The sequence below is a fragment of the Gymnodraco acuticeps genome, unplaced genomic scaffold (genome assembly GCF_902827175.1).
Source record: "Gymnodraco acuticeps unplaced genomic scaffold, fGymAcu1.1, whole genome shotgun sequence".
Lineage (NCBI taxonomy): Eukaryota > Metazoa > Chordata > Actinopteri > Perciformes > Bathydraconidae > Gymnodraco > Gymnodraco acuticeps.
Genome location: NW_022990938.1, coordinates 45,455 through 117,543, shown reverse-complemented (window position 1 = coordinate 117,543; position 72,089 = coordinate 45,455). Strand labels below are relative to the sequence as shown.

The 72,089-nt window shown below is 40.9% G+C and overlaps 1 protein-coding gene and 1 long non-coding RNA gene across 4 annotated transcripts; one reads left to right on the top strand and one right to left on the bottom strand.

Annotated features, from left to right (window-relative positions):
• The first annotated feature begins 33,212 nt into the window (after positions 1-33,212).
• On the top strand, positions 33,213-46,343 carry LOC117558221. The gene is made up of 2 exons (XR_004570812.1): positions 33,213-33,657; positions 46,079-46,343. It is a non-coding gene; the product is annotated as an uncharacterized LOC117558221 (long non-coding RNA).
• An 8,771-nt stretch (positions 46,344-55,114) lies between these two features.
• On the bottom strand, positions 55,115-65,345 carry pus7l (pseudouridine synthase 7 like). Of its 3 annotated transcripts, none has more exons than XM_034234243.1 (10): positions 65,143-65,310; positions 63,504-64,322; positions 61,856-62,015; positions 60,692-60,905; positions 59,043-59,141; positions 58,559-58,640; positions 58,225-58,390; positions 57,463-57,571; positions 56,214-56,267; positions 55,115-55,749 (listed from the first exon to the last, which is right to left on the bottom strand). In XM_034234243.1, exons 2-10 carry the CDS (start codon positions 64,276-64,278, stop codon positions 55,381-55,383), a joined length of 2,028 nt encoding a protein of 675 aa, XP_034090134.1. In that variant the 5' UTR covers positions 64,279-64,322; positions 65,143-65,310; the 3' UTR covers positions 55,115-55,380. The 3 variants fall into 3 exon arrangements, with proteins under 3 accessions (XP_034090134.1, XP_034090135.1, XP_034090136.1); XM_034234244.1 differs by having other exon boundaries at positions 55,381-55,749; positions 65,263-65,345; XM_034234245.1 differs by having other exon boundaries at positions 55,381-55,749; positions 65,194-65,303.
• Positions 65,346-72,089: the final 6,744 nt, after the last annotated feature.

Genomic DNA, 72,089 nt, shown 5'->3' with positions numbered 1-72,089 from the left:
GTTTTGATATACCAACTAATAATGACACATTATGGACGTCAAAGTTGGTCTTTCGGTAGGTCCGCCACCTTAGTCCACACTGAAATATCTCAGTAACTATTGGATGGATCGGCATGACATTTTGTATACTCATTCATGGTCGTCAGAAGGTGAATATTAAGCAATTTGGTACTTCTCTAAGCAAGTATACCTCAGGCCTGACAGAGCTTCTAACATGGCTTTAGCCTGGTCTAGTTGTTTCATACCTACCAACATTGATTTCTAAATAGGCCTCTCATTTCCACATCTACCTTCAAGTGATTTTTATTTTTGAACGACCTTCAACTGCCAGAATGCAGAAACACAAAACAGGGCTAGTACCAATAATAAGGAAATACACACTTGGAGTTACATACATATTTACAGTTTTGCAAAGGGAAATGTTCTGAAATGTCTCCAGTCTAATACGATCAACACATACAGGAACCTCTGTGTTGAGGTTATAACAGTCAAATATGTTTTCACTAGATATAAGAAACCTTAGAGATCAAGCTAAGAGTTCAATACATTCACCACAAATGACGACACTGAACAAATTCAGTAAAAATGTGCCTTTACATGGATTTACATAAATGGGCCTATCACTACTGCATGAACCTACAACTGACTTTTATATTGAACGACCTTCAACTGCCAACATCCAGAAACACAAGACAAGGCTATAACTAATGGGATTCACGTGCAAATTTGGTTTGGTTCACCCCCTTTTTGCAAAAGTCAATCAAATTAAGCACAGTTTAAAACGTTCAGTCAGTGTCTAAATAGGTTGGCAGTTGGTTTGATGGATGTGTATTTCCTGCCATCGCGCTCCGAGTCCAACCCAAAACCATACATCATGTTTGATTAAGTCCCTCTTAGTGCGCCCTACAACTCTGACACCATCTCGAGTTAAACTGATTGCTACCAAGAAGCCTTGCAATCATAAGTCTGAAGCTTTTTAAGTCGCATTTATGTGCCGACCAATAGTCTGCTAATCACATTACAAGCTTCTAATGCTGTTACTTGGCTCACTCTAAATCCAGTTTTAAAGGCAACCCTCGAACTTCCTTGTTTTACGCATGGCTAATCTTGTCATTTGGAATAAAGAGAAAGGCTCTTGGTCAGTAATTCAGCCCTGCTCCAGTCTGAATTTGAAGCAAGACCACCTAGGTGATATTTTAGTAGAGTAGATCCATGCTGCAGTCATCCATGTGGAATAAAGACACCATTCATTGACTTACTGGCCCGATTCCTGTTGACTTAGGCAGAGGGGGAAGAAAACACGAAAACACATGCTGATTTAAACCCTACGCTGCCCGGATGAATTCAAAATGTGACTCCTGAGTAAGATGTCTAGCTCTACATAACACACTTTGAAAACACTATCCATTTCACCTAATGTGTTCCCTGATACTTAAAACACATACAAAAGAATGGCTTCTGGCTAACTCGAGATAATCCCTTCTTGTTTGACCTCTCTACTGTATTGGGTGATCTTTAAGTGTGTGTGTAAACCTCTCCAGTCCTGCAGTTTGTCCCTCACACCCTATGATCCTTTGTTTACTGCAGATCATCCCCTAATGTCCTACAGAAAGCCCATGCTTGTTATTCACAGCCCATTGACTCAAAAACCCAACGTTAGGCCAAACACGGAGTCCACTAAGGAGCACAACTACACTCTCCAGGTCTAAAGGGGGGTAAGTTATGTAGAGGAGGAGGGGAAATCACCATTGTGGTTAACATAAGGTACAGTTTGTACACTTTTTTACCCTCCTTGAGCTCCACAATATCATGCCAAGTTCTGTCAGCTGGTTTTACTTGAAAGCAGGTTGAAATGTTGCCATCGATTGTGCTAAAGATCACAGAAAAGGACCCATAAACTACATTTAAAAGCAGTATAATAGTCCTATGTTATGACAAGGCAACTCTTACTGACATACTGGAATATTATAATTATGTCCATCTGAAGCTACTAATTGACCGTTTGCTTAACCCCTCCCAACCATAACCGAACATGGCAGGCCTGTCAAGCTACGGATTTATCCACACGTTGAAATGTTGTACATGGGACAGCTCCAAGTCGAAGCAATACAATGTTTGTACAGTATAGTATTTAGAGTTGGATGGTGGTTTTGTATTTTGACCCTCTCTGAAACCAAAAATACAACAGCAAAAGAGTAAGAAATGGATTGACAGTGTAATTGTCTGCTCTAAGAAGGCCAAGATCATTTTATATTTTGTCATCTTGAGGGGTTATACTTATAGGTCAAGAAAAATACAACCTAGTTACTGACAAGCACATCAGCTCGCAATCCAAGCTAAATATGTTTTTGTGACCAAAACATAGCTTGGTCCTTATGCTAAAGGTGTTTTTCGCTTGCTATTAAGCAGATATAAAACTCTGTCTTGCATGTCCATGTTTGTAAGCTAAGCAACTAAACGACATAAAGTTATTTGTACAAATATATCTTTCCCTTTTGGTTATAACACTAGGTCTAACTGGCTCTCAACTGCAACACTTTTATGTCTAGACTTCGTGGACTGGTAAAAAAGGTTTTTCTAAACGTAGCGTTAGCTTCAGACATTTAATGTTAGTTGCCAAGGAAAAGAAAGTGGACACTTGGAATCAGACATTTCTCCTGGCTTATATAATCAACACATTCAGGAACCTTTTTATTGAGGTCATAACTATTTAATATTGTTTAAGTAGTTACAAAACGGGTTTACTTACTTTTTTCCAACCTGACTTTGAATGTTCAAATGAGAAGCCTTCTATGTTAACTAAAATGGAGGATAGTCTATATGTGTACGCCCAGCAACACCGCAGACTGTGAAGAAGGGGGGCTAATTCATGCTAGCTTGATTAACCTGGTTTGCTTGAGTGACCACGATAGTGCGCGCACATACATTTGTTTTCCCTCTTAGCCTTCTTTTGTGTGCTTATATGTGTGTGTTTATGTATGTGTGGGTAACTGCCTACTGTTGTGCAATGGCGTTCATTAAAGCCGCACCAGTGGCGTGGCCCCCTGCAGCTAAAAGCTAACTGTAAATATAAGTCGGCTACAATGCATAAAGCTAACCGCACATCCATCACATCAAGCAAAGCCACATTTATTTACAAAGAATTTTTAAAAATAAACAGGTTAATTACAAGGTAACAGAGCAACAGACGACATCACTCCGCAGCCTGGGGGTCCGGCGGCCCCACATTGACCACATTAAGAGAGTCATTGTAAGTGATGTGGCTATAATGTTTGGCACAGTTAGAGAAAGTAGTAAAAGTGTTGCACAGTAGACTCATTAATACAAAGACCTACGCACACTAACAAGTGATGTTCCAAATTCTGCAGAGACACAGGATTAGCCAGCCCTTTGTTTTATAATCTGTGCGTTCAGGATTAGGTATACCACATGTTCATTATGTGGATTTACTGTACAATGAGTGCTTACATTGAGGGCAAGAAGACGTAAAGACTTAACGTATAATGATGTGGTTATTCCTACAGTTTTTCCACCAGCAATTTAGGTCACCACACCAGTTGCAGTCTCTTTTATTGAAATATCTTTAATTTAAACAGAAAATACATTTCTTTACCAACTAAAATAACCTATATGTCATTACTACATTAACATGCATACATTTTATAGTGGTATTTTCTACGGTAACCACATTTCTTGAATTAGAATCCTTGTAAAACAGGGTAAGGGATTATAGGATTAAGAGAAAGTTAACACTGCTAGCCATGTTTACATTTATCCGGGCCTCAAAATTGGGTTTTACCCTTTTTAAGTTAACATTAAGAAATTGATATTGTCAGAAGCAAAGTATGACATCATCATGCTGCAAAATCTCCACTGACCACAATCTTTCTTTATGTGCATTTTAGAAGACATTGACAACTACCCTCTTCCCAATATAGCCACCATAAGGACATTATGGAAGGCAATGACTTATTCTGTTGTGTAATTATAGGACTTATAAATGCATCTATACCCTCCGTCCTACAGGCTTCTTCTTGCATGCAAAGGCTTGACATGTTGGATTACATGCAGAAAGTTTCATTAACTTTCACATGGGAAGCACAGTGTGTCAGAGGAATCCATCCAGTCACATGTGGGTGGACATCAGATGAGTCCATAGTGTCACCACGAGCGCTATAGGGCCAATCAATCGTCCCTCTCTCACACAACACATTGACCATATCATCTGCCCCCGTAGCAGAAAGTAATCATTAGTTTGTATATTTAGATTATTGGTCGCACTGTGTGTCACTTATATCATTTCCTCCACCAGCTATTACACTCTGGCTGTGCCCAGATACTGGTGTTATAATAGCCGGATAAACACATCATGAATTGGCAACATGTCAATATCCCGTCATGGTGTTTGCGTTCCCAGATCAGCAACTCCAACTATATCTGGAGTCACGCTGGGTGTGCATTTCTCTATTTCCCGTTTGTCTGTACAGCGGAGTGGGGGGGGACTAATTAAGAGATATATTGTATAAATGATTACATTTCAACCTTGCAGAGCGCAGACCTTCGCCAAGGCAGAAGTGACAAATAATGCAAGTGTCGCTTCAAAATGTAATCGGTTTGTCCAAGGTCAATTTTAGACCCTTCCACCAAGTTTCATGAAAATTGGTAAAAGTAATTATTCCATACACCTGATTACAAACTAACCAAAAACCAACAAACTAGACTGAAAACATAACCGTATTGGCGGAGGTAAATATGGAACAATATCTATAGTAAATTATGGTTATCTAATTCCTTATACCTTAATAAACTGACATATGCGTCCATTTTAAATTCCTCAGAGTTTGACGCTATCCTTTTTCAATTTTGTTCACTTCATTTGCAATTGAATGCCAAAATCCCCCAATTTCAGTGTCTTGCTCTACAGTGGGTTTCAACTTTATTCACTTTCAAGCTTTGCTTTTTCTTGCTGACTTAACTGGGGTTTTCTATACGCAGAAAGACGCTTTTAACAATCGATAATCTGCTGAACTCACAGACAGACAGATGTGCAGGCAGCTGTGTCTGAACTCTGAGTGGCTTCCCCTCAGTCTCAGCTGGTTACTGTCAAACTGCAGCTTTCCTCACCCTATCAGACCTTGAGACACATGTGCACCTGTGGCAACGATAGTTCATTTGAACAACAAAGTTTCACCCCACTAACTCCAGGCCATTTCATAGCCTCGAGCAAAACGATTGTTGTGATTTATATATATAAAGTGATTCAGGCTCAAAAACGCACCTGCTGCTTTTATGATTTATTCAGGAAAAAGCAGTTCTCTACGGGCGATTCCACAGCCTAAGTGGAGTCGTGGATTGACATCAAAAGTCAGCTTTCGGAAGGGTAAACAAACAAACCCCTATTTATGAGATATCTGTGAAGCACAGGCTGTGAGGAAAGTTATGTGACATTTTTTACCCTTATTTTAAACTAAACCATTTTTTTTTGTGGTGCCAAAACTGTAAATAAACCTGACAGTTTCGTAAAGTTTATTAAGCAGCTTTTAGCATACCGGTGGGTGCAGTTCGCCCCTTCTGAAGCATTAGAGTAGTACTGTTATTCACTGATAAGGGCTATTGAATGGACTGATAACATTCAAAATGGGAAAATACAGCCGCTAGTAGTCACAGTCTTCTGGTAGGCTACTTGTTTCCGTGATCAACAATATCGAATAGATGATAGTTGAACCTACTAGCAGGTGTTGCAGGGCTCTTTTTATCCCTATCTATAACGCTGATAACATCCAAAGCTGGTGTCCTCTCTCATCCTTAGTGGTTCAGTATGCACAGTCATTGATTCAAATGTAACCATTGTTACTGGGAAGGACATACATAGATGGGACCTATGGCCTACAGCTTTTTGTTCATTATGAAATGCGAAATTCTAAAACATTTTCCATTATTGAACGTGGCCTCTTTACATAAATATACATCCATTAGGATAATGCATCTATACATCATCAGAAGCCAACCTCCTATCCATCCCCACCCACACCAATCACCGGACCTGGGGGGACAGAGCCTTCTCCGTCGCTGCCCCCTCCCTCTGGAACTCACTCCCACAACCCATCAGAGACTGCTGACCTCACCACCTTCAAAACACTCACAAAAACTCACCTCTTCAATCTGGCTTTTAATGTGTGATTGTTTTTGTATTATTTGACTTTAACTTTAACTATATATTTATTTGTTGTTCCTTTCTTTTCTTTTCTTTTCACTATATCTGTAAAGCGTCTTTGAGAACCTGTAAAAGCGCTAACAAATTAAATCTATTATTATTATTATTATACGTTGGACCACAGTCGCCTTTAAACAAATCATTGTGTCAGTTCACTCACCTCATTTCCATTTCCTGTTTGGTGACTCTTTAAATGTCAAATAAAGATAACCCTCTTATTGGAATTGCACTGTAAAAACAAAAAACTTGCCAAGTATATTCGTCTAATTTCTAGTCAGAAGATGTCTTTACACTCGATATAAGACCTAATAACTGAAGAGGTAACAATGGAGTGAGATATAGGGTCTTGTTTTTAGATGCTTCAAGACTCTTGAAAACATCTTATAAGCTGCTGTGGTTTTTGTAAAAGATGGTTCATCTTGTTTGAACAAATAAATCTTACTTGATTTAAAAAAATAATAATTCTTCTTGGAAAATCACCAACTAACGTCTGAAAACCTTTGAGCATTTCAGGCTTACTTTGTACAGTAACACAACATTTACTCATCCTGGTAAGATATAGCTCAAAATAAGTTTTCCCAGCTTATCACAAGATCTCCTTTATCCAAACATGCCGTCTTATTTCAAGAAATCTAACCAAGTAAAAGTTCACTTGCTCTATTGGCAGATTTTTTTAAGCTAAAACACGTTGTTTTTATAATTATTTTACTTGATTTTGGAGCAGCATTTTTTCCAGTGTGACAACCTTAACCATGTCAAATCGAGACTAAATCATATGTAGCAAGAGTTTAATATGGTTTTAATTACATATTACGATAAGAAACCTGTGAATCAATGGAGATCAGCAGGGCGATGACTCTGCAGCGTCACGTCAGAGATCGATCCCTGGGTGGAGCAGCTTGTGTCGGCATGCTGCTGGCACGATGGCAGCGTGACACGGAGGAACAGGCCGGCGGCACCGATCAGGGATGTGAAAGCAATTATAGGTTGTATGTAAACCACATTTACACAAGCCCACAATTAAGCCTAATGTTCACACAGCTCAGGAATTAAAACAAACAGTTAGAGACATGTGGAAATAACCTGCTCACAAACAAGAACATGTCAAGAGACGTACCTCATTGCGGGCCGGGTCAAAATAATTATTTTTAGAATAATTTAGTTTTTTGTGCCATAATTCCTTACGTTTTGCATTTAAATCATTGTTAAACTATTTTCATTTCAATTGTTTTGTTTAAAGCAGCATGAAAACACTTCCAAAGCACAATGTATAGGCTACCATCATTTATTTAAATATGACGAATGTAAGATATGGATCAGTTTACAAAAAAAAATCGTTTTAAAATCATTACATTTAAATAAATGTTTCTGCAAGTCTATCCATGAGGCTGTGGCATTCTGGCAATCGGATAAATTGGTTTATTTTTGGTGAGACATAAATCAAATAAATGTCCTAGAGCAGCAGTTCCCAACCTTTTTCAACTCAGGGCCCACATTCAACCATAAACAATACGGATACTAAATAAAGTTCTGATTGGTCGATTCAGAACATGTGACACGTTGTTAATCCAGTACTACAGACAGCTGTCAAGGACTGTAATGACCGTTGCTAAGGAGGATCAAGAAACAGAAAGGAAAAGTGGTTCAAATAAAAAAAAAATCTTAATAATGTAATGTTTCCTAACAAATCATAATGTTTTTCCAAATTACTTGGCGGCCCATTTGCAATGCGTTCGCGGCCCACAGGTTGGGAAACACTGTCCTAAAGGATAAACCCTGACAATAATGGACACAGTAGATTAGGGGTGTCAAACTCAAGGCCCGGGGGCAAAATCCGGCCCGTGACTTCATTTTATGTGGCCCCGCAATGCATCTCCTTTTGTGACATGTGCACTGAAGAGACTTGCAATGATTTGCCCTAGACTTCTGCTTTCAGACGTAGTTAATTACTAAGTTATTATCTTATCCGATAATAATCCAATTCAGAGGCAACAATGTAATGTAATACATTATTTTTATATATATATTATATATTTATATATGTATATTTATATAGTTACAACCGGCCCTTTGAGTGCAACCATAATGCTAATGTGGCCTGCGATGAAATTGAGTTTGACACCCCTGCAGTAGATGTAACGTACACAAGCTGGAGGTTTCCCAAAAGTAATATCTATTTCCTTTTTACAGGCAAAAAGAAGATTCCATATGAGTCTCTAGAGATTTGCTGTCAGACACGGCTGAAGTAGCGATGGGTCAAAAGCTCCTCCACAGGCCGTGTCTTCTGCTGGGCCCCACAGGTTTCATCTTATCACGAGAAATCCACCATGGACAGAACAAGTAAAAGCTGCCACTACAAAATGACACATCTCAGGGTTTAGGATCCTTAAACTATTGAATACAGTAATGACAGTAATACTGTTAAAACACCTGAACTAAGAAAATCCATAACATTCAATTGTTTGCAACTTACAAATAGTTTAACACTTGTATATAGACTCTTATAGCACTACTTCTATTCTATTTTATTGTATTTACTTGCACTATTTTATCTGTTTTATCTGTTTTATTGTGTTGGACTGTTGGAGGAGCCTGGGACCTAAGATTTTCATCGACATAACTACACTGTAGCTATGTACGAATGACAATAAAAGCCTTGAATATACTGCAGCCTCCTCATTATGTCAGATTAAACAAGGACAATACACAAACTGAGAGTAAATAACCGCCCTCTCCCTGACATGGTACACCATATTTGTAGATACTTTCCAAACGCCTGATTACATGTCCACATTTTCCTCAAAGACAGTTCTACTGGATACGTTATGACAGTCTACGTAATCTCTATATCCCCCCCTCTTCATCGCGACATCATTATCTTCCTTCATAATATATAGACTGAGCCTTAATTTGACCCCAGCCGCACCCCATCCCCCACCTCCGTCTGTACGTACAGATGATGCGGGACAGCTTTAGAAACAATGGGATGGAGGCCTTTCTGCCCCGTCTCTTTGTTTACATCCTCCTAATTATGAAACATGTGATAGATGGTATCTGTACGGTAACATTTAGGTTGAGATTTCAGAGCTGAAGCAATGTTAATATGGTGCTCTTGAGCTAGAGAGAAGAAGAAATTGCTTGCAAAGTATAATTTGATGAGGTCATCCACTGTACGCATAATAAAAGCGAGAGGCGGCGTCTATGATCTGATGTGGTTGTGGTGCCTTTACAGACATAACAAATATATTTGTAGGAGAGTTGGGATTTTTCTCTTCAATGTAGCCTTTGATATTCTAGGAGAAAAAAAACTGTCATACATTTTGAGCTTTTTCTCTTCAATGTACAACTTTAAACTTGGAGTTATTCCAATGAATATAACACCACCTCCCTGGCTATGTAAATTATTGTTCTACCTACAATGGCCCCCTTAGTTGTGATATGACAACCACAAACCTTTTTAATCTCAGAGAATATCGAACAGTCATTTCTTAACCTTGTGTTGATGTGTGGGGGCACATATTAAGGTTAAAACTTGTAGCTCAAATCAAGCAATCTGATTGGTTCTTATCCGTTATATGACAACCACAAACCTTTGAAAATGTAGGAGAATATTTAAAGAAATTCTCGTACAATTTGAGCATTTTTTACTTAAATGTTACACTTTAATCTTAGGGAATTGTCAACGTTCTCGTCGTAAATAAACAACTTTAACCTTGGAGTCATTTCGATGTATATCACACTCTTCCCCTGGCTCCTTCTTCCTACAATGGCCTTCAAACACTGTCTTGCAAAGCCTTTTAGATAATATTCCCACCAAGTCTGAGTGCTTTATTCTACACATAGTATGGACGCCTGTGTTCTCATCACTTAACATATATGCGACCAAAGGGCCACCTTGAGCATATTTCTCTAAGGCAGACATTCGTCTCTGCACTCTCTCTGAGGACTGCAGATTAATGATGAGAGGGTTTTGGTGACAGGGCTCTCTATCTGCGTCTCTTCTTGACCCCCCTGGAGTCTCACAAAACTCTGAAGGGCCCCCAGTTGGAAGCACACACTATCTTTCCCTCTGTCAGACACACACTCCTCTTGAGGCGAGTATATAAAACATTTAATTGCAAGCTGTTCTACGCAGGGGATAATCCTTGAGTGTTTCTGCCCGGCAAAGACATATTTTGTGGACAGCTGGAGGATGAATCACAGACAAATAATAGGACGTGAAAAAAGGGAGAAGAAGCACAACGGAGTCCTTTTACGACGAGTGGTTTTGTGAATGGATTAAGAAGAGCTGCATCTGTTTTTCATGACAGTTATTGTTGCATTATTTGCAGCAGAGGCAGAGCACAGACAGGACTAATTTCCATTAGACTTGAGGCCACTTTCCATGCATTGTCGAGCGAAAATCAATGACACGTGTGGAACATTTGTAGCCTAACCTCCAAATGATGCTTTACAAATTTCCCAAGAAAGCTCTTTGTGCCTCAGAAAATGGTTATCAATGACACTCAGGAGATCATTTGAGTAACTTGAAATGTGTTTGCCTTTTGTTTTATATCTTTGGATAGCATAGATACAATTAAAGAAGCCCTATTATGCTCAGGTAAGAGTAATGGTACATGTCCAATATGCCTTATATCAGTATTCTCTACTTAAAGGACATAGGCATTTTAGCCTTTGCAGACCATTTACATGCACACAAACCTATAACACACTACAGGAAAGGGAAACCCCCCAAATGCATAATAGGGCCTCTTTAATTATAACATGGGTAGCTCAAATCAAGCAATCTGATTGGTTTCTAGCAGTGATATATGACAACCACATTTATTATTTAAATGTTATTTCATTCTAAGATCTTATTCTAATTCTGTCGATGCTTTGTGTTGGGCGCCTTAACTGTGACTAAATCAGAACATAGCCTGTCGAGAAATAATGCTTTTATATATATATTTGCATATGTATATCCACATAATATATTGTAGAAGCAGAATCACTTTTAATGTGCAGTGCTTACGCATGTGCTTGCATTTGCATTAGCCGGTATATACAGTGTGTATGAATGAATTTGTTCCTGTGCTTGTCTGTGTGCTTTAACGAACTGGGATACAGAGAGAGGCTGTTCTCAGGACCCCGTTCCTCCCCATTCCTCTACAAGTCCACATGTGTTTTATTAGCAGGCAGGCCGAGCGGACTGTAAATTCCTACAGCGGGCTGGCCTGGGGATTCGCGCAGCCCGAGGTTTAGAGAGAAAGATCACAGAAAAAACTCAAACAAGACAGGCATGGAAACACCTCTGTCCCGTCCCCTCTTTATTCTCTGGTGTTTTGTGCATGTTCATTCTTTCTCTGTTCTTCCTTTAGTTCTCTTTTCATATATTCTTCCAAGCTCTCTGTCTTTCTTTGTCTCATTATGTCTTTTCCTCATACTGTCTCTGCTGCTCCACCACTCCCTTTCTTCTTCTACTGTTTCTGTTAGTGGTACACTGCTTTCTTCTTCTGTGACTGCAAAAAACCGCAGCATTCCCACAACAGCAAACACTTATGAGACAAGAGCTGTGGCTTAAACAATGGTTTCCGTTCGCCGCAGAACCAAATAACTCACTCCCCACCTCGCCTACACACACACACACACACACACACACACACACACACACACACACACACACACACGTACACACTACACCACACCACACACACACACACACACACACACACACGCACGTACACAGACACATGCACACACACGCACACACACACACACACGCACGTACACAGACACACACACACGCACACACACACACGCACATACACAGACACACACACACACACGCACACACACTTTCAGACACACGTCTCCACGGCCCAGTACCTATCATTAAAATGTATGTTACCTTGCTAATTTTCCAGTCTCTTTCCTCTCCATCAACATGACAATCACAATTAGAGCGTGACATGGCGGGTCGTGACCTGCCCCTCGCTGATGTCCCCTGAACCCTGACACTCTCCTCGTGGTGATTGGCTAGCACTCACACACACACACACACACACACACACACACACACACACACACACACACACACACACACACACACACACACACACACACACACACACACACACACACACACACACACATGCGAATGTAATCCCTCACTTAGACTGTACTGGTTCATTGAGTGGGAGAAAAGTGCAAGTGATAACGTTTACCCCCAAACATGTTTAGTGAAAAGTGAAAGTGTATCTGAAGTTGAGGAGAAAGCTTGCTTTGGTGCTGGATGCGGTTTTCTTTCTCTGTGCTTATAGTAAAAAATATGTTGAGTTGTGAGGCAACAAGATACACTTTAACACCTCTCCAAAGATGACTGGTCTACCTACACATTTATAAAGTCAATAAGTAATATGTTAACAAGTAGTTTGAGTGCACCCACTCCCTGCACACACACATTAACTGCCACTTTATTCTTCATTTTAAAACGTGTCTTTTTCCACACCTTAGCAGTATGACATGAACATCTTTTAAAGTCATTAAATCTGCATTTATAACCAAAGCGTGTTTTATGCTGTACAGAAGGAAAAGCCCCCTAAGGCACATTTTGGTTTGTGATACGGGATATGTAAATACTATCTGATTATTTGATAAATACATTGTTATGCCAAGAGGTAAACCCTAGCTGACCCTAACCCTGATTCCTGAAAGGGATATTTGGTTTCTTAGCAGCTAAATGATAACCAACTCACAGGAAGTCACTTGATCCTTTGTTATCATGGAAACATTGCTTATTGATGCTGTCATTTCCTGGAATACATTTGTAGCGTTACATAGAGGTAGGACATATTATCCTCTGAGCCGCCTCTCAAATTGCAACATAACTAGAAATTCAATAATGGGGCTAAACTTGTCTAGTGTCATTCTAAAATAGTCTGCTTCCACGAGGATATTAGAAGCACAGACGTAGAAAAAAGATTATGAGTTGGTCTGGCTTTGGGTAAATTGGAAAACCAGTAACACTGACAAGGCCAAAGTGGGTTTTTTCAATCTTTTGTTGGCAGAACTTATGGCATTTTTCATGAAATAGCAAATTCTTTATTTAGATGGCTTGAGCTACATATTTTAAGTCTATCTTTGTCAATTCATATTGATCCAGGGAATTAATGGGCATTGCACTTATGTGTCCACACTGCAGCAGAACACAATAGCTGAATTATATTACCATGTTCAACACACTTACTTGTTATGGATCTCAGATACACAATTGTCCAAAGAAAAGAGCTAGGAGGTAAAAACTCTTGAAGGGAGAGTTTATGAGTGGTGACGCCATTGTGCTTCGCAGTTTAATTACCTCTCCACCACCAGGCCTGGTTCCCATTATGTCTGCTAACAGCCAGCTCTCCTCTCCTCTGCTCTCCTCCCCTCTGTCCTCAGTTGGCATCTCTTTCACAAGCAAATCTTTTTCACTCCTAAAATCAGACTTACAGTCCTCTTTTCACTGCAAGAAGTTAGAAAAGCACAGTTATAACCTCACTTCGCTAAATGACATACAGTTGGATTTAAGATTTTTTTGATTACTACATGTGGAATGTTTAAGTAGAATGTCAATCACTGTGGGATACCTGCATCGTGCTGTGCTATAAACAGCACTAATCGCTGTGTTTTTCCATACGAGGAACTTGGCACTGGAACAGGCGTTGCATGTTGTGTTTGAAGCTTAACGTTTGGCAGTTCACTGGCAGTCTCCCAAAATATGTTAAGATGGACAGTGTGCGACTCCAATACACATGCATGTGAACTGGGCAGAATATACTTATGCCGTATTTTCTTCCTCGCAGCTTCAGAAGACAGGATGTGGACACAGTGTTAAAAATCAAACCAAGGGGATTAAACACAAGCCTCTACTGAGGAGAGGATGTGGTTGTCTCTGTGAAACAGAATAGCATTATACAATACAATAACTGAGTGATGTATGTATTGATGTTTGCAACAAACTCTGGAAAAAGGATGGTTTTGTTTTCAGAGTTTTGGGACAATGAACATTTGTCTTTCTTTTCAATGTGGTGAGAATGAGCACATGTACATCTTTCACCCAATTTGGTGGAGATATCTCAACGACTGGGACAGGATAATGCCCCATTGTAGTTGAGATTCAATTGTACAGTTCTACAGATATTCATGGAGATACATCCTATTAACTTGTCTTTTTAGGTTGACATTTTAGGTTGTTTTACTAAATATTTCTACAACCATTAGATAAATTCCCAATAAATGTTGTTCAGACAATTCTGGCCCCTCAGAGGATGAACCCTAATGAATTTGTTGATCTCCTGAATTTCCAATTAGCACCATTACACTTACCCAGTAAAATGTCTCTACATCTACTTGAGGTAAATCAAATATGGTGAACATTACAAAAATACCTGCTAGCCATTGTTACTATTATCATTTTGATTGTTACGTAAAATGCTGTTTTAATGCTGTGGCCGTAACAACATGTTAGCATGCTGACATTAGCATTTAGCTAAAACCACACAGATTCTGTTCCCTAAAGTCTATTTTCCCATGCTGCTGCCTACTGCCACTTAAGCAAATCAGCTCTAAACGGTCTCTCACCTTCACATGACACTAACCGGATGCTCCGTGCCTTTCTAATCATGTGCTTGCAGGCGCATTGAAGTTGGTGTCTGCTCAGTCGCACCCTCAAATTTAAATTGGAGTTGTCATTCATGGCTACGCTTTGTTTGGCTGTTGCTTGAATGCAAATCTCATTCAAATGGTGTCCATTAGGTGTGTTGTTTCTTCAGCTGAACACACATGTGAGTACAGAGGATATGCAGCTGAAGCTGATTTAATGACAGGTCATGGTGCTCCATTTAAAATAGGTCACCTAATTCTAACTGTTTCTCATTACATACCCTCAGCTGGGGGGATTCTCATTAAGCAAACAGTAAAATTGTGCAATTCAAAAACCTTTCCGCAGGTTAATACACAGAATAATGAATTGGAAGGGAGCGATTTACCAAGCTGCAATAAATGTGAAGATAATTCCTCCTGCACAGCCGGGAAGTTTTTAGTGGGAAGGCATGTTTGGCAATGATTCCCCCTGTCTCATTACCTGCAGGGCTTTAAGGTGAAGGATGTGGCCTGCTTAGCTGAGATTTACTAATGTTTCCCCCCCAACACAATGTGCCGCCTCCAGCTGTGGGAACAGACCCACAGGTTTGGGTACTTTCACATCTACAAACACGCGATTGACCAAGATGACCGACCAATGCCAAACACTGACCTCAGGGTAACATCTGAAAAAAGAGGAAGAAGGAAGTGTGCCACTATGTTCTTGGCATTTAAGTCTTATCAAAAGCACTCTCACACACGTTATTGTTCAACTGTGAGTGTGTGTTTATCAGTGTGAGTGGGTGTGCCTGTACCTTTCAATGTTATCATGGTGGGGTCAGGCAGCAGTGTGTGGGCAGACAAGGCGATTTAAATCATCTTTACCCGCTGACACTGTGAACAGTAGGATTTACGCACTTAATAAGAATGTCACAGGCCATTTCCTGGCTCTTTTTCATCTGCACCGAGACCGGGAGAAAGACACAAGAAAGAGGTAAAAAGGGTAAAGGTGGAGGGAGAGGGCAAGAGACTGAAGCAGGAGCGCAGGGTTTGAAAAATTGATGCAAAAATTATGAGTGTGGGAAAGAAAGGGGAAAAAATATATGATTAGTGCACATCTCTCTTTGTAACTTGTCCATGCAGTTTCCTTATCTGGGTCGGTGTCACATTCCAGCTCTCTGCAGCACTACGTCTCCTCGCTCTGTCTCTGAGATGTTGCTAATGTAACCGTTATCTCTGTGATTTGGTGATAGGAGATGTACTGCAACACTTTCCCCAGTTAATAACAGGCTAGCTAGCCTCACCCAGGTCACTGTGACTGCTTTCTGATGTGTTGTTTAAGTTTAAGTGTAAAACCAATTTACAGAAATTGCAGTTTTCACATGACAGCGATTAATTGCCATAAACTCCCTAATGTGAATTATAGCAACAATCTGTATTGGTCATTGGAGATGTTACCACATTTTTTAAACGGCCGTAATACAATACTTTCAAACAACCGAGAAATGGAAGCTAAGTGGGAAATATGGCCTCTGTGCAGGTTTGTGATTACATTTAGAGCTCATCACTCTTTCCCATGAGGCGAAATTTAGCCGTGGGCGGAAGAACCAGCATGACCCCGCAGTCGTCTGAATAACAGCCCGATTGAAAAATGTCTGGTTAGATAACTTGGGATGGAGGAAGGAGGAAACAAAGAGAGAACTGGGCTGAAACAAATGATGTATTGTATGAAAATGTTGATTAATGTCGAGAGAAGCTGTGATAAAGAAAGAATGAGAGATAATGGACTAATGGACTGGGATGGGCCCTAATACGTCTGCAGGTAGGGCTGATGCTATCTCTTTGGCAACTTTCCTCACCCCAGTAGACAGGAAATCACTCACACTGACTTTGAAAGGCCTGAGGACGTTGGATTTCTGCAAAAGCTAAACCTTTAACTTTACACTGTGTATAAAGTACAGAACATGTACAGTTTGAGACCCTAGTTACCTCATCTAAGCTACTGTATGAGCAGCTGTTTTGCCAGGGCCACCAACATGACATCTTGTTTCGTCATTGAGTCAACTGTACTGCTCAAAAATGTTGAAGGACATATTTGTTACTATGGCAGTCAAACCCTAAAATGTTTCATATACATCTGGCTTGTTCTTCTGTTTTGTTGACACCACGCCAAAGATTTGAACCTACTCCCTTAAAAATGTGGTGAAAGCAAAGAAAAACCAATATGTACGTTTTTTAAACAGTACATTTAAACTGAAAATCCTCCAAGAAAAAAACGAAAACCGACAAAAAGCAAGCCCACATTTTGATAATCAGATTGGCTGTTGCTGGGTGGCTGTCATAAGAAATCCACTTTCATAATCTTCATCTATTTACAGAATTGTTAATCATATCCTTATTAGATGGGTCACTTATCTAAAGGAAGTGAAGGGACATCCGCTGACATGCTGATGGTGTTGCTTGCAGTGCGAAAACTGAGATTTGTTCCCCTCCTTGTGTGAAGTGTAAGTATCTAATCATACTGTACTGTACATGACTTCATTTCGTATGTGCTCTGTGAACGTGTGTGGACTGCCAAGAACAACCGAGATTGATTCCTTTCTCGAGAAAAAAGGAAACACTATAGCACTGTATAGATATCCCCATAGTAGTCTCACAGGGTATCATCCCACCACAAGATCCTAGCTCCAAACCACTTCTCAATGTTTCACAGAAGTGAACACGGTTTTGTGACCAACATTGTTTTTTTTAAAAGTCATGGCTTGCAGGAGAAAGTCGTGAACATGCTTCTCACATCGGCCCGGACCTCCTGCTGGCTTTCTGAGTAAGTGTGGAAAGGCTCGTTGCAGAACACTTAGCAGAGCAGTATTTCTTCCTTTCAGTCCGACGTGAACGCTAAACTTCAGGCCAGAAACTCGAAGCTTGTGTGCAGAATTGTTAAAATAAAAAGATGGAGAGGACAACATGGAGGGCGGTAGATAACGACATGATCATTTAGAACAAGGGAGGAGGTGAAACAACTGATGTGAGAGAAAGACAACAGGAGAAACGTAAGAAACAAGACAGTGAACTTTTTATTGCTTTGATTTAAGAGGCGGTTGTCCGTCCAATGGAAGGAGGATGTGGTTTTTATAAGACAGAGCCGTTAAAGTGAGTTAGGTACCTGAGAGCACTTTAAATCAATAAAGAGATGTTTGCACAGAGGGATGAGAATGGCATGCTTAGCTATCATGCACAATTCCACAAAATAACACCTAACGTCGCATTATTGCTTTGCTTTCAATCAATCAATCAATCAATCAATGTTTATTTATATAGCCCAATATCACAAATGTTACATTTGTCTCAGTGGTCTTCACAGTGTGTACAGAATATCAGTATGACAATACGACACCCTCTGTCCTTAGACCCTCTGTCCTAAGACCCTCTGTCCTTAGACCCTCACATCGTACAAGGAAAAACTTCCGGAGAAAACCCACAGTTTAAAGGGAAAAATGGGAGAAACCTCAGGGAGAGCAACAGAGGAGGGATCCCTCTCCCAGGACGGACAGCCGTGCAATAGATGCCGTGTGTAAATTGAAAAGATAATACATTTGCAACATAGGTAGTCCAAATGTTTGGAAATGCATGTGTGTATAATAAGAAGATTAATCCACGAGGATATCCATCCAGGACTTATGATCCAGGACCACAGCAACAGGCACAGCCACAACTCAAGATCCAGGGCTCGCGATCCAGGACACAGGACCGCAGCAACAGGATCATCCATGACTCCGGATCCCGGCGTTTAGACACCAAAAGGAAAGAAGTTTGGGGAAGCTGGGTTAATGGGAACATGAGAGTACACAGGTATAGACAGAGAGAAGGAAGAAGTAAGATGTCCCCCGACAAACTAAGCCTATATCAGCAAAACTAGATATTTTCAACTCATCGAATGAATCAAACGAAGGCCAACTGGCACAGGAAATCTTGCAAATTGGAATAAATTAGCCAGAAAAAGTCAACCGAATTGCACGCTTATACAGAATGATATTGGTACAACAACAAAAAAACACATCTGATTTATGCAACGTGGCAGCAGGGCTGGGTAAGACATACAATGTCAGCTGCGCCTTCCCTATGAGATGTTTTATAGCTTCACCATTCATCTCTCCATTCACACAACTATGCACGATCATTTGTCTTCTGGATGTTGGAGGATGTCATAAATCTGAGTGTGTGTGTGTGTGTTTGCATCTCTGGTTTAAGTTACAAAACAGGAATGATATGACTAAACGTGTTCCTTCTGATCCTTCAGTCACATTATCCCTATCAATGGGTTACCTCTCCTTATAAACAGTATTACGCTCATGTGTCCACTTGAACATAGATTTGTTTTAATGGCGCAGAGGCCCGTAATTGTTTTAAGATGCTCTTGCGCTTTCAAGGCCATCTTGAGAAGCTTAACAACAAATATCCTGCAAGCTTTAAGGAGCACAGGGGGATCTAGGAAATGAGAATGGAGGTATTTTATCGAAGATTAGAGAGCAACCAAATAATCTGCTATAGAACGGATTTACTGGTGGCGGAAATATATGTTGATACATTGATCAAAATGGCAACACCTTAAGAAGCAACTTATATATTTTGCTGTCACACACAGCTTAACCCTAACTCTAACTCTATCCCCCTAACCCTAACCCTAACTCTATCGCCCTAACCCTAAGTCTAACTCTATCCCCCTAACCCTAACTCTATCCCCCTAACCCTATCGCCCTAACCCTAACTCTAACTCTATCCCCCTAACCCTATCGCCCTAACCCTAACTCTAACTCTATCCCCCTAACCCTAACTCTATCGCCATAACCCTAACCCTATCACCCTAACCCTAACTCTAACTCTATCCCCCTAACCCTAACCCTAACTCTATCGCCCTAACCCTATCACCCTAACCCTAACTCTATCCCCCTAACCCTAACCCTAACTCTATCGCCCTAACCCTATCCCCCTAACCCTAACCCTAATTCCTTAAAGAATAATCAGGTCAAGCAGCTACAATCATATTTTTCATTGACTTGGAGAGCAACGCCATCAGCCAATTCCCCCCCCCAAAGTTAATCCAACCAAGTTTAATGAAAATCGGGGTATTCATTTTTTCATAATCCTGCTGACAAACCAACAAACCGAACCAAAATCATCACCTCCTTGGTGAAGATAACAACAGATCTATAATTACTTGTATGTTCCATACTGTTGCCCATAGGTAATTACAGAGTTGCACACACAGCTGTTGTGTTCACTGTTGTTGGTTGCCATGAACACCAGCATGACGAAGGAGAGGTCAATGGCATCTACACATCAAATGCATTGTGGAGTCAGTTTTACACTAAACAAAGAAATAGTAGCAATAATTGCTTTCTTTCAGATTTGCCGGATGTAATCTGTTTAGTCATTACCAATATTGGGTGTGAGAAATGACGAGATTTCATATTATGGTGGAGCATCAGTCAAGTCAAAAGTCAAAGTCAACTTTATTGTCAATCTTCCAGTTTGTGTGTACAGACAGAGAGATCGAAATACCGTTTCCCACAATCCCGAATATAAAACAAATGTACATAAAAATATGTGAGCAAATATGTATACATACACACAGAATCAAAGACACATTTTTACATGTGCACACATTAAGACCTAAATAAAAACACAACAATCAATATATAAAATCAGGTATTTAGCATTTCATCACTTCTTGTTCCCTTAATATACTGAAATGCAATGGGGAAAGGGAGTTCTTGCGATGCTTACTTCCTTGGTCGACTTAAAAAAAACGTCATCACTGCATAATTCTATTTCCAAAGTGTGTTTTCAAGTGTACAAAGTCTCCAGCTGTAGCTCACTTCTTCAGATCTTTCTCTCATTGGATTTGATGTCAACACCTATACACCAAGTGTTTCCCTCTCAGATTTCCATATGTTAAGACTCATGCGAGCAACATCGGCCTCTGCTGAGATCACACTGTGACTAACATGTTGGAGAACGGGCTGATCTCTCTCTCTCTCTCCTTTTTTCTCCCATTACCTCTCTCTCCCCTAGTCTGCGTGATCGTCTGGTATGGCAGGAATGTCACACATCACACACGCAGACGCAGCAACCGTCACGGCGACCACACACTCTTGAGTTTACGGTCAGTTGACAAATGGATTATCAGACCTTGAGGTACAGGGACACCAGGCACCCACACACACACACACACACACACACACACACCAACACACACACACACACACACACACACACACACACACACACACACACACATACACACACATACCATGTATACATCACTTCAGGGGACATTACATTAACTTACATGCATTTCCTGGAGACTTATCCTAACCTTAACCATAACCAACACAAGCCTAACCCTTACCCTTACCCTAACCCTAATCCTAAACCTAAACCTAACCAAGTCTTCACCCTAAAATTAATGATTCTCCTCATGGGGACCTCCAATTTGTCCCCATAAGGGAGGTGAGTCCCCACACGTGACTGTGTAAACAGATTTAGGTCCCCACAAGTATAGTAATGCTAGGCCACACACACACACACACACACACACACACACACACACACACCACACACACACACACACACACACACACACACACACACACACACATACATACCCACACACAAAACTATTAATTCGGAATATAACAAAAGCTAATCAGGGCAAAAGTATTGGAGGTGTAAGTTTAAAGTCAGAATTTAAACATTTATTTAAAAAGAATGAGTTCTGAGAGTACAATTCAGAATTCTTAGAATAACACTGTGTTTTATTAATGTGGCCAAACCTCTAAAACATTTTTCATATTCGGTATGGCCCTTATTCTGTCCCTGTGTACAAAGTAAAGCAATTGATTAGGGTAAGAAATTATAACAGACTGCTCAGTTAACCATATTAATTAATAGTGGATTGCTTTATCAGTGATATATTACTTTCATAGTGAAATCAAAACACATGTAAAACTTGTATTTGCATACTGCTATGTTCAACGCATCAACTGATTTTATGTCTGGATGCATATTTTCCATAACGTAGCAGTCATCAGATGGCAGTGTAAGATTTTTTCAGCGTTTCAGAGTCAACGTTTGGACCATTATGAGTGCACCATAATGGTCAAAAAGTGCACCAGTTACTCAAAGTGCACTGCATTAAGCAATACTTTGCATTGGGATGGTTTGAGACGCAGCATACAAACTAAAACTGCCGAAAAAGGGGATCTACAGTTGGGAGGAAAATGTCAATGTTCCTCCCAGTTCTCCCAGGAAGATTTGCCCCCCATCACCTCACAAAAATGCACCAACAAACCCCTCCTCTAGACACTCCAAAAGATAACTATCTCACCCTCAGTGTGCTTGTTGGCTCACTATTACACCATAAACCCACAACCCCTGGAGCAGGTCAGCAGACAGGGGTCAAAGGTCAGTTTGTCCCCTATGAAAGAGGGAGACTGATGGAGTTACAACACCAGAGTGAGATGACATGTACTGGTGTGACACTGAAGAAAATGTCTTTAAAAATGGACACAAAAGGTATTTAAGATGTTGTTTTTCTCTGGTGCAAAATGCCACCCAATTGGAAGACTGGTGTACCAGGAAGTAGACATCACGGAGCATGTGTTGATGTTGGATTCATCCAGAGGAAATGTCATAATGCTTACTTAAGAGTTCAGCTCCCATCCATAGAGGTACATAAAGCCCTCTTGCATTAGGTTAATGTGATTTCAAGAAGCGCTCCAATAATATGGAGGTGGACAGAAAAGGTCATGTCTGCTACACAGAACAGGGGGAGGGGAACAAAAGATACAAAACGATTAAGATTGTGTATATGTAGCTAAATTGAGATCACAAGGGAAGGATAGAAAAGAAAGGAAGTGGAAAAAGACTTAAGTGGCGAGAAATGAATTCAGATGAGCGCTGACAAACTGCAGCTGAAGCCACAAGGACATTTAGATGTGACCAAGAAGATGGTTTTGTCATTCAACGCTGCCTTTATGGCTTTGTCTGATATTGCGTATTTCCTAATTGCCCATCTCTTTTTCCACTGCAGACAAATGATTTCATGTTTTTCACATTACACGCACTCCTTTAAGCCGAGGAAGCATCGTTCATGATGCACATCTTTCCATTGTTACTGTTTTGATTCAAAGGAAAGGACTGTAGTTAGACGAAGACAACATACACAGTTAGACCCAGGGCTGCAGCCAAGTTAATAATGTCCAAGTTAAGTCGAAGACCAGTCGGAACCAAAATCCAAAGGCAGTCAGGAAAAGTCAAGATGGAGTCCTGACTCCTGTCCAAGACCAAAGAAGATAATCCAATGCTTATTGACTTTAGTGATCCCTTTACTTTTCAAATAGCGCCCCCATGAGGTCTATATATGTTGTTTTGAGGGAAATGTCTCAACATCAATTGAATCGATAGCATTTGGACTTGGTTCAGACATTCATGTTCGCCTTCAAAACCAACTTTAAATAACTGAGCAAGTATAATGTTTGAGTACCATCAAGAGGTGAAATGTATAACGTTTGCGTTGGTCCAAATATCTTAAAATCTAAAAATTAACAACATTCCCATCAGCCTCAACTGTACATTGTGGTTAATGCTTTAACTAAATGTTATCACGCTAAACTAAAGATTCTAAACATGGTACTTAGCAAATTGATGATGTTAGCATCGAGCTAACTAGCTAGTTTAGTTAGTGCAGCCTAAAACATGTTGACAAATGCCCAATATGCCTGAAGAATTGTACAAGCCATGTGTGTATGCATATTTTTCTAATTCATGTAGTTCATGAAGATATACAACTGCATTTATAGGAACAAGTTTCTGTCAAAATGCATTTGTAAATGTGTTTGTGTCAGTCTCCTTAGATGTAGGGATGAACAGACTCCACAAACACTAATGAAAGGTGAGATTATTTTGTGATTTATCGCAGGAAATACAATTTCTATATTAGTGGTATTAGCAAAAACAACCTTAACTTTTGATTGTACCATCATTATTAACTCACTGTCATGCTGATACAAAGTTATTGTGTCTGCCACACAAATAATATGTAGTGTCTGACCCCATGGCAGATTTATGACAAAGGAATAGTTTTCTGGTTGACCCGGACACAGGATCATATACACTCACACAAATATATAGACACTTGGGCCTCTTTTATGGAGATCCCTCCTGGCTGTCTGTCATAGTAGAATGAGTTTAAATTGATGATAGAGCAAGAGAAAGATAAAGTCACATTAGACGGCTTGTCATTATATCACTACAGTACTCACAGAAGAAGAGAAAGGAAGAGACAAGTTGAGGGGGGAATGGTGAAAGAAGTGGAGACTGAAATAGCCTTGGGGCATTCCTCAAGCATCTATCAAGGCAGCGACATATGATTCACGGCTTCGCAGAGCGTCTCTCCCACTTTCAACAACACCCCCAGCAGCTGTAGGAAAAACCCTAACATGTGTGGAAGATTCCTACAGACAGACAGAAATAAAATAATGAGTGGCAGCTGTTAACGGTGCAGGCAAAAGATGACTGACAGGGAGAGAGGTCAGACAAATAGGCAGCGTCACGTAGAGTGAAGATGACGACTGATGAGGAGACAGAAGACAGATGGAGAGGGTGAGAAAGTGGAGAGAAAATCACTCTTTATCATTGTCAAAATGTCAAGTATGCAAGATAATATTACAGTACACTTTGAACAGTATATATAGATACTTATATAGGATTATTTTATCATTTAAATTATTCTGATGGAAGAAATAATCTGGTTTTTGTTGGTTTAAGTTATTCCTTCAAGGTTTTACATTCAAATTTCGCAGCAATTTCCATGTGTGTCTCTAGCAAACATATTTGTAAAACATTTGCCAGGCTGATGTTTTTTAATATTTGTAACCTTCATATCAATAGCTCGTTTACAGCCCGCTTCTCTTGTATTTAAGACACAGTTAGAAAACAAATCACCGACTGTTGATCGGCGGTATTTACACATTAAATTATTTTCTCCAAGAACACAGTTTGGGTTAAAATGACTTAGTTCGTACTTAGATACGTGAGTTTAAAACAATACATATATTAAATAAGTGTAGTACAATATGTAAAATAAAGTCACGTTGACCTTTGGATAATTAACCTCAGTTACACACGTGACTTAAGTACTATATTTGAGTTAAGTTCAGAACGATACACAAGTTAAAATAAGTCAACGTTGACTCTTTGCTTCAAGTGGTTTTAAACTCCACACTAACTTGAATCTTTGCGTCGACTTGTGCCACCACTAAAACATTCTGTCTGCACAAAACTTGAGGCAAAAAAACCTTTTGAACTCCTGCCAGTTCTTTCATTAGGCCTTACATCTCAGGCAATGCATTACAATTTTGTATTCTCTGTATAAACATTTACATCTCATGCGTCCTCCTCATGCTCTTATCCAAAGTCAGAGCAACGACTGAGCTTCACTTTTTCAGATGACCAACTTTTTAGCCAGCCAGATCAAGTATACGAATCACTGTTTCCCCAGCATGAGGAAAGAAATTGGTCAGATTATTCAGAAACAATCCTGATCTACAGTACATCTTAGATTTTCTTCAAATGATAAGCACTAAAAACTGCAGAAAAGTTTAGAAAAGAGAGTGAAAGTGAGGCCGAACAAAAGAAGGAAAGAAGAGAAGGAGGGAGTTAAGCCGGGCAAAGCCACAGTCAACACAAGCATGTTGAAATGATCAGATAGACCTCACAGCAGACATCTTATCAATCAGGGACAGCAGACCGCAGTGTGTGTGTGTGTGTGTGTGTGTGTGTGTGTGTGTGTGTGTGTGTGTGTGTGTGTGTGTGTGTGTGTGTGTGTGTGTGTGTGTGTGTGTGTGTGTGTGTGTGTGTGTGTGTGTGTGTGTGTGTGTGTGTGTGTGTGTGTTGTGTGTGTGTGTGTGTGTGTGTGTGTGTGTGTGTGTGTGTGTGTGTGTGTGTGTGTGTGTGTGTGTGTGTGTGTGTGTGTGTGTTAAGAATTGAGGGAGAGCATGTGATGCAATCTGCCAAGAGATGTTTGTCTAAAGGCTGAGCACAAAGAAATGCTAACAAACGCTATGGCATAGGTCCGAGTTGAGTGTACACAGACTGTCACACACACACACACACACACACACACACACACACATGCAGAGATACACACTCAGGAGAAACCTACATATGCATGTGCAATCACACTGAGAAATTGCTCTCTGTAGGTCTGCAAATTTGATAGAGATCTAGCAGATTCAGGGCACTTAGCCTTGGCAGCTGAACAGACAGAGTGATTGCATCTGTGTGTGTGGTGTGTGTGTGTGTGTGTGTGTGTGTGTGTGTGTGTGTGTGTGTGTGTGTGTGTGTGTGTGGTGTGTGTGTGTGTGTGTGTGTGTGTGTGTTGTGTGTGTGTGTGTGTGTGTGGATGAGGCACCGAAACAAAGAAGAAGATGGATGCTCGCAGTGATCTCACAGCTGGAAAAATGCACAAAGCCAAGGACAAGGCCTTCACCGGAAAACCACTCTGCTTTCTTTTTCACAGCCTCCTTTCACGCCTTGTGAACGTTTCTTTAACTTCTGCCACTCAATGTACCGTCGGCCCTTGCACATCTAAGAAATCAGAACAACCTAATAAGCATTACTTGGAGGTGAGCACACAGAAAGAGTTTGTCATCCTCCACTTTCTGCCAAACGCTCTCTACCACTCTGGGAATCAGTCAGTCCGACGCAGCAAAAAGAGAGATATTTAATCCTTGGATTTGGGTTTTAACTCAAAATCCATGGCATCAATTTATCACAGTGTGTGGAGCCACTCTCGGCTGGTATTTCAACAAGGAGACCATTCTTCACGGAGGGGAATATTTAAAAAGTGAACGTCTAGAGAGCATGAAACTCTTTCACCTGAATACCATTATTCAAATAAGGATCCAAAGATTGAAGAGTTATTATTCAGTCAGAACTCAAAGAAGGTATCCTCTGGAAAAGTGCTTAGTCATGGCCTTGATCCAGTTTCAACCATTGATGTCCAAAGGTACCGTTTTCTGAGAACAAAGATGAAGAAAAAGGTGACATTTAAGATCCATTATCAAAAATGGTCGCAGATCACTTTTATTTTTTCATTTTTTTGTGACAACTAATCAATTACTCTTGTTCTTGTTCTTCTATTAATCCACTCTCATTTGGATATGTTGATAGTGATTAGTATTATATAGGAATAAGATCAAGTTAAAGTAAGTTGATTAGATTAGCAATTAGCTATGTTATAAGCAAAATATGTTTGTTTTATATATGTGCAAAAAGTGTATATTCAACAGTAATCACACATATGTGCATGTATGAATATTTATATCCATATACAGTATATAGGCTTTTTTCTAGAGCCAGTTCAGTTCTGGGTGAGTGAGCATAATTGGAATTAAGTCATTATTGATATTCACATAGTTTTAAATTCTTGATTTATTTTACGTGACACAGATAATAAGCCCTTTTCACATACACTGTGGGTTTTGCTCATGTTTTTTCTAAGATGCATTATGAAGAGGCTCTCCTTGTCTTTTGAAGTGGTATATTATATTTCTATGTGAAGGACCTGCTTACCCTAACAACACACACCTGGAACCGCTTCCTGCAGTCAAGAGTCCCCCCTTGAAAATGAACTGTATAGGCATGAAGATAATCTTGAGTTCAATGCAAGTTTTCCTCGAGCACACAAAGTTTAAGAGGACGTTTTAACATTTCACTCACGTCTGTATAAATTAATGATTATTTTTAATTTGCATAATCTCAGATAGCGTGGCGATATTGCCCAATCATCAAATACAAATCAAATTGTCTGTTAGCTTCCATCACCTTCAGATGATTTGTTCCAGCGTTTGACAAGTCAAGCGAATTAAATCATTTTCTTTCTCTCTCAGCATTTTTTGTCTGCATGTCCGACCATGTCTTACCTGCCGCTGCTGTATAGATTGATTTTCTCCACATAGGGTGTCATGATGGCATCCATACTAAGTAGAAAGACTTAATGTATTCATCACAGATGGCCTCTGGTATATGGAGACAAGAAGCTGTCAAGAAGGAATGGAAGAAAATTGGGAGAGCAAAGGTATGCCATTTTATATTGTAGAATAATTAAAGAGGCGTTATTATGCTTTTTGGGATTTTCCCTTCCCTGTAGTGTGTTATATTGTTTTGTGTGCATGTAAATGGTCTGCAAAGGCTAAAATCCCAAAAGTTCCCTCCAGAAACGGCTCCATTGGACTGGAATGTAACACTTGCACTTTTATTGGTTAGCACTCTGACGCACTGTACATGATAGGCTAAGGCGCGGGACATCTCTAAGCGGTTGACCAACCATCACAACAGGGCCGGCCAGCTAACCAATCAGAGCAGACTAAAATCTGGTTTCGGACAGAGGGTGAAAAGAGGATAGCAGCACAGGCAGTATGAGACAAATAAAGAGCTTTTTGAACATTAAAGAGACATGTCACAGTAGGGGCACACAAATAAACCTGGAAATAGCATAATAAGGCCCCTTTAATCTAAAAGGAAAAATAGTGCTCTGTTTGGAGAATCCTGGATGTCTCGAACCAGGATGCCACAGTTTATTTTTGACACAATACAGGACTGTGATTCAACCATCTGCAGACTGTCTTTATTTTCCAGCCCTCACATGGATCCTGCCATTCTCCACTCAGCTAAACGCACCCTCATGTTCCCCCGAAACACAACCCCCTGCACCACATTGTCTCTCCCTCTCTGTGTTCGCCATGTATTTCCGAAATTGCAGCCATATGTTCCGCACGGATCAAACGCACACCTTGAGAAACAACACTATTATCTACAATTGACTTTAAACTTCAAGTGTGTAAAGAGAGAGGTTCAGGGAGAGGGAAGGTGGAAGGACAGATTTTCAAAAAAGAGAGACAGACGAGGTTAAGAGGGGTGATCTCTCATTGTGTGCATGTACTACGTGTGTGTGTGTGTGTGTGTGTGTGTGTGTGTGTGTGTGTGTGTGTGTGTGTGTGTGTTGTGTGTTGTGTGTGTGTGTCCATTCGCCCTGCTGCAGTTGTCGAAATCCCAGGGAAGATTGATTGCCTTCCAAGGATAATCTGTCCCAGACACTTTAAAGCATTCCCCTCCTCCCTCCTCCCTCCTCCTCTCCGCCTCCCATCCACTTCATAATATCTCTCTCCTCTCTGTCTCCCCTTTCTCACCCTTGTCTACCTTCCTTGCCCTTTGCTCTCCTAGTTGCCGTAACCTCCCCATCCTGTCTGAGCACCATGAAACCTCCCGCCCTCCCTTTATGATTTTTTTTCCTCCTTTGGATACGCACCTTTACGGAAGGAGAGGAGGAGGTGTGAAAAGCGTCCAGATCCTACTTTCAACCCTGAATCTTAAGGTGAAGCAAAGATTTATGTCGGAAGGAAATGCATCAAACTGTGTGTCTCCTCTGCTGTCTAAGAAGAAACATATCACGCTGTTTCCATGGTTAGAGTCTTTAATATTTGAAGACCCTTGGTTTCCTTCCCTCCATGCTTAACCCGAACCTATGTTCCAAGAATGTATATGACCGGCTGCGTAACGAACCTCTTCCATCTGGATTTGAGATAGTAAATGTATAAAACATCTGACAGACAGAGAGGCACCTTTACTCCTCCTGTTCTTGTCATCTGTCCTCTTCACCCTGCAACCAATAAAGACATTTAGAACGCAATAGAGCACCTTTGGGTGATCCATAAGGTCAAGGTAGCAACTAAGGGACGACCTCCAAGGAAGAAAAGTGAACCCAATGTGGAAGTGAAAAAACGGGAAAATCCCTCTAACAACAAGTTAATGCCTTCAGTAAGATGGCCATTTCATGGTAAAATACTACATAGACAATGCTCGTATTAACATCTCTCGCATAGCGGTACAATCAGCCTTCTACAAGGTAGTATGATGTACGTTGTGTACATTTTGTTCCCATTAAAGGTGGGGTAGGTAAGTTTCAGAAACCGGCTCGAGATACACTTTTTGTTATATTCCATGGAATGCTCTTAACATCCCGATAGCAATGAATATCTTAAGTGCTTTGACAAAAAATCCATAAAAAAAATTCATCTGTGGAAGCCGTAGTACTGTAAAAAGCCGGGCCGGCTAAACGGATTGGATTGCCGCCCTGTCTGTCAGCCTTCCATCTCGTGCACGCACAAATGTATCTCGTGCCCTCATTGGGCGTGCCGTCATTGGGCGTGCCGTCATTGGGCGTGCCGTCATTGGGCGTGCATTGCAGCAGTACTTCAAAGACTCGCCAGCAACAGGCGGCCACTTTCACCAGTCTGCTGACGTCATGTGCGCGTTCATGTGTGTTGGAGGAGGTGCTCTGTAAGGAAGTCTGAAGGAAGGGGCGGATTCTTTTCGGCTGTGTACTTTCAAATTTTAGTGCACTCGAGCCGGTTTCTGAAACTTACCTACCCCACCTTTAAGAAATGGAAACATGATGACGCAGGCTACCTTGTGACAGACAAGTTCATACCACTGTGTTGATACCATAGTGTTGTTCAGTAATTAGCATGTTCGCCCAACTCCACATCCTTATCTAAATGTTAATTACTTCTGTTTAAAAAATACAAGATACAGACAAAATGCAAAACTTGAGGCTTCTATACTGTGGTACGTACACCAATAGGTGATGTCATGGTGACTGCACTCACCGACCATCCATTTATTTTATATGGTCTATGGTAACAATCTAACACTTTGGATTACTTAATTTCAACCTCATGGTGGAACCAAAGTAAAAATGTGGGGATCACCACTTAATTCTGTGGCAATTCTTCCAGTAGATGGTTACACATTTGACTCGGTAAGTGAAAACAGTGGGAGAAGACAAAGTCAAAGTATAACCAAATGTTTCCTTTTGGGGCAAAAATCTAAGTATCCAAGTGGAAACCAGTTCAACAGATCTTAAGAGAATGAGGTCTGGGTGGTGGACAGACTCCAACAAACAGATGTTTCCATCGGCTAGCCACCCTGGCGTGTCTTTAAAAAACCCGATGAGCTTGTTATGATTCATTCAATCAAAAACAGTTGCAGACATGCAAGCCCATCTATCACCTGAAGTTTAGTTTAGCCCGGGACAAAGCAACTAGGAATAAATTAGACCACGGGAACTGGTCAAACCAGCTCTGATTCAGCCATAATGGAGCTCTTAAACACTGAGTTCAAAACCAAAAGCCTCAATCATGGCAAAAGGCCTCAGTACTTACAGCAAGGCTAATTGTGAAAATTATGCCCTGCTTCCCTTGAACTCCTCCTGAACTGCACACAGCCTCCAAATGATGCCCCCATGTTTGTGTTTCACCCCTGCGTGGAAACCACCTCCACAGTTGTCCTTGGAAAATTGCAGGTTAGGCGCAGAGCTAGCCGGGATCGCACATGGCCATCGGCTGCTTGGGCGTCTGCAGGAAGAGAAAACATATTGTTGCCATTAGCGTGCGACTCTGCCTTTTAACAAACGTCTGATCTGTTGTGACACGCTCTTCCTTTCCCCGATGGATCTGTGACAGGGTTGCTGCAGAGATAGTGTGCTGTCGGCACGCCTTGGCAAACCACAAACTGTTGTCGATGAGATTTGTTGAAGGGAGAATTTAAGCTAAGTTGATTACCTGTAAGCTTTAGGTTTGGGTTGACTACATTTGAGGTTAAGAACTGTACAAAAAAGTGCTTTTTTTCATTTTTACTATCTGTACAATAGTAGACTTTTGGAGAGCATACAGTACATTATGCTTAAATGCCTATATTAGAAAAAGGTCATTAAAAGAGCATGCGTCTGGATTTTAAAAAATGTATCTGCAAGTGAGCATATTTTGATTCATTAAACTACAAACAGGTGTGCAGAATGAGCCTCAACGAATGCATAGATGAAAAAAATCCATCATTTAAGAAAATACTGAAGTGACAGCTGCTCTTACAAAATGATTCACACTGAAGCACAAAATGAAAGCGCGTTGAGGTTCCTTTAGTAGACAAAGCAGAGGGATTCCTTCGGCTGATGATGAACCGTATGACAAAGATTTCCTTAACAGGCATGTTAATGTACACATGTGTTTCCAATCTTAGAGGACTTGATAATGAATGTTTTCCTCCTTATCTCATGTTTCAAGTGTCTCCAACTACACCAGTAACTAATTCTAATATAGCACGTACATTCAAGCCATGAAGTATTTTCCAGTGTTGGTGTCACTCTTGTCAGATGGAGGATACCTCATGTTGGCATGGAGTTGCGTTTGGTCTAAAGCAGCCAGGCTCAGGAGATTTGAGGAGTCTGATCGCAAGATAAAGCTTTGTTATGCCTCCGTATGGAAAGCCTGCAGTCAGGATACACTGTCAAAAGTTGTGTTTTCCAATTGATAGATTTGTTGTCTTTTCATTTTTAATGTAAAACTATTCCGGTTTGGCCGGTACAGTATTCTAAATAATAAAATAAAAAATACAACCTTTATGAAATACAAAAATTGTACATGTGCAGTGATTCCCGCAGAAATGAAATGTACTTTGGGGGAACGACTCGGGGTGTTGAGATTTGTTTTCTCAATTCCTGCATTCTAGTGAATTTTCATAGTAACACTGCACTTCAAACAACCTACAACTGGTGATGGTGTCTAGGTCTTTAAGTGTTAAACAGCTGAGAGCAGTCACTGCTGTTTTTTGTGGTCTTCTTTCACACACACATCTTACCAAGTGTGTATGAACATCCTCACAAACCAACAAAGAACATGATCTATATCAAATTTAAGACAGAAAACTCCACACTGGTATCTGATCGTCAATCACCGGATAACTTTATTTTAACTATATACAAACTGGTGAATGAAATGAGCAACAAACGTAATGGTTGCACAGACGGCACAGCCTGTTTGAGCAGTGGATCCGTCGCGGCTTGTCAAAAAACCTCTCCAGGGCTTTCTGGTATGGAAAGTGTTCCGATTCCGGTCCATCTATGGATATTCGGAGGCATGCTGCCAGGTGCTCCCCCCAAAGTATAATTTATGGTTTTTTAAGTTTTTTTTACTCACTGAGCACTCATTGCCACCAATGCAAATGAGTGCTCACTGATAAAAAAAACACACAAATTATACTTTGGGGGGAGCCATTATACTTTGGGGGCCCCCCAAAGTATTAACATGCTGTGGGAATCACTGATGTGTATGCACTGGATGTGAACAGACATGTAAATATCTGTATCTGTATCCGAATAGAAGACAGAAAGAAGGCGGGTGTATACAGGAAGTCACATGAGGCAAATGTTGTATTTCACTCAATAATATTCACTGGCAGTGACATTTTTAAGCCTCTCTTTCCATGAAACCAAAGGCTGAAACATACACGTTTAACCTTTCACTGGGAGCCACCTAAATTCATTACAGTAATCTAAATAAAAATATGGTCATGAAGGATGGGTCATGACCGAAAGAACGAGATCGCGGATACTAACGGCCGAGATGGGTTTTCTTCGCAGTGTGGCGGGCGTCTCCCTTAGGGATAATGTTGAACCGCTCCTCCTTCGCATCGAAAGGAGCCAGTTGAGGTGGTTTGGGCACCAAGGATGCCGAAGCTAGGAAGAGACAGAGGGGTATAGACCTAGGACCAGGTGGTGGGATTATATCTCTTCGCTGGCCTGGGAGCGCCTTGGGATCCCCCAGTCAGAGCTGGTTGATGTGGCCAGGGAAAGGAACGTTTGGGGCTCTCTGCTGGAACTGCTACCTCCGCGACCCGACCACGGATAAGCGTGTAAAGGCTATCTTGTTGTTCCCAAAAATGTAAATATGACATGTTTATGCACTGGATGTTAACAGACACGTACATATCTGTATCTTCTCAGTATCTTTATCGAATGGAAGACAAAAAGTAGGCGGGGTTTATACAGGAAGTCACGTTAAAAGTGGCACATGTTGTATTTGATTTAATAATATTCAGAATGGTATCTCTCTCTTTCCATGAAACCCATGTCTGAAACCTACATGTTAGGTAGCCTACATTCAAATCTGTCCATTGCATTGTTTGGGATGTCCCATATAATGTCTGGGTAAATCGTCCGCTCTCTAATTTGGATCCACTCCAAAATGGGTTCTTCCTTTTCCCATGCTACACCCTTCCGCCAAGCTTAATAAAACAGTGTAAGTGTTGCTCATCCCAATTCACAAACACATGTCAAAACTTGGCGGTGAATTTGTCTATTACTCAACAATAACATCCATTAGTAAACCATTAACCTGATCCAGTTTATATTGGATGATCGCTGCTTTCACATGGCCAAGAAGGGAGGGGCAAAACCTCAGTCAGAGGCATTAAGGCACAATCACACGCTAATTTAGACGCATTTCACTAAATCCTGTTGTGTGGAGTTTAGTCTGGGACATTGCTCAGGCTCTTCATGAAGATTTAATCCAGACTGAAGGTGATGGCCTGTGACACTAATAACCAGCCACCCAGTGACACGGACCACCACTTTGACAAAATGTCCTTCCACCTTCTTTTAAATTCAGACTGAATATGTAGTGAATGAGACCATTTCATTTTCTTTCCAATAAAATGTTGATTTTCAAACAGCAATTGTTCTTGGTATATACAAGCTATTGATGACCAAAAACCACCAGCAAACTGCTCTGAAACCCCAACCATGGGTGGAGACGTGCAATTAGGGAGGTTGTCCCTTTGGGTTAAAAATGGTCTGATGGCTAAAAATATAGAAGTTATTGTTTTCCATACACATGCATTTTTTGGGAGATTAAAATGGATTCCAAGCCTCAGGACTACACAATACAATCAGTGCCATATCTGTAACATACTCTATTTCCGACATATTTTGGCAAAAGCTGGATTTAATTTTTTCTTACATACATTCTTTTGTTACACCGGATCTGTCCCTGATTAGCACCGTGCTCTGAGCGGTGGTTCGACAGTACTTTTCATGATGAAACTGTATGCTAAATTGTAAAACCTCAAGCCAGAGACGATAAACATCACAAACACATGTTTGTTTACTCGCCAGCCGGAGCTGAGCATGTGGATGTTGTGTCGTAAACCAGTGATACTGAGATGTAGAGAGGCTCATTCTTGTGGGAAATGGATTAGTTACAGATTTAGTGGAAGTGCAGCACACACACAGTGACTAAAAGAGCCAGTAAGGCATGTGTGAAGCCATTCTTTCCGACTGTAAAATGTCAGTTGTCAGACCATTCATGTGACTTTGCCAAACTTTGACGCCCATTTTTCACCGTTTCTCAGTTGACCTGTGGAATATGAGTATCATTGGGGTGTTGTAAAAGCCTAGGGAGGGTAATAATGGGAGCATGACCATCACAGACACTTCCCAAAGCTTAAGGACCTCACAGTGGTGTGATCCGACATCCATGACAGAAACTTCCGGGTTAAAAGTCAAGGACTACTTACACGGTCTCAATATCTGAGGGGTATTGACTTTCAAGGAATGCTTAGAACTACAGTACACTAGTTCTGTTGCCTAAATGTATGCTAAGCTAAACTAACCAGGCACTGGCGATAGCTTCATAATTACAGTTCAGGTGATCTTCTTGTCCAACAAACTATTCATTTTTTTGCTAGCTGTTTTCTCTCTATTACCATATATCTTTTAACTGTCTAGAAACCTTTTTGGTCTTTACCTTACAAGAATCTGATAGTCATCTTAATCTGGTGGAAAGCCTCAGCTTGTCCCCTCTCTTATCTCAGTGTACATTTGTGTATGCATTTTCCACTCTTACAGTTTACGTGCGCAAGGACATCTCGAGGCGGGTCATATGCGTAGGTGTCTGCATCTTTATCTTCGCAGACCAGTTCTAACAGAGGCGGCGAGGCGCGTGTGAATTCACCCCCCCCACCTCGCTCTCCCATGCCTGACTGGGGGTGTGGGAATGTGTCATCCGATATCATACCTCTAGCAGGACCTGTGAGGACAGGGAAGGCGATCCGACAGAAGGGGCGTGTTCTGATATAATCAGCTAACACCCCCATTGGAAGCCAAAGGACTTTTTTACAGTGCTCTTCTGCACCGTGTTACGTGTCAGCACTTGGACTAGTTTAAATTCTTTAAAGGTCACCTATTATGCAAAATCCACTTGTTCTTGTCTTTTATTCATAAACATGTGTCCCCTGTGTAAAAACACTCTGAAAGTTTCAGGAAAAAAGATTCACTCTCTTTTTGTCCTGATCCATTTCTATAAAAACCTGTCTGAAAATGAGCTGATCAGATTTTGGCCACTTTATGATGTCATAACGATTGTTGGCTTGTGTAACCATTAGCCAATCAGCAACCAAGGTAACCCCCCCCCCCCCACACACACACACACACCTTATCACCTGAATCTCCTCCTAAAGCACCATTGTGCTTAACCAAATATCTCTCATGCCCCTTTCACACCAACGCGGTTCCCGTTCTAGCTCCGTGCTTGCGCTCTTCTGGTTCGGAACCGGTTTTTCTTTTCAGCCCCCGTTTTGTTCACACCGCCCAGAGCCCGACTGGTGCTGCCGCTGCTACGTCATGACGGCCCTGTTTACGTCGCTGATTTTCTCCCCAACGGCACTCACAACAACAACAATGGGGGACTGCATCGGGTCGATGATCGTGTTGCTTTTAATCGTACGAAGCCAGATTAAATTAAACAACTACTTCTCCAACCTTATACTTTTCTCCAGAGTGCCGTGGTTCATTGTTTATTCATGTGTTTCAGCGGCATTTACCGACCACTGCAGTGCTGCCTGCTGTTTGGCATCACAATGCTGTTATGAAAGTTTCTCTGGTATAAAATGGATGATGTTAGCATAGCAACCAAAGCTAAACTGAATATCTTGACTACTTGTTGCTATCCTATTGTGGCATAAGTCGTTTTCTACAGGCACATTTTACCGGCATATTTTTCATTATGATTCTACTTGTGATAGTCGGACACGACAACCTGTGCAGCCCATGTATTGATTCCATCCGATAGCTGCTATAATACAAAACAAAACGTCTGCCTCTCTCCACAATGATCAATGACAGCGAACGGATGGTCAAAGTAAGGTACAAATAAACATAATCACAAGAAGCCTGGTTAGTGTTGCCTGACTTTATAAAGTGTGTTTTTTTTACAAGTGTGTGGTTGCCTTCTTGTCACTTTGCTCTGCGCTACTGCTTGTTACAACTTTTATTTGCCGTACTCGTTGCTCAGGTTGATCCCGCCCCTGCCCCTGCCCCTGCCCCTGCCCCCGCCTCCGACGTAAGCGTGGCGTATGCGGTTCTTGCTTCTAGACCGACAATTTTTTGGAGCTTGGTAAGAACCGGTTTTCGGGGAAAAGAGCCGGCTCCGCTGAGGTGTGAAGAGGAAAAACCGGTGCTTATCAGGCTCTAGCTCCGAATCGGTCCTGGAACCGCGTTGGTGTGAAAGGGGCATCAGAGGGGCGTGGGGAGCGGCTCCTTATTTTCATCTAAAGTAACAGACAGAGAATCAGCACTTTTGAAACAGGGCTGAAACAGAGGGGATTATGGGATGCTACAATGATCTGTTTGGTATATCGAGCCAAACACAGAGACATGTTTTGTATATATCTGAGAACTATAATATATTGATGAAAAACAGTAAAATAGGGGACCTTTAAAAAGGCGTAACATCTGCTCAGGTGCTGCAACCTGCCCATTCAGCTGCAATGGAAACACCCTCTTGGCTGTCCCAGACCTCAACCCAAATGAACACCAGTGGGATCATTTAAATAGGTGTCACATGCTTTATATTGAATCAGAGCCAATACTAAAGCTGTTTTGGCAGTTTTTAATATCCCAGCACTCCATTACGACACGCATGCAGGTGTTTTCTTTAATTTTGGGGTTTCCTATCGTCCAAAATCAGCGGGTAGTTTTTTCCAATATGTAAGTGTGTCACGCATATTCCTAATATAGTTTGTAATATAGTATGACCCTCAACCAATGTTCAAAGTGTAAACAAAACTGTCAATGGCACTGTTGACAACAAATTTACCTTAAAATGAAAAGGTGTCTCTTTACATATGAAGTATTGTTTTGTTGCACATAGAATGGCTGTAGAATAATGTAGGCATTTAGATTAGTTATTTATATGACTCCCTTTCAGGATGCAATTCTATCCAAGTTGCGAAGACCCTTTCACAATAAAAGCCCTGGACATAAAAGCTCGAGCATTTCGCTATGAGGCATTGTAAATTACAATTTTAAAAATGGTTCCCCCAGGTGCTGAACAACCAGAGTAATGTTTAAAGTGGGAAGTATATTTGGCAAAAGATAGCCAGGCTGCTAATTGTCGCCATGTTGCTAACGATATGTTGCTAACAATATATGAACAAGATGATTTATTGTCTTGTTAGAATAAAAATCAACCGTCAGTAAAAAGGGTTAGGGTTATGTGTAGGTTCATCACTATGAGCAACCCCTACTGTAGCACATTACACATGATACCAGTCCATCCATTGTTTAAATAAGTACAAATATTCCTAACAGCAGCTTTAGGTTCTGGGTTAATGTATATCATTATCCAAGCAAAGCAGATGAGGTACAACATTTAAAAAGTTCATTTTATAATAAAATGTGCGCCTGGTCACATCATACTCAATATATACATTCAAATGAATCCATCTGTTGAAATTTGATCATGTGAGAGCTCATTTACGGGCTCATAATGAACAAAAATAATACAACTAAGGATAATGTTATCCTTAGTTGTATAATGCAGATGTGTGACAGCACCTCAAACTCTGCCTGACCATCACATGCTGTCCAAACCACAAAGGTCTGGCTTTCTTAAAAACCCATTCAAAGTCCATTAAGTTGTTCACAGAGCAGAGGGAAGAGAAAAAAGTGGGAGAGGAACAGACAAGACAAAGAACAGAAACAGCAGAAATCTAAAGAAAGACGGAAACAGAAACAAAGATAATCTATTATGAGTTGTATGATAGATAAACTATAAAGGATAGTCAGAGGGAGTATGGTGGGAACAAGACATTTCTTGATCCTTTGGTCCCTATGAGAAACGACTAATCCCAATTGAGCTGTTCACAGGAGAGCCTATAGGACCAGATTTAAAGAGGCGAGTTACGTAATTGCTCATAAGCACACTGTTTTCCTTTTCTAACCCTTATCAGCCATATCGTTTAGATAATGTTTCCTTAACCATCAGGTCTAAGTATACCCAAGCAGGGCCATTTCCCTTCTTCTTCTCTGTCTTTGCTCTCCGCGGATCAACAAGAAAACACATACAAAAGTGTATGCAACAACCCAGATGTGACAGAAGTGCGGAAACCTTGTATTACAGTTACGCAAGCACATGTTCTTATGTAATAACGTCAAAATCTGCATTAATGTTCCTCGATTGCTGAAGACATCCACACAACAATGTGTCCTTGATTAGCTCTGACAGATTCTCAGGACATTCCTTAAATAAGTGATACGACTCCTGTAGGAAATAAGCTATATTAGATCCTACTCAGCCCTTATCTTGATAAATCACACAACTTCACAGCAGAAGAGCTTCGGCCCTGAGTCATTCCTAAAAGCCAGGCTATAGCTGACGCAATGTGAGCAGCTTTTGTCCAGAGCCATACACATGACTGTATACAGAGCAAGTAGCATAGTACAGTGCTTTTGAAAAACCTGATGAATTTCACACCCTGGTCTGTTGCCAGTTTTAAATATGGGATGCTTGTTTGGAGATAAAAGGGGGGGGAATTGTTTTTTCGCAACAGATGTACCGAGAGTGGAAATGGAAGCCATTATTTTTTCCTGAGATAGTGATCCAGGAGTTGCCAAAACCTCTGTTTCACATTAATACAGTCAAATTAACAGCATTCTTTGGCTCTTAGCTAAATGCTTACATCAGCATGCTTACAGTGACAATTTGGGGTTTCCTGCAGTGTGCTATGTAGGTTTTTGTGCATGTAAATGGTCTACAAGGGCTTAAATCCAAGAGTGGCGTAACATAGACATCAATATGTAACACTCCCACTTCTATGGGCTAGCGCTCCAACATATTGCGTTTTATTAACACTTTTCGTTTCACTTCTCTTTATTTGTCTTTTTTATGTATGCAAACTCCCATAGGCGATCAGTAGAATATACAGTTGTTGGGCTTTTCCAGAGAACCTTTCAGCTAACATAAAATAGAATATGGCGGTCCATTGAGCTTGTGTATTTACACAAATCATAGCCAGTAGCTGATAAGAGAGGGAAAATGGCTGAGGTGTTTTGGATCAGTCATGACATGATTGTGTATTCTAGCTGTAGAGTAGTCATGCTTTATCTATTCAAACGTCTACAAAAAGCAATATGTAAACCTCTTTATCACTGAACTGTTTATCTCAAAACCAAAACCTCATATGGCTAGTTGTTTCTACTCAACAAAATGCAATGTTTTTTTATGATGAATGATTTCTATCTTTTTCAATTTCCTCTGCAGAATAACGGTTTTAAAAGGAACCACACGCACAGATGGATGTCAGGTTTTTCCAGTTGCCCCGAAACAATGGCTCTATTCTTGGCAAATTTCCCCTCATACAAAATGTAATTAGACATTGAACTGTTACATACGCCATTATTTCTGTTCCTCCTCCTCAACCCCTTTGTGTTCTGTCTTCTCTCCGTCTGTCTCCGCCCTATTCACCAGCAGTTACTGTCATCTGAGTTTAAAGACCAGCCGAGTGATGCTCAGGGTCTCTGGAGTGAGCACACGTTTAGCTGTGAGGGAGGCTTTGTGAATTTCACAGACGAGGGGGCGGCCAATGAACAAAAGTATGGCGGCTTGAATGGAGTTTTATACATTGTGGTTGGAGTCTGGTGGAGCATCTCTGTACTTTGTTACACTGTACAGTATGTGACCAGACTGGATAGTAATACAGTGTCCATTCTAAATACCCTGGAAAAAAACTGCTGGTGGTCTTGCAAGTTGAAAACTAACTTCCACTTTTCACAAATAGAATGGTGCAGGAATGAGTCCAAAAAAAATCGAGCTGTGTTAACATTTTCCCACTTCAGTTTCCTTGTCTTGAAGTCAACGGCTTTTTGAACAATTAGATGCCTGAAATAAGGTCCGTTGTTAACATAGGCTTAAAGGTAGGGTAGGTAAGAATGGAGAAACCAGCTCGAGTGAGCTACACTGAACAAAAATATAAATGCAACACTTTTGTTTTTGCTCCCATTTTTCATGAGATGAACTCAAAGATCTAAAACATTTTCTATATACACAAAATAACCATTTCTCTCAAATATTGTTCAGAAATCTGAAAAAATCTGTGATAGTGAGCACTTCTCCTTTGCCGAGATAATCCATCCCACCTCACAGGTGTGGCATATCAATATGCTGATTAGACAGCATGATTATTGCACAGGTGTGCCTTAGGCTGGCCACAATAAAAGGCCACTCTGAAACGTGCAGTTTTGCTTTATTGGGGGGGGTCTGGGGGGTCCGAAAACCAGTCAGTATCTGGTGTGACCACCATTTGCCTCACGCAGTGCAACACATCTCCTTCGCATAGAGTTGATCAGGTTGTTGATTGTGGCCTGTGGAATGTTGGTCCACTCCTCTTCAATGGCTGTGCCAAGTTCCTGGATATTGGCAGGAACTGGAACACGCTGTCGTATACGCCGATCCAGAGCATCCCAAACATGCTCAATGGGTGACATGTCCGGTGAGTATGCTGGCCATGCAAGAACTGGGATGTTTTCAGCCTCCAGGAATTGTGTACAGATCCTTGCAACATGGGGCCGTGCATTATCATGCTGCAACATGAGGTGATGGTCGTGGATGAATGGCACAACAATGGGCATCAGGATCTCGTCACGGTATCTCTGTGCATTCACAATGCCATCAATAAAATGCACCTGTGTTCGTCGTCCATAACTTACGCCTGCCCATACCATAACCCCACCACCACCATGGGCCACTCGATTCACAACATTGACATCAGAAAACCGCTCACCCACACGACGCCACACACGCTGTCTGCCATTTGCCCTGAACAGTGAAAACCGGGATTCATCCGTGAAGAGAACACCTCTCCAACGTGCCAGACGCCATCGAATGTGAGCATTTGCCCACTCAAGTCGGTTACGACGACGAACCGGAGTCAGGTCGAGACCCCGATGAGGACGACGAGCATGCAGATGAGCTTCCCTGAGACGGTTTCTGACAGTTTGTGTAGAAATTCTTTGGTTATGCAAACCGATTGTTGCAGCAGCTGTCCGAGTGGCTGGTCTCAGACGATCTTGGAGGTGAACATGCTGGATGTGGAGGTCCTGGGCTGGTGTGGTTACACGTGGTCTGCGGTTGTGAGGCCGGTTGGATGTACTGCCAAATTCTCTGAAACGCCTTTGGAGACGGCTTATGGTAGAGAAATGAACATTCAATTCACGGGCAACAGCTCTGGTGGACATTCCTTCTGTCAGCATGCCAATTGCACGCTCCCTCAAAACTTGCGACATCTGTGGCATTGTGCTGTGTGATAAAACTGAACATTTTAGAGTGGCTTTTTATTGTTGCCAGCCTAAGGCACACCTGTGCAATAATCATGCTGTCTAATCAGCATCTTGATATACCACACCTGTGAGGTGGGATGGATTATCTCGGCAAAGGAGAAGTGCTCACTATCACAGATTTTTTCAGATTTGTGAACAATATTTGAGAGAAATGGTTATTTTGTGTATATAGAAATGTTTTAGATCTTTGAGTTCATCTCATGAAAAATGGGAGCAAAAACAAAAGTGTTGCGTTTATATTTTTGTTCAGTGTAGAATTTGAAAGTACACAACCAAAAGAAATCTGCCCTGTCCTTCAGACTTCCTTACAGAGCCCCTCCTCCAACACACACGAACGCGCACATGACCAATGAGGGCACGAGATAAGTTTGTGCACAGATGGAAGGCTGACAGGCAGGTAGGCCATCCAGTTACTTTAGCCGGACTGGCTCAGATGATTGGTCGTGCTTTTTACAGCGCTACGGCTTCCACAGATGCATTTTTTTATGTATTTTTTGTCAAAGCATTTAATGTATTCATTGCTATCGGGATGTTAAGAGCATTCCATGGATTTTAACAATAACTGTTTCTGAAGTGAATTACCTACCCCACCTTTAAGAGATTTTCACATTTTATTCCACAACATAAAATACTTTAGTAAACACCCCACTATTGATTGTCCAAAGTCTCTATCAGTCTTAAACACGGCAGTTGCTAACAAGTGTTCATATAAGTTACTAAGCGCCATCGTGCTAAACATTAGCCGCCTTTAGCACAAATGATGATGTGGTTGGTTTTAAAGCTATTGTGCTAATGTTAGCTTTTTACTTCTGGCAATGACTTTTACACTAGTTAAGTGATTTAATAATGGGACATCATCTTGCTGAAGAAAACTTGTTGGGTATCATTGACGTTACTTTGCAAAATTCCTAAATACAACTCTTTTTGTCGAGGGAGCTCTTGCGATGCTAACAAACTGATAAAAGGATCCGGTGAGTAACTTGGTGAAGAGGATCCCAATATTTAAGGACCTTTACCAAAAGTAATATTAATAATACATTTTATTTCTATAGCGCTTTCTTGAACCCAAAGACGCTTTACATTTGGGAGGGAGGGTAGACAAACAAAACAAAAACAAAGCCAAAAAGAAACAAAGAAACAAAACAGAAAAGCAGTCAGGAGGAAGTTGGTTGAGAGGGGGGGGGGGAGCTTATGGATACAGAGTTGAAGAGGTGGGTTTTGAGCCGGGACTGGAACAGGGTGAGAGACTCAGACTCATGGAGGTATTGGGGGAGGGAGTTCCAGAGCTTCGGGGCTGCCACAGAGAAGGCTCTATCCCCGAAGCTCCGGAGTTTGGCCTTGGGGATGGAAAGCAAACCGGCTGAGGTGGATCTGAGGGACCGGGGTGGTTGGTAGAGGATGAGGAGGTCAGTGAGGTAGGGGGGGCCAGATGGTGGAGGGCTTTGAAAGTGAGGACCAGGAGTTTGTAGTGGATGCGGTGTGAAACGGGGAGCCAGTGGAGTTCTTTGAGGACCGGGGTGATGTGATGCCATGATTTGGTGTGGGTGAGGAGTCTGGCGGCTGCGTTCTGGACACGCTGGAGTCTATTGAGGGATGTAGTGCTGATGCCGTAAAGGAGTGAGTTGCAATAGTCAAGACGGGAGGAGATGAAGGCGTGAATGAGTTGCTCAGCTGCAGGGCGGGTGAGGGAGGGACGGAGTTTGGCAATATTGCAGAGGTGGAAAAATTAGGTTTTTATAACTTGACGGATGTGGGGCTCGAGGGAGAGGGTGGGTTCAAATATAACGCCAAGGTTGCGTGCCTGGGTGGAGGGAGAAACAGGGGTGCCATCAATGGTGACTGTCAGGTTGGAGGTTTTGCTGAGGGTGGATTTGGAGCCGATGAGGAGGAGTTCAGTTTTATTGCTGTTGAGTTTGAGGAAGTTGTGTTGCATCCAGGATTTTATTGCAGTCACACAGGATTCGATGTGGGTGAGGGGGGGGTTGTGGGGGGATTTGGTGCTGAGGTAAATCTGTGTGTCGTCAGCATAACAGTGAAAGTCCAGGTTGTATTGGCGGAGAATCTGACCAAGGGGGAGGATGTAGATGATGAAGAGGAGGGGGCCGAGTACTGAACCTTGGGGAACACCTTGGGTGACTGAAGCTGTGGCAGAGGAGTGGTTGTTGAGGTAGATGAAGTGGGATCTGTCGGAGAGGTAGGACTGGAGCCACCTGAGTGCAGTACCTTCGATACCGATGTCCTGGAGTCGGGTAAGCAGGATGGTGTGGCTCACGGTATCGAAGGCTGCACTCAGGTCGAGAAGGATGAGGATGTTGAGGGAACCGGTGTCAGCAGAGGTGAGGAGGTCATTGAGGACTTTGATGAGGGCCGTTTCTGTGCTGTGGTGGGGACGAAAACCAGACTGAAGGGGTTCAAAAAGCTGGTGGTTGAATCAAGCTTAACCATGCAGCAGAAATTAGCGAATAGGTATAAATGTGTGGATTATTGGGTACAAAAACTTGTTTTACTTCTTGTAAGGTACATTTGAATATTGCTGTGTATAAAAAAGAAAAACTATTCTGATGTAATTGATGGTGAGAGCTTACTATTTGTTTTAAGCTATATATAACATTGTCGATAAGAGGGAGATATGAACAAAAGTAGGGTGAGAAACAAAGTGAAAGAAGTCAACCAGAGATACAAATTGGGGTAAAAGAAAGGGAGTGGACAAATAAAATCTAGATATATGTGGCTAGGGCTGATGCATGACTGTTTGTATAGACACACAGAGAGAATAACAGCATTACTGTAAGTATGTGCCATATCCAGTTTTAGCATACTATAATGACTCAGTTAGGTTACATTTCTGATAAACAGTGCTTTTGCTTTCCTCAACATATTATCTAATGGTCTAAGCATGGCTGGATGTGAGATACTGTGCAGATAATTTGGTGTATCGCGATATCAGCCGGCCATATGTAAACAATTTCTGTCATTCCTTTGTAAAGCAAGAGGCAGAGTTAGGGGGCCAGGGTGAAGAAAGTAAAAAAAAAAGATGAAGAGGGGGTAGGGAGGATTGGGAATATTTAAGAGCATCAGGAACTAACGATGGTCCCTCAGAGCTCCTAAATAACCTCTAGCAGGACAAGAAGCGGCTCCATCAATCACCGTGAGGACAGCTCTCCCTCTCCTCCTCGGGCTCTGAACCCGACAGGCGCACCGGTGCAGCTGCTCCAAAGTGGCCGGCCTCCCATTTTCATTCCTGTCCGTCCATGAACACACACTCACACAGGGACATGTTTTGCAAATGCACACACACACACACACAACACACACACACACACACACACACACACACACACCACACACACACACACACACACACACACACACACACACACACACACACACACACACACACACACACACACACACACACACACACACACACACACACACACACACACACACACACACACAGCTGGGATTTAGTCAACAAGGTAATTACAGGACTACAGTCACTGAGACACTGATTGATGGAAAGGAGAAAGGTTGATGGCAATGAAAGGATGTAGCACGGCAAGCAATATGTTTCCTAAAGTGTGTGGAGCCTACATGTCACCAAAAATACGTAGACATTGAACAAATATATATAAAGGAATAAAGTCTGCACTGAAAAACCCTTACCTAACCCTTCTTGTGTGTGGCAGGGGACGTGGCTGGCCTGCACTCTCCTGGCTGCAGACGAGGCACACCTGTTCCCAATCACCTCATCAACCTGCTCCATAAAAGCCCAGTCCTCACTCCACTTCTCTTCCAGATGATTCCATGTATTTGGATGAACCAGAGTGCTGGTCTGCAGCCTAGAGCCTTGATTCCCAGATCTCCAGTGTTTTGTGCGAACTCTAGTGGTTTCCTTGGACAAATCTCTGCTTCCTAGCTGCCTGCCTTTTTCAATAAACACCTTGAAAACTTTACCTGAATCAGTCTCTGCTTTGTGGTCCTTTTATTAACAGGGCGTCACACTATTGTATCTAACATATCATGCATGAGTTTTCATAAACTATTTTGTGTATTTATTTTGTATTTATTACAATAATCTTTCAAATCGTTTTTTTTCTTCTTTTTAACCCTCCTGTTGTCTTCGGATCAAATCTGACCAATTTACTACTTTCATCAATCATAACTTTTTTGTTTTACATTCGATTGCATTAAGGCTTCATGATATCCTTCACAGTAGACATTTGAACATATGAAATTGCTGATCACCACTTTCATTGAATTTTGGATGATTTAGTCAACTTTGTAACACCCATGGTGTTCCTGGTCAAAACTGACCGCCATAAAGAAAAGGAATTAGTAACCATCTGGATCAGATCAAACACACACACACACACACACACACACACACACACACACACACACACACACACACACACACACACACACACACACACACACACACACACACACACACACACACACACACACACACACACACCACACAGAACAATTTACTACTGCAACTCCCTCCTGGCTGGTCTACCTGCATGTGCCATCCGACCTCTGCAGCTCATCCAGAATGCAGCGGCTCGTCTGGTCTTCAACCTTCCTAAATTCTCCCACACCACTCCGCTCCTCCGCTCCCTTCACTGGCTTCCGGTAACTGCTAGAATCCACTTCAAGACACTGGTACTTGCTTACCATGCTGCGAATGGATCTGGCCCTTCGTACATCCAGGACATGGTTAAACCGTACACCCCAGCGCGTGCACTACGCTCTGCATCAGCCAAACGACTCGCTGCGCCCTCGCTGCGAGGGGGACCCAAGTTCCCAATGGCGAAAACACGTGGGTTTGCTGTCCTGGCTCCAGGATGGTGGAATGAGCTCCCCATTGACATCAGGACGGCAGATAGCTTGCACATCTTCCGGCACAAACTGAAAACTCATCTCTTTCGACTCCACTTCGAGCGATAGAACTATTAACGAAGCACTTTTATACTAATAAAGGACTGGCTTTTCTAAAGCCAGTTGAGTAGCACTTGAAATGTTTTTGCTCTATGAAACCTGATGTACTTATATGATTCTGTTTTCTTCAAGTTGTATTTTGTTGGACGAACGCACTTATTGTAAGTCGCTTTGGATAAAAGCGTCAGCTAAATGCAATGTAATGTAATGTAATGTAATGTAATTTGACCCATTTCCCACTCTTATGTGCCCATCCCCCCACATGGATCACACCTGGCACACGCAATACATGTTCAGTGTCTATTTGTATATTTATTGCAGTTTTTCATGTATACCAGTAGTCTGATACAATATTTACAGTTTGAAAGGGTGTTAAATGAAATTTGGTGATGATTAATGGTTTTTGTGTTAATGTAATAGCAGTTAAAACAGGACCGGTCAAATTTGACTGCGAACACCAAAGTAAGGGGGGAAACGAAGACAATAGCACTATTTCTTGCTCTGTTTTTTTTTTTTAAAACAACATATTCTTCTTTCTTTGAATGCACCGTTTACACCAAAGCAAATTCCTCTAATGTGTGAAACATACTTAGTAGGGGTGTAACGGTACACGTACCCGTACCGAAATTATTCGGTACGGGCCCTTCGGTTCGGTACAGGTGTGTACCGAAGTGTACCAAACGAATATAACGTTAAACGTAAAAAAATTGAGAACGTGAATAACTTTTTGGAAGTAATCTCAGGTGCTGCGTCGCAGCATTCAGAGTAATTTGCTCACATTGGGTTCAACGCGTCATAGAGCGAGCAAGTCATTTCATTGGATGAGAGGCATACTATGAGAGCTGGTCAGAGGGATGCGTTCAAATGTAGTCAGTAATTTGAGGAACTGTCAAAAATTAATGGCGAACGCAGATAAAGTTGAGCTCGAAAATCCTCCAGCATCATTGAAGTCTCCGGTTTGGGAACATTTTGGTTTCGCAGTTACGTACAAGGATGAAGGACAAAGACAGGTTGACCGAACCAAAGCTGTTTGTCGGCATTGTTCAACTAAAATTGGTTACGCGGCTGGCAATACATCAAACTTGCACACTCTTGAAAAGGCATCACCCGAACGTGAATATCACCGGTAGCAAAAGAAAAAAGACTGAAGTGCAAACCCAACTCCCACTAGCATTTAAGCCTCCACCACTCGCAGAAAGATCAGACCGAGCCAAAGCTATTACAAACACCAAATATCCTTATGTTGCCATGTTAGCAAAGCGCTACCTGGCTGCAGGGGCGGCGGGTGCTGTAGGCTTGGGAAGGCTAAGCTTTCCCAAATATTTGTGTCACTGCATCCTGGTAAAATAAAAATATAATGTATAATGTTTGTGTCTTTGACATTAGCGCTGCTAGCCACCTGTGCCCTGTGCTACGAAGCCAGTTCAACAGACCCTGGATATGTTTGAGTAATCTTAACTAACCCTAACAAACGAGATCTCGCTAAGCGGTCCTACAACGCTGGTTATCAACTCGGTAAATCAAGCCAGGGATTCTCTCTCCAGCTGAGAGCGCGTTCACGTTAAAGGGGCGGGGTTAGCAACATTTGACCAATCACAAACAGGGACAAGTGTACTGACAGCGCAGCGTCATACTTCATTAATGAAAAGTAAACTAATATTAGACAAATATGAACTTTAGACATCCATGACTTAAACATATAATCCAGGATACAAGCCACAGAGTTGCTGCAAGGTGAATACAGAACAACTCGTTAAAAAATAAATAAACTACAGAGTGTTTGAAAGCGTACAACAGTTTTATGATACTGCCCCATCTAAAACACGAGGGGATCTGACTTTAATTACATTTGAGTTGAGTGTTTCGTCAACTTAATGTGTTGCTTAAAATAATACATCTGCATACAGTCTGTGACACTGTAACTAAGTGTTGCACGGCCAGATACGGCTCAGCTGACTCAGATAAGGAGATATTGTGATATCGATGTGAGATAGATGATCTGATTGATGATGTGATATCAGTGTGATATGAATGATAAAGTGCGACACGTCGGCGTCTTCTCTGCATACGGCAGTTTAAACTGTATTTCCTTTATCCTGTAATATGACTTGATAGATTTAAACTCCGCACACTGAGCTCTGATCGGTCAGCAGGCGGTGCTTTCACTGAGTTGATCTCTTTTCTATAGACGCCGGAGGCGGGCAGCGTCAGGTAAAAAAAAAGTGATTTAGCCTTCCCAAACCTGAGTCTCACGCGCCGCCTATGCCTGGCTGTATCGGCTACCTCTGTCCCTAGCGAGAGGGTTTTCTCCACATCAGGAGACATTGTTAGTGCCAGCAGATCTGCCCTTTCGGCAAGCAATGTGGACAAGTTAATTTTTATTTAAAAAAACATGAAAATACAATGACAAGCAAGTCCTAATGTCAAACTGGCTGCTTAGGTGCTAGTACAGTAGGCTACAGTTCAAATACAGATTATTTCAGTTTATCGAAATGCTGCACCTTAATGTTCATTTTATTATATTTTGTATTTATTTGAGTGAATATTCACAGTTTAATAATAATTAAAAACCCAAAACTAATAGTTTATATTTTGTGAGTACTAGTACAGTAAAGTTCAAATACAGATTATTTCAGTTCATCGAAATGCTGCACCTTAATGTTTATTTTATTATATTTTGTATTTATTTGAGTGAATACATTATTCACAGTTTAATAATAATAATACAAATATATATATATATGTTTTGTTTTGTGAAAAAAAATGCTGCTGTACCGAAAACGTACCGAACCGAACCGTGACCAAAAAACCGAGGTACGTACCGAACCGAAATGTTTGTGAACCGTTACACCCCTAATACTTAGTAATAAAAACAATTCTGCTTCTGATAAAAAAAGGAAATTAAAATAAGTGATGGTAAACTTATTTTGTATTCTTGCATACATTTAGACTCAGCCTTAGTGGCCAGGTTTATTTCCGAATGATCACTAAATTAAATCAGATTTTGAACAAATAAATAAAAAAGCCCTCAGGTGTTGCAGTCAGTACTGTGGTCCGTTTATCTCACTTTCTCTCTTCCTCCCTCTCTACCAGTGCCATTAAAAATAATGAGCTTTCCCTCATCTCCCTGTGCTTTGCAGCCAGTCAACAGATTCCTCCACTCTGGCACAGAGCACTCACTGTACCCAGGCAGAGGTTTAACACTTTTTTTCTTTCTTAACTTTTACAGTGTGAGAACAAAATCCCAGTTGTGGTGAGTAACCCATTAATGGCTCATGTGCAAGCAGTTTACCCCGATTGGTGGTATGCCTGAGTGTGTTAAAGTCGGGTTGTTCGTTGGGTCACTAACGGGGCAGGAAATTAAGCTTTTCCACTGAGTGGACACAGTGAGTGGTCCAATCCAAAAGTCAACAGCCACTTTTTATTTTTTAACAGCCAGACGTTTTACGACTCTTTATTTATTTTATTATAGGAAAGAGCTGTTTTAGATCTGTGCTTCATTCGCTACCAGATATCCCATTCACCAGCATTTGGGTTCATCAGTAACTTTTCACCCTAGTTGCAACCTTGTAATGCTAATGTTAGGAATAATCTTGTAAAACACAACATTAAGGGTATCATGCTTTGGTGCATGTTTTGTGTTGGTTTCGAAACCCTAACCCTGACCTTTTTCTAGGGAAGCTGATTGAACATGTTTTCTTTTTTCACCATCATCCTAAAACTTAAACCATCTCACAATGTGTTTTCAGCTCATTTAAGTCAATTGTTGTAATATTTAAGTCCACCGCGGCAGATAACTGGATGGCCTACCTGCCTGTCAGCCTTCCATCTCGTGCACAAATTTATCTCGTGCCCTCATTGGTCATGTGCGCGTTCGTGTGTGTTGGAGGAGGGGCTCTGTAAGGAAGTCTGAAGGAAGGGGCAGATTTATTTCGGTTGTGTACTTTCAAATTCTAGCGCACTCGAGCTGGTTTCTCCATTCTTACCTACCCTACCTTTAAGCTTATGTTAACAACGGACCTTATTTCAGGCATCTAATTGTTCAAAACAAAAGATCGCAACTGCCAAAAAACAAGATGGCGACGGCCAATATGCTGAACATAAGGCTTTAAAAAGTTAAACAGCTGACCAATAACCCAATCTAGATATAGAATATGTTATTCTGCTTTACAAAACGGATATTTTTCTTTTTAATACTTCTGTTCCTGATTGGGTTAAATCTAAATGACTTTATATCTCTTGACATCCTGGATCCCACTTCTCCATCCATTGAGATTGATTCATGTGAAAAGTAATGCTGAAGCACTATGGAGCATAGTGCTTCAGCATTACTTTTCACATGAATCAATCTCATTTAACACAATCATGTTTTTCTGCCTTTCCGCTTGTCAATAGCTCAGCTGCAGTTATCGGGTCAGTGTATTTTCCACATGCAGGCCTCTCACATGTGGGACACTGCCTAGAGAACTCTAAATGGGTGACAGATCAGCCTAGGCAGCACTGATGTCCAATGGTTTTACTGTTGAATAAAACCATGATAAATAACATAAATGCACATCCAGGCAAATGTGGTCATGGGTTTGTCTATAGGGTAGAATATGAGAACGCTCACACTAATAGCAACTGCGTATGTAATGTGAATTTCACATGGTAAAGTCATTTCCACATCATCTGGTTTTGACTTTTCTTCCCAACAAGTGCGCTCCTTGTTAGCTTCAATCCTCGCAATCAAAACACCAGAATCAAATCCAAGAGCCTTCGTGCACAAACCCCAAGAATGTCACTTAAGTGCATCAGGAATATAAATCACTTGATTAAATGGCCGCAATGTAGAATAGGAGCTTTAAAGAAAACTCTGTAAATCCTAAAGTCTTACCGAGGATATTCCCATAAAAGTGGCGGCTTAAAAGTCAAAAGAAACATACTGTAAAATCATTGGGGGGATTAGTTTTCGTATACTGAGATTAGTCAAGATGCAGTTTGAGTTATGCTTCCACTGTACTCAGCCATGATGTGAATCCAGGAAGTCACTTCTGGATTGCAGCAACAGGGGTCCCAGAAAAAAACACTTGCTTTCTCTTTCACAGGCACAGACAAGTTCAGAAACACATGCACGCAAACATTTTCAAAATTCCCACATGCACAGTCCCGTATCAGCGTCTGCTCTAGTAAAAACACAGGGAACCACTTGCCAATCAACTGACTGGAGGAAAGACAGCTCGAGCAGGGTCAAAGGTTGCTGGAATGTTTATATGTCTTATCATGAGCTGTTTCTGAGTGTGTGTGAACCTCTTACACATAGGCTGATTAAACCAGAACATACTGCAGAACTCTTTCTTTACTTACTTTACTTGTCCCTTTCTCTTCCACTTAAAGCCCCTAAAAACTTGGTTTCAATTTGTAATTTTGTCTTGATAGCCCATTACGTTTTCCACCCTCTCCAGGTGTTATCAACCCAATGGATTGGCGTTATCAGAGGTTATCAGGCTCAATTATATGGGTTAAAATAGGCCTGCTCCACCTACTGGGAGATTCAGAAGTCCATTGGTCATCTGTTCACAGGGTTGATCACCGATATGTATACAACACAACTGTAGAAGGTGTAATATAGGCCTAAAATGCACATGTAAAGCACAATGATAAATACTATAACCCTTAATGAGGCTCTATTATGCTTTTGGGGGATCTTCCTTCCTTGTAGTGTGTTAGAAAGGTTTTTGTGCATGTCAATGGTCATTGGTCTGCAAAGGCTAAGTTCCCCCCTGCTTGAAACACCTCCAATCGACTCCTTTGTTTACTTCCTGACATAGTGACATCACTATGTAACACTTCAAACTAAACTCAACCTCTACAGAACCAGTGAGATTTCAAAAACAAACGCAATTCCAGAAATCTCTCAGCAGAAATATCCACAATTGTTGTAACTGGACTCAAAGCAAGGATGTTTAATTGGTCCAAAGAAAAAACTTGGCCATAGAAAGCCATACTGCTCTGTGTCCTTCATAACCCTTTCCTTCCACTTTCCTTTCTAGTAATATATAGGCCTATCACTGTACGTCAATGGTAATCGTCGTTCATAACCCTTGACTTCCTTGTCTCAAAACTTTTCTCTGCCTTTCTCAATGAGACGAGTAGTAAAGTTGTCATCTTTGCTGTTGAAGTGGGTCAACATTTATCTATAGCAAGCTGGAACAGGATTAGCCCGAGGATGAAGAGACGTCACTCGCCCATTTCTGTCAGCGTAGAACAATTATAGCGTAGCGATTTAGCGTAATGTAGAATCAGGCCAATTATACTTTTCAACTGCAACTGTAGCCTACTGGGCCTTATCCACACCACCATCACTTTGCAAATTGTGCCAGTAAAGTATATACTAAAGCTACATTTGGAAGCAATACAAATCTATTTTCTTTTCTATTTTCTGTGATCACTGGTTGGAAACGTCCTGTTTAAGACCAACATCTGCAAGCAAGGTTAAAAGTGTGGGGACTGTTGAGGGGTCAAGGAGTTTCACACTTAAATATGCAGCCTTAATGCCTCCTGGGAGATGCATTTAACCTCGCACACAACTTCTATAAACTCTCATTTAATATCAATGCGTGAGATCTTTTAAAACAATAAATCACAATTATTAGGAATGAAAGAAACACAAGGAGGTATTGGTCGATCTGTCAAGATTTAGTTTGACTCCCAAGGCAAGAAACTCCAAATACATACAATCTTTTTTTCTGGTTGATAAAGTATTTCGGTTTGTAACTCAACTCCTGAAACAGTTAAGAAACTCATTACTGCTAATGCGTCTCCTTGGCTCAGAGGGTTAGTTTACTGGCAGGCAGTTTATCACCCAGCGCTGTGGGTTAATGACAGACTGCATGTCAGAACCCACCTCAAACTAAAACATCCATAAAGTCACTTTTTACATTGCTTACAGTAAAAAAAACACCCTGCAGGTATAACCAATGTGAGTTATTCATGAGGGAGATTTAATATGCTGCTGTCTTTAAACATTCTCATACAAATTGCATAAATTAGTCACAGGAGGCAGATCCGGATCAACTAAAACAGATTGAATGCTGCCCCTCAGCACCGTGATTATACAAGAGTTTAATGCTTCATTATTTTTTATATTACTTCAGGAATGCCTCTCCTGCTGGTGTACGGATCATTTTTTACCTGTGAGTGGATACGGACACACTGGATTTAGCCCGATTAGTGGCGTGATATACTCATTAACATCATCAGCGTTTCTCTCATGTGGTGCAGGTGCTGTTTTCACTCTGATAACAACTCATTAAACATTCAAACTTCAACAAAAATGTTGAAACTCTCCATTTACATTACATTGAGAAGAGTAGGAGCCCCCGTTATACGACCGAATATTGCTGTGTGTTGTCTCCATCTAGTGGTGATTAGTGACCAGTACACTACTCTTCACTAATCACAAGCACACATTTATTTCTAAAAGCTCTTTATTTTTCTCATACTGCCTGTGCTGCAGCACCTCTTTTCACCCTCTGTCTGAAACCAGAGCCCAGTCTGCTCAGATTGGTTAGCTGGCCGGCTCTTTTGTGATTGGTCACTTAATGATGTCCCGCCCCTTAGCCTATCACTTGAAATGTGTCAGAGCGCTAGCCAATAGAAGGAAACACAGGGATTTTAGCCTTTGCAGACCATTTACATGCACACAAACCTATAACACAGTACAGGAAAGGGAAAAGTCTAAAAAAAAAACATAATAGGGGCTCTTTAACATTTGAAAATAAAAGCGTGGAAAAAAGTTATGGAAAAAAAGTAAACTATTTTTTTCTCTAAAAGTTTTATTCATGGCACAAAACACAAATACGGTTAACACGGTTTTACATTTATAGTTGTTCATGTGTTTTATCAATTGCACATTATGCATTTTTTTCTTTTTATAAACACAGACGTATGTGTTACCTTAACAACGAAAGAAATAAGGCTACTAATAACGTATCACAATGAGGGTTTACAAAAAAAAAAAAAAAAAAAAACTTCTGCAAATGTGTAGAAATACAAGTGACCTCTAGGGGTCACACTTCATGATCTCTCTGAGGCAGATGGTGGCGTAGCAGGAGGAGTCCAGGTCGAAGTTTAAAGTGAGAGTTAGCTTCCCCTCTGCCGTAGTGCCGTTGATCTGCCGGTCACTGTTTCTACTGCTGTTCCCTGTCGTTTCCTCCTCACCCGCCTCCCCACAGGCCGCTCTCTGGAGCTGGTAGCTGAGGTTGCGTGGCGAGGCCAGCAGGGGGCGGTGGCAGCCGGGCAGGTTTAGTTTGAGGTTGCTGACTCTGAAGCGACAGCCGTCCAGCCCGTCTCGGGACAGTCTCTCCTGATACCAGGCCCCCATGGCGTTTTCTGGATACTTCACTGTGTTTCCAGGCATCGGCATCAACACCTGAGAGGATAATAATAATAATAATATTTTATTTGTATTTACTTCTTTACATCTCAAAACATTGTCTTGCACTATTTTATTCTATATTAATGGACATAAAATACACACTGTTTTCACACACACATGTAAATAATATGTACACATGACCAAATATGTATGTTCATTTTAATTCATTTCGTATTTTATAGTTATATAAAATCGTTATCTTTGATTTTATCCTTAATTTTTATTAATCTGTGTGAATCTGTGCTGTCCTGCTTTTCAATCTTATCTTATCTTATTTGTTCTATGTCCTATATGTTAAACTGTTGGAGGAGCCTGTGACCTGTACGTTTTTCATTGCCATATCTACACTGTAGCTAATTTGCAAATGACAATAAAGCCTTGAAACCTAAACAGCAAAAGTTGCGAGAAAAGTAGAAAAAGGAGCAATTCATGTAAAAGTATTTCCCAAAAGCACATACATGTCCCAATGTGTACACTTCTTCTTGCTCCTCTTGGTCCGTCACCACATGGATCTGCAAAAGTTAAAAAGGAAAGTTTAAAAGCACGGACATGGCTTTTGCAAAACTTGATAAGATGTCCTAACATTAAGAGTTCCTACAATTAATAGAGTGCCACAGTGACGCGTCCTAAAACCCGGAAGTAAGTTAGCATTTTACCACTTCCAGTTCCTTCGCCAAAACGCAATGCAATTTCTCCATAGGGATAGCTGGAAATAAGGTCTGTGGTTGAGACACATTGAAGAGACGGATCACGTTTTGTTCTAAGACATTAAATCCATCAGCAGTGACCCCGCTGGTGATTTCTGAAGAGTTTACGTGTCTGAAAAACGATGGTTGTTAACAAGTGGCTGAATAGGACTACAGAAGTTGTCCAGGCCGTTGTACGTCATTACGCCGAACACGTAAACACTCCCACTAAGTTTGTTTTCCCCCGTGTTCTGCTTGAAAGCAAGTCCCTGCCTCCTGCAAACTGTTCAAACAAACACTTCAACTTGAACCATTTACAATCTGTATGTTTGAATATGGATCTTAAGTTGGTGTGACGTTGACGCAGCGACCCTGCTGTACTTCCTTTACAGCATAACGTTAGCATTTAGCTTCTGGCGACTAGATTTATGATTAGACAATTATAAAAGTAGGATAGACATGTGGAGATTATCCGGCTGAACAAAACGTGATCCGTCTCTTAAATGTGTTTCAACCACAGACCTTATTTCCAGCTATTTTCCAAAATCCTATGGAGAAATTGCATTGCTTTTTTGACGAAGGAACCGGAAGGAGTTTACTTTTAGCACGCGTCACTGCGGTTCTCTATAGGTACACTTTCTAGAAAACGGTGCCCTCACTGTCATCTAAAACATATTTCCCATTCACTGTCTATGAAGCCTTACAAATTCAAGCTTGACATTTATTTAATATTTTGACTGTCTTAGAAGTAACATATATATTTTGGAAATGGGCATAGTTCCCCTTTAATAAACAAGCACAGATACTCATTTGAATACTGACATTTGAGCAGTTTGATTTGCCTTTGATATACTGTATATCTAAGGTTTAAGTCAGGCTTGTGTCGTCACATACTGTACTTAGTCCAGCTGAAAGCAGTGTTTGCTCCATTAGTAAAAAAATATGGCTGCATTACACCCTGCATATTCAATACTCTTTATCCTTATTCAACATGTGTTACCACCCTATAACCCTCTGTTACCTGAGGCAGGCTGCTCTCAGCGGAGTCCTCCTGCAGCCACACCAGGTCTCCTCTCCGGGCTCTGTGGCCCAGAGTGCTCAGCCTGTGAGCCACCGCCTCGTTCCACACTCTGGGAAACAGATAGATCACAACAATCATCACTATTTAACAATTAAAGCACTGGTAGCTGGCTTCAATTTCCCTAAACAGATTATCTCCAAAAAGGTATTTCCAGCCCCTTCAAAACTCTAAGCATCCACATATTCAGTCTGCTGTACAGTCAAATGGTAAACAGTAATGACATCTCCTTAATCAATTTGTGTAAAGTCAAACAAAGGAAAATAATTCACTATACATTATTTTTGTCTATGATGATGTCATATTTTCATATAAAATATTGTGTTTAACAATAAAAACAGTGTATTTATATACAAGAATATGCGTTTATATTGTGTTTTATGCTTGGACACGTCATTTTCCAGCTCCCTTGATACAAAATACAGTCTCACAATTAAAAATATATAATTTGTTTTTGCAGCAAACTGAATATTTATTAGATAATAATAATATAATAATAATCTTTATTTGTATAGCACCTTTTATAAAACAAGTGCAGTCCAAAGTGCTTCACATAGAAATGTCACAGAACATTGATATCACACAGAATACAGTTACCAGTAAAATACTTAATTTGTTTTTGATGAAAACAAATTGTTTGGGGATTTTTCTTTAAATGCCTCTCAGTGTGTGCAGTGGAGCTAACAGTGTGCTGTGGGCTCTGACCTGCTGCAGTAGGCGTGGGGGTAGAACACCCTCATGCTGTGGGGCAGGCTCAGCCAGCCTTGGGTACATCCATCCGGCCCAGTCCCGTAGCGGTTCATGGCCCGGAGCATCAGCCGCTCCCTGGCCTTCGACAGCGGCATCAGCGCCAAAGACTCCTTAGCGTTATCTGGCAGGGAGAAGCAGGGAAGACAAAAGAAAGGGAAACAGTTAAAGTATGTGGAATTCCTAAAAAGGTCATTCGTTAGTTGTTCTCAAAAAAAGATGGATGACAGCAAATGACTATCTTTTTACATTGTTTGCAAAAAATGAAACCCAGTATTGTCTTAGCTCTCACCTGTTTGAATGAAGTGTCTCTTGGCGTTGTTCACTGGATCACTGAGGTCTTCTGGAGTGAAGAAGAGACGCACAGCACTCACCTGACACACACACACACACACACACACACACACACACACACACACACACACACACACACACACACACACACACACACACACACACACACACACACACACCACACACACACCACACACACACACACACACACACACACACACACACAACACACACACACACACACACACACACACACACACACACACACACACACACACACACACACACACACACACACACACACACACACACACACACACACACACACACACACACACACTTCAGATTAACTGACAGGGCAATAATGTGAATGATCTCACACTTTCTTCTGGAAATGTTTCAGGCTTTCTGATACCCTTCATTTTACAGCATGATAGCTTATAACATCAGGTGTGGACATCATAATGCTCTGCATCACTTACCATGTCTTCTTTGAGTAGAGCCAGCCCTACCCGGTCAGACTGGACGCTCTTCACGCTGCCAAACCTCTGCGGGCCGTAGTAGTTGACAAAACCTCTGGCCTGCCAAGAGAAACATTATACGTTAACACACAACTTGGGAACAGGAAAGGCAGGACACTACTCTGAGCTCCGATTAATTTCACTCGAACTTGAATGGTTTGAAGTAAATGAAGAAAAAGTGCTCTACATATATTAATTGAAGTTATTTAAAAAAAATCGTTCGGATAATTAAAGTATTACTGAATAGCAGGAGTGATCCCAAAGATATTGAAGTGACTGTTATTTTGTATATATTGATTGTTGTGCTTTTATTTACGTTTTAATGTTTGCATATGTATAAATGTGTCTGTTGATTGTGTATATATAGGATATACATATTTGTATACATATTTGTATTCGGGATTGTGGGAAACGGTATTTCGATCTCTCTGTCTGTAAAACACAAACTGAAAGATTGACAATAAAGTTGACTTTGACTTCGATACAGAAACAACACAGGCCTGTACTACGAAGCCGGATTTTCGCTTCACGAGCTAACTTCAGGGAAAAGTCTGGGTTTCCGGTCCTACGAAGCTGGTTCTCTTTTTAGCAGGCTAGATCTCCATGGTAACTTATGCTTAGCGGCTAACCTGGTCGGGACCAGGTTAGGTTGCAGGCTAAGAGCTCAACTCAGTGAAAGCACTGCCTGCTGACCAATCAGAGCTCAGTGTGCGGAGTTTAAAGCGATCAAGTCATATTACAGGAGAAAGGAAATACAGAAAAGCTGCCGTCGTAGGAAAGACGGCCGGCAAAAATCACCGACTGTGTGAACGTGAACATTAATAGAATATCACCTCCCATCTTCAGAGCAATCTGACTATTATAACATTAGCGTTAAGAAAGCTTACTTAAATATCTGCCACAACATAAGTAACCGGATCAAAGTAACATTACGTTGCCTACAGTCCGCGGCACTGTGAGTGCAGACGTCAATGTGTCCCATTACCTTTCATATCACATCATAATGTATCATATTTCCTTATCTGAGTCAGCTGAGCCGTATCTGGCGGTGCAACACTCACAGTGTCACATACTGTATGCAGAAGTAGTATTTTAAGCAACACATTAAGTTGACGAAACACTCGAGTCAAATGTATTTAAAGTCAGATCCACTCGTGTCTTGGACGGGGCAGTGATATCATAAACCTGTTAATGTACGCATTCAAACACTTTTTTTTTACCAGCTGTATTCAAATGTTGCTAACCCCGCCCCTTCCATGTGAACGCGCACTCAGCCGGATAGAGAAACCCTGGCTTGAGTTACCGAGTTGATAACCAGCGTCGTAGGACCGTTTAGCGAGAGCGCATTTATTTTGGATTAGGTAAGCCGGGTAACTCAAACATATCCAGGGTCTGTTGAACTGGATTCGCAGTACAGGCCTCAGGTCTCAGCCGTTTAAGGGTAAAGTTGGTAATGTTTTATATTTTCTTGTACTTTTTCCACAAATCACATTAAAAAAAATGAACAGTGTGTCTGCGGTGCCTACTGAGCCTGAAAATAGGATAGGTCGACCATGTAAACTAAACTAACCAACGAAAAAACATAAACAATACAAAAAATGGTTCGCCACCTTTACGTTCTCCACAGCCTCCTTTACCAGCGCAGCCAGGCGAGTGTGTGTGTCTGCAGCAGAGGAGTGTGTGTCACCGTGGGGCCTCAGGTCGCGCACCACCAGGTCGAAGTGGTTCCCCTGCAGCCGCCCCAGTCTGAGCGGCTCGCTGACGGAGCGGATCTGGGTCACACACATCCCCCTCCTCTCAAACTCTGCCGTCTTCTCCTTCAACCTGGTGGGAAATAACATCGGGGGAAAAAGGAGTGGATTTATGATATTCATTGAGAGGCTTCGAAGTGTCTAAGAAGATTGTTCATGGGCCAACTCAAGACACTTTTTTTTATTTGACAGTTTGCTTCATTTAGTCCTGTGTTGACTTTTAGTTGAATCAGAATCAGGTTTATTGCCAAGTAGGTTAACACATACAAATCATTTGGTAAGCACATAAACACAGTGTGAGGGAATACTATATATACTTGTAGCGACAGCAGGAAACAAACTAAGTCGCTGAGAGGCTGAGGCCGGGCCTGTTTGATGTTGTATGACACGCTAAAGAAGTACTCGCTGAAATCTGAAGCTCTGTTTCGTAGTATGGTAGTTTAAAGAAAAAACTTGGTTCTCAGACATACACTGTTATAATCAAAGTAATTGTAATCTTGCGGTCAACAAAAAAGTACAACGGCCCCGTGTCACCCTCTCTTCCACACACCCACACCTCACACAGGTGAACAGGATTATAATGAGTGCCACCCATACCCATGTGACCCAAGCCAACCAATCAATATTGATCATGGCTCCTACAATACTGTTGCTAAAAAAATTACAAAGCAAAAACAGAACTACATAAAAAGGAAACATCTCAAAAAAACGATTTAACATAACAAAAATAAAGATAAATATTGAATAAATATATAATAAACTAAGTAAAGCAACAATAATTTAAAAAATACAGAATATTAAAGTTTGGAAGTGGAGAGCTGTTCAGATTTTAAAATAGGTGTTAAGTGAATCTAGTAATGTGGATTGCGAGGGGAGTTGGTGTTTGAAGCACTTAATGTCCCCTTTTGTGCTATTTAAAGATTGATTGAGTAAAAATGGTGGTAGCTTGTTGTGTACCCAACTTTAAAATAGGTTAATATGATTCCCAAACCAAACAAATCCCTCACAGAATCGCAGCTGTACCTCTGAGTTGAGACCTTCTTGACCACCATGGACTGGAAGGTGATGGCTCTCTTGTCTTTGATCCCAGCGTAGGTGAAGTCTGACGGGAGGACCCCGAGAGACGCTGCCATGTAGCTGATCGCCTCCAGAGTCTCCAGGTTCTCCTTTCGCAGAGTGAACCCTGAAAGAGAGGACACACACACACACACACACACACAAAACAAGGATGTTTTCATTTCAATTGCAAGTGTTTTTTGTTATTTGTACTATGAAAAACACTGACTTAGTACATTGTTTGACTGGACCTTCATTCGGTGTGACCATATTTGACCAAAAGCTATTTTAAGATATCAGTTGCTGTGTGAGTCATCTTGTGAGGGTCAACTGACTCCTGTAATAGAAACAAATTCCTATTTGTACTGTACTTGTTTTTCTTTTATTAGCCATTAGCCATTTATTGTTGATTCACAAACATCAACAAAATGCCACTTGATATGACATAGTATAATACTGCTGGAGTGCTTTTTTTAAACAAGAAGGCCAACATTGCAGATTAAATGCGTGTTTTCTGATTCTACATGTGATGTTTTGTTTCTTTCCGTTAACTGTCAAGTGGGAACTAAGTATTTTGTTGTGTTTCTCTTATTTTACATTACATGAAGTCCTGGTCAATGCATTTGTCACGTCCCGCATCGACTACTGTAACGCCATCCTCTCAGGCATACCCACCAAGCTCATCAATAAACTACAAATCATACAGAACTCCGCAGCCCGGATCATCAGCGGCACCAAGGCCTCCGAGCACATCACCCCCATCCTCATCCAACTCCACTGGCTCCCTGTTCAATCCCGTATCCCGTATCAACTTCAAAAACCTACCGCTCACTTACAAAGCCCTACATAACCTGCCCCCCCCCCCCCTATCTGGCTGACCTTCTTCAGGAGTACACCCCCTCTCGCTCCCTCCGCTCCTCCTCTGCTAACCGTCCCCACCCCACGCCTCGTCACCATGGGTGCTCGGGCTTTTAGCTGCACTGCTCCCAGACTCTGGAACTCCCTCCCCCCGCACATCCGACAGTCAGACACAATCACCATATTCAAATCCCAATTAAAAACCCACCTGTTCAAATCTGCTTACTCACTATAGTGCTCCCCATTATATGTTTCATTTGTGTCCACTTGACTCCTCCATGATTTCCTGTTTGTGTTTTTATCATGTTCTGTTGCCTATTAGCGTTTTATTTATTTTTAACAAATTGTACGGTGTCCTTGGGTGTCATGAAAGGCGCCTAAAAAAAAAAGTATTATTATTATGTTACTTGTTAGACGCTTTTATCCAAAGCAATTTGGGGTGAAGTGTCTTGCCCATACTGACTGCGGCGGGGTTTGAACCTGTGACCATCTGATCCCCCGTACCAAGGCTCTAATATAAGATTATGTTCTTCTCCCTGCTCCTTTCCAGGTATGGTTTGTTTATAGAGACATGTTTTGTAAATAATTGTTATACATTAAGTTGTGCACACCACGAACGGAACACATAAAAAGGAAATGAAATTATCTCAGTGTTTTATGATTGCTGAAATGTTAATGGTCAAAAAAAGGCATTTGCAACATATTTCCTGACATTGAAGTCATGATCAAAATGTAAAAGTGTGATTCTACACCATACCAGTGTAGACTTCTTCTTCTTTCCGTTCCTCTGCGCTCCTCTTCTTCGGCCTCCCTTGCTCTCTCAGCCTCACGGAGATGGCCGTCGTCCCCTGGTCGGTGAAGCTCTTCGTCTCCACCAGTTTGCCGAACCTCCGGCTCAGGAAGTGGTGCACCACCGTCCTGTGGTCCTTATCGTCGTCGGGTCCGAACGTATAAGACGAGCCTCGCACTTTGGCGTCTATGAACCTGAAGAAGTCCTCCGCCTCGTCCTCGGTGACCAGCTGGGAGAGCTCTCTGTAGTCGGGGTCTTCCCTCACTCTGATCTCAGGCTGGATGGTGACGGTCATGAGGAAGGGGAAGCGGTGTCGGACGGCCCGGTGGACGTTAGCTCTGTGGTGTTTGTCTGTGAAGGATCCCAAGGACAGCTCCTGCTTGGTTGGCTTCTCTTTGAGAGTCAACACAAACTGCTCCAGCTCCTCACTCACCGACTGGCCTAAAATCACACTTAAATCAAAACTCCCCGGGCTAGGAATGGTGACATCGAGGCCACAATCAGCCGCGACATCATTGTCCTGTGAGGAGTGATTATTCCACTTACATTCTGCACCGGTTTCATTGTTCTCATCTGAGGAGGCACTGTCCGGTGTGTGTGTGGCTGTGTTAACACGCTGCCCACTTGTGTCTATCTCAGTCACCACAAAGTCTTTGATAAAGTTTTTGATGCTTCCGAGAAAGCCTTCATGGTTTGATATGAAGCACGCAGGGACGGTCGTAGCATCACTGTCCTGCTTCATGGTCACTTCATCCAAAAACTGTGCCGTCTTCAGTTATTTCGTTACTGAAAAGGACAAAGATTAACACAATTATTAAGCTGTTACAGACAAGGGCAAAAGAGATACACTTAAGGCTATTTTACAGTGCATGAGATGTACTTAAGATACATTTGAATGAGTGGATTTAGAAGACAATGTACAAATGTATACAAAAACTAGAGAAAAAGACCTGAGAGAGAGTCAGAGAATGTTCATATTTTAAGGACCAACTCTTTTTAAATTGGCTTTAATTTTACTTTCTTTTCATTTTTGTCTTATTTAGTCCTGGTTTGACTTCTGTTGCTTTTAGAATCAGGTTTATTGCCCATTAGGTTACACATACAAATAATTGTATTTGGTATATACATAACACAGTACGAGGAACTAAGTCGAAACAAAAAGAACAAAAAAAGAACTATAATAAAAAGGAAACATCTTAAAAAACGATTTAGCGTACAAAAAACAAAGATAAATATCATCTCAGAATATACAAAAAATACAATATTAAAGTGGAGAGCTGTGTAGATTTTAAACAGGGAAGTGTGCAACATACTCGGAGGATTTCAATAATCTAGTTATTGATGTAGAATTAAGAAGAGAAAGTAAAAATGTATACAAAACACACACAATGTAATGAAAATCATGTAAATGAATATAATACATATAAGGCTGAAACGCATTAGACCGGAGCAGATAATAATATGAATATAACCCTGCCTTATTAAAGCTGTCAGATGTTTAAAAAGATAACATATATGCTTTATTTCTGCTTAAACCTCGGTTATACATGCAAAACAGCCAGCCAATTTACAGTAATAACCCTATTTTCCTACAAACAAATCCTACCTCTGAGAGCTGTAACGTGACCTGCTACAACAAAGGAAGCAGAGCACATACCTGTCTTTAAAACGGACATAAACATGTATCGTACAAGATGAATGATAGCTGTTTGTTTACTACACTAACCTGCACGCGGTATGTAAACGAGGAGCTGTTGATGTAAACACAACACCGCCGAAACAATTCGGTGTACTTCCGCGTCATGTGACCGTCATGTGACGTTTCTTAAAGGGACCGTAGGCACACTGTGGTTTAGGACCATAGACTGTATTTGTAGCTTACCTTTTTACACAAGTATTCTACAAATACAGAGTAAAAAATGTAAAGGAAAGAAAATAAATATAAAGAAAATTGTGATTAAAAACAAAAGGAAACATTTCTCGTCAAACTTTTTACCAAAATACACATTTTGTTTTGATTGCTTTCTTATTTTTAATAGTGGTTCCATAATGTTGTAATTGTTCAGGACACACCACAAAATCGACTAAAATGTTACTAAATGAGCATAACACATGTGTGCGCTCTTAAGAAAATCTAAATTATAATTTTGTGGTTATTTACCTCATAATTTAAATGATGTTGGATTACTATTTTACTATGCTCTTAGCAAAACTACAAGACTGCAGATAGGAACTGAAATTACACAAAGGGGTAAACACTTGTGTGTATGACTTTCTGGTACTGGATATTTCACATACTTTAACCCACTTAGTGTTCAACACCACTTACAATAATAAGTTGTTTGTGTTACAGCACTTACATTTTGTCTCATGTCTTACCATCATGTACTGCATCAAATAGTTGTCTAGTTGATTGTGAAAACAATTTGAAACTTGAGGGCAGGAAACAGCACTCATACACAGTTCCTGATCTCCTGAATTTGTAATATGCTTCCTAGTGTACAGATACAAATGTATCCACATCTGCTGGCTGATGTTGGGTAAGGAAGAAAGGAAATGTCACTTTTTGAAACAAATATGTCATTACTTATATTTTCCTTTGTGTTAAAGACAGATATTATGCATTTGATGTGTATTTTTTCCATATATACCTCATTCCGTAACATTTGACTACTGTAAGTAAGACATTAGTGATCACATATACCCAAAAGAGACTAATTTATTGTGATATGTGAGTTGTGAGTGGAATGGAAGAATGGTAAGAGCGTACAGTGTTTCTCAGAAGAGAGGGTCCGTTTCCTGTTAAAATAAGTTGAAATAAAAATACTCATAAGTACACATTATGTAGTATGGACCATTTCAGAATCATACTTTACAATAGTTGTTGATGCATTATCGTTGTAATGATGCATCTGATAAAGGTGTGATTCATTTGTATTACTTTCTTTACTGCTTAGTAGATAAAAGGGGCCCTATTATGCTAATTGTTCGGTTTCATATTTTGTGCCTTTACTGGGACATGTCTCCATGCTTTTTTGTTCAAAAAGGTCTTTATTTTTCTCATACTGCCTGTGCTGCAGCATTTCTTGTTACCCTCTGTCTGAAACCAGATCCCAGTCTGCTCTGATTGGTTAGCTGTCCGACTCTGTTGTGATTGGTCAACCGCTTAGAGATGTCCCGCCCCTTAGATGGGGAGGGCCTGCCTCCCCCTCTCAGCCTGTGATCAAAAACAACAGTGCTGTGGTAACTTGACCACTAAAGCTTACATCTCTGTGAAGCCTATACTGTGGATTTATAGAACTTTAGGCTACATATATTGGCCATTAACAGCAACAAAATGAGGAGAGTGAACGCGTGGTTGAAATGGAGTTTCATTTGTGTCATCAGTTTGAATGTGGTAAGTGGTTTTCATTTGTTCAGTGTCAACTAAAACCAGGGGCTCTTATGGTTTATAAGAGCAAACTATTTGGTAAAATGTTAAAGCTTAAATGAAGTCGTTTATTTCAAATCAATTGAACAATTCCATATGTCATGTTTAAGCCCACATTTAATACATTTTCAGGCATTATTACAGTAATTTCAAGACAATATTACACTAGCTGATGCTACTAGAAAGTCATTTAATGGATTGTGTTTCTGCTGTTGCAGGTTGTCAGTGTCCTGCTGTTAACATTCAACAGTCTGACAATGCACAGATCCCTTCAAGATAAGAAGGTAACACATGTACTGCATATTAACTATATGTAGTTCTGATATAATAGATTTCAAGGATTCTTTGAGTTTGACATTTTTAGAAAGAATTACAAACGTTACCATTATAAATTACTAAAGGCAACAATCCAGAGAGTATCGCTGCTTGAATGCATGACTACACAGGACAAGTTGCTCAATGTTTGTGTGCTTGTTTTCTCCACAGACAGACAGTCATTCATTTTATATATTCTCTGACCATCCCTTATCTGATCTTTGCCATTTTTGGTTTGTATGGGGCCTGCAAAATTAAGAAATGGGCACTTATAGTGGTGGGTAAAGAAAAATACAAGTTTGTATTGTCATTGGAAGTAGAAGTAATACTGTTCTTGGTCCCCTCCTCTTCTCCCTGTACACAAACTCGCTCGGATCAGTCATTAGCCCGCATGGTTTTTCATACCACTGCTACGCTGACGACACCCAATTAATTCTGTCCTTTCCCCGCTCAGAGACCCAGGTCGTCGCACGCATCTCTGCTTGTCTAGCTGACATCTCTCAGTGGATGTCTGCTCATCACCTCAAGCTCAACCTTGACAAGACTGAGCTGCTCTTCCTCCCGGGAAAAGATTGTCCCACTCTTGACCTAACAATCAACATCGGCACCTCTGTTGTTTCCCCGACTCAGACTGCAAGGAATCTGGGTGTGACCCTAGATAACAACCTGTCCTTCACTGCAAACATCGCTGCTACAACCCGCTGCTGCAGATACACGCTTTACAACATCAGGAGGATACGTCCCCAGCTGACCCAGAAAGCGACTCAGGTTCTGGTCCAGGCTCTCGTCATCTCACGCCTAGACTACTGCAACTCCCTCCTGGCTGGTCTACCTGCATGTGCCATCCGACCTCTGCAGCTCACCCAGAATGCAGCGGCTCGTCTGGTCTTCAACTTCCTAAATTCTCCCACACCACTCCGCTCCTCCGCTCCCTTCACTGGCTTCCGGTAACTGCTAGAATCCACTTCAAGACACTGGTACTTGCATACCATGCTGTGAATGGATCTGGCCCTTCCTACATCCAGGACATGGTTAAACCGTACACACCAGCACGTGCACTACGCTCTGCATCAGCCAAACGACTCGCTGCACCCTCGCTGCGAGGGGGACCCAAGTTCCCATCAGCAAAAACACGTGGGTTTGCTGTCCTGGCTCCAAGATGGTGGAATGAGCTCCCCATTGACATCAGGACAGCAGATAGCCTGCACATCTTCCGGCGCAGACTGAAAACTCATCTCTTTCGACTCCACTTCGAGCGATATAATTATTAACAAAGCACTTATATACTAATAAAGGACTGGCTTACCTAAAGCCAGTTGAGTAGCACTTGAAATGTTTGGCTCTATGAAACCTGATGTACTTATATGATTCTGTTTTCTTCAAGGTTGTGTCTTCCTGGTCGAATGTACTTATTGTAAGTCGCTTTGGATAAAAGCGTCAGCTAAATTTAATGTAATGTAATAAACGTGTGTGTGTGTGTGTGTGTGTGTGTGTGTGTGTGTGTGTGTGTGTGTGTGTGTGTGTGTGTGTGTGTGTGTGTGTGTGTGTGTGTGTGTGTGTGTGTGTGTGTGTGTGTGTGTGTGTTGTGTGTGTGTGTGTGTGTGTGTGTGTGTGTGTGTGTGTGTGTGTGTGTGTTCTCAGTCTGCAGTTGGAATGTACCTGGGCAGTTTGGTTAGCATGGTTTTCGGAATTGAAGGACTGGCTCTGCGATCATGGGTATTACAAAGATTACTTTGAAATGTTTTGGCTTTTAGTGATCTTTCTTTAAAACCCAGTGCAAAACTGACTATATATGGATAGTAGGTAGCAGGCTGCATCAAAACCATATAACAAAATAGGAAATTCTCTAGATATGATTTCATATTAAGTCTCTGTGCTACCACATAATAACCACATAGTCAGAGATAGAGGTGAAGTCCCGCCCATCTATTTCCAACCCATGGGACCTTATTTCGGAAAAATTATGTATTGAAGTCAATGGGGAGAGAAAACTTATCTTTCGATCCCGTTTGAATTGTGCCACGAATTACACATATGATGTTTGTCAATCTTAAAAAATAATGTCCGTGTCAAAAAAGTCACAGTTTGTCGTAAAACTGTTGAAATACAAGACTATGAATGATACGCAACTAGAAAGACTACAAATCCCAGAGTCCCGGTCCTGCATGCTGGCTCTCACGGAACCGACTAACTCCCCTTGTGTGTATGTACAGCTCTCAACGTGCCCAGACTTGGAGTGATTTTCACCTCTTTTAATACTTTCCGCCTCATTTTGAAAGAAAGAAGTGAAATGTTTCAACGGGACAGCCGTCTTGGTGTGTGGTGCGAGACGGGAGTTGTAGTTCATTGAGCGGTTTCACACAACAAAAAGTGTTACTTCACAGTTTTACGACACATTTTAATTTTTTTGACTTGCAAAATAATCTTTTAAAGTGACAAACATGTGTAATTCGTGGCACAATTCAAACGGACTTCAATACATAATTCTTCCGAAATAAGGTCCCATTGAGCTCCCCCGGCAACCCTGTCTCCTAAAAATTACGTTCCCACAGAACTAAACTGCATTCTCAATTACGTTTAGCTAGAAACGTATTTTCTCCCATGTTACGTTTGTTATGAACGTATCTTAAATACGTTTATTTTCTACATATCTTCTAGAAACGTATTTTCTCCCACGTTACGTTCGTTATGAACGTATCTTAAATACGTTTATTTTCTACATATCTTTGCCATTTATTGCCTTGCTTATAATAATGATAATAGTCATTTATAAATATCATTTTAGAGCACACATTTTAAATCGAGAATCGGGCTCGATATATGGTTAAATTAAAATCAGTAGGCGAGGCTGTAATTTCGGCAGCTGTTACTCTCATGAGCGAGGCAGAAAATAATAGTTTTAACATGACAAAAAGCTGCTGTGTCGTTTATTGCACCTCAAAGATTAAAACAAATCCAGAGTTACTTGTTTCTGTACTTCCTCTAAGAAGAAAGGACAGTAAAAGAACAGCTCTGTGGCTTCAGGCTTGATCGCCGTTCAAATGACAGCGTTGGTTTCCCCAAAAGTGGGCGGGGCTGTAAAGTGACGTTTTACTATCATCTATTATTCAAAACCATTCTATTTATTCTAACGTAAATTACATGCCAGTGTTTTATCTTTTTATTTATTTGTTTTTATTTTAAATCGTATAATGTCGGACTTTTTTCCCATCTGTGAGGAAAATAAATGGGGTTTAGAGCCTCAAAATACTGAAATCTGTATTTTTTAAAATATTTTCCTTCTAATTTGTTATTCTTTTCTAAATAACACACTGTTATTTACTCAACCATAACACACAATTATCCTTGTTTTTATTTATTCGTTTAATTCTATAATCTTGGGCTTTTTAGCCGTAAATAAAGTCACCGGAAACAGGCGGGACATTTCGAGCGATACACACCACAAACCCACCGAACTGATTACCCAAGATCCTCAGCTTGAAGCTCGTTGATTGGATGTTTTAGCCACAATAAACGCTGGTATATGGTGTTAATAAGTTGTGATATCCGAAAACGAAAAATAAAATAATACCTAATTCAGAGTGTTCTTGCTTTTCTCTTTGGAAGTCATCACATAACGGCATTGTAATACACGGTTCGGCTGCATTAAATATTATACATCTGCCGTAGTTCTTTATTTATAGAGCCCTGATGAGAAGACTTCTAGACAAACATGAGGAACTGCCGCCAAAACTGAATACTTGATGTGGATCATAAATATATCAGCAATTAAACAACATCTTCAATTTCTTTTCACAAAATACGTCTCCTTGCAGTATCAATAGTAATTCGGCTGACTTTTATATTTGATCCAATTGGTAGATAATAGGTTATATTTACACCATAACGGTGCACAGCTGATAGAAAAGGACTTGTAGTTTTTAAAGATATTACTGATTTTCTTTGAATATAAGAATGTAAATACTGAGTTGAGAGAATAGTCAGGGGATTTGGGTGATGGGAGACACATCTATGGATTCAGAATTTCAATAGCGTACCATTAAATGACGGATATACCTTTCTGTCTGTGATGTTTTACAAATCAGATATTAATGTGTAGAAGTAAAACATGTGAAATAATATAGCAATATCCTGTAAAATTATGTAAAAACATGAATAAAACTACACATCTTCAGATGTTATACATACATAAGTGTTCTACACTAATAATACAAAGTTATTATTAGTATGCTGTGTGTACCTTGTGTGCACCGCCTAGTGGTTAAAGCACGTTATTGAATAATTGTTGTTGAATAATGTTATTTGATGAAAACAATATTAAGAGTACATACTTTCATAGGGGGAAAGTAGAAGGTCAATGATAGAAATATAGAATATAAAAAGTCAAGAAGATACTATAAGTGATCTCTACAATAAAACAGTTTAGTGCAGGATGTACAAAGATATTAATAGGAGGATGTGCAAAACAGAAAAACGAATTAACCTTTATTTACACATTAAAGAATACTTTAGGTTAAGGTCTTATTTTAAACAAGAAAAAAGCTTTGGGGGTATCTATCTACCGATGAATATTAAGCCTGACAAAGTACTTAACGTCTAATATATTGCTTTCCTGCAATGTTAACTATGTTGAAGCACTTCTTTTAACTGATATTATACACATTAATTATACTCTTATGTATGTAGATATAATAAGAAATGTGCAGAATATGACAGTTTAATGGTGGAGGTACACACATATTGATAGATGTCTTGTAATGCGCTGTTGAGGAACCTGCGACCCAAGTTGTGTATATGATCAAGATACC

Excerpts from the sequence above, each read along its gene's own strand:
- pus7l (XM_034234244.1), bottom strand. The coding sequence starts at position 64,278 with ATGAAGCAGGACAGTGATGCTACGACCGTCCCTGCGTGCTTCATATCA. Across the intron at positions 59,142-60,691 it reads AGGCTGTGGAGAACGTAAAG|GCCAGAGGTTTTGTCAACTA; the intron begins GTGGCGAACCAT and ends TTCTCTTGGCAG. Across the intron at positions 58,391-58,558 it reads GAGACACTTCATTCAAACAG|ATAACGCTAAGGAGTCTTTG; the intron begins GTGAGAGCTAAG and ends TCTCCCTGCCAG.